General features: G+C 52.0%; 2 protein-coding genes across 3 annotated transcripts; both read right to left on the bottom strand.

Moving 5' to 3' along the window:
- Positions 1 to 5,931: 5,931 nt before the first annotated feature.
- Positions 5,932 to 8,012, bottom strand: MRFAP1 (Morf4 family associated protein 1). Of its 2 annotated transcripts, XM_010370043.2 has the most exons (3): positions 7,956 to 8,012; positions 7,406 to 7,836; positions 5,932 to 6,934 (listed from the first exon to the last, which is right to left on the bottom strand). In XM_010370043.2, the coding sequence occupies exon 2, from the start codon at positions 7,799 to 7,801 to the stop codon at positions 7,418 to 7,420; it is 384 nt and encodes a 127-aa protein (XP_010368345.1). In that variant the 5' UTR covers positions 7,802 to 7,836; positions 7,956 to 8,012; the 3' UTR covers positions 5,932 to 6,934; positions 7,406 to 7,417. The 2 variants fall into 2 exon arrangements, with proteins under 2 accessions (XP_010368345.1, XP_010368344.1); XM_010370042.1 differs by having other exon boundaries at positions 7,406 to 7,980.
- A 15,159-nt stretch (positions 8,013 to 23,171) lies between these two features.
- Positions 23,172 to 69,422, bottom strand: MAN2B2 (mannosidase alpha class 2B member 2). Its single transcript, XM_010370044.2, has 19 exons — positions 69,251 to 69,422; positions 67,888 to 68,034; positions 66,102 to 66,207; positions 58,014 to 58,186; positions 56,054 to 56,169; positions 52,926 to 53,103; positions 51,448 to 51,646; positions 48,921 to 49,111; positions 47,872 to 48,028; positions 45,775 to 45,908; positions 41,223 to 41,497; positions 36,924 to 37,115; positions 36,173 to 36,425; positions 35,217 to 35,327; positions 34,929 to 35,121; positions 31,675 to 31,812; positions 28,216 to 28,328; positions 25,595 to 25,712; positions 23,172 to 24,419 (listed from the first exon to the last, which is right to left on the bottom strand). Exons 1-19 carry the CDS (start codon positions 69,386 to 69,388, stop codon positions 24,322 to 24,324), a joined length of 3,030 nt encoding a protein of 1,009 aa, XP_010368346.2. The 5' UTR covers positions 69,389 to 69,422; the 3' UTR covers positions 23,172 to 24,321.
- Positions 69,423 to 70,089: the final 667 nt, after the last annotated feature.

The raw sequence follows: 70,089 nt of genomic DNA, 5'->3' as shown, positions 1-70,089 counted from the left end.
GGCTTCTGAAGCCCTCTTCCTGCTGGTGCAGGCGCCAGGGCTCAGCACCTCCTTCAGGGGCTGAACAACCCCGAGTTTTAGCAGACTCATCTTGGAATTTCTATGGCCATATATTTTCTTCAAAACCTTCAGATGACTTTGGGAGGCTGAGGCAGGAGGATTGCTTGAGCCCAGGAGTCTGAGACCAGCCTGGGCAACATAGGGAAACCCTACCTCTGTAAAAAAGAAAAATAAAAAAATTAGCCAGGTATGGTGGTGCATGCCTGTGGTCCCAGCTACTGGAGAGGCTGAGGCAGGAGGATCGCTTGAGCCTGGGAGGTTGAGGCTGCAGTGAGCTGTGATCACACTACTGCACTCCAGCCTGAGTGAAGCAAGACTCCAAGTCTCAAAAAAAAAAAAACCAAAAGCAAAACAAGAAATAAAAACACAAACAAGACCCCCTCAGATGTTTCCTGCCTGTTTGCTCTCAATCAGCCCCAACATGCAGGCAGCCACAGCCCAAATCTTGTGAAGATGCCGGCGCTTTCCTTAATGCGCTCTGTCCTTCCCCTGCTTTGCCAGTGGTGTCCCTGTGGAGCCAGTGGCCTTGACAGGAAGGTGAGAGTCATCATCATCTGGTGCTTGCCCACATGACTGGCACTCACTCTCTGGGGAAGGACCTTTACTGGAGATGCTTGAGAAAGGTTTGGAGCCTCAGTCCCATTTCCCTGTAAGATGGCTTCTTTTGGAGCCATCTCCCGTAACTCTTTAGGTTTGGAATGCAGAACCCCCTGCCTATGAGGCCCCAAATGACCAGCAGTGGTGCCTCTCTGAGCTCATTCACAGAAGCTACTGCAGGAAGCACGGTTGACTGACAATCTCCAACTGCCACTTCTTTGTCTCCATAGCGATCACACCAAGACCCTGCCTGTCCCCTCTCAAAGAGACTAAATTCAGGACTAAACTTACTAGCCTGTCACTGCTGTTTTGCCCATTGATGAACCAAGGAGAGCTCAGCCTAGGACAAATTTCCAATGATGTTCTCCACTCCTCTTCACCCCCAAACCTGTTCCTGGGCCTGCAGCATGTGCCTGACTTCTTAGAGGAGCTACGCCCTCCCCCCACCTTACCCCTGAGAATAGTGCTATTTTATCCTCAGGCCTATGAGGAAAAAACCACTCATTTCCCTTGTGTGTCAATCAGAATTTGGGGGCAGTGTTTTCCCAGGCCACGTCCACACCCTACTTCTCCTCCCTCTTGTCCAAAATGCTGCTCCTTGGGAGCACTCACTGGTCATCTGACTGCGCTCTCCCTCTTCTCACCTCTGGCATCCTCCTATCTCTTCCCTCTTCTCACCTCTGGCATCCTCTTATCTCTTCCCTCTTCTCACCTCTGGCATCCTCCAATCTCTTCCCACTTCATTGGAGTCCCATCATTCACTGCAAACTTGGGCACCTGGCTCCTGGCCTTCCCCTCCACCCCAAGCCCTGCCATTATCCTAAGCAAGTTCCATGCTCACACAGCCACCAGCCCCACACCTGGGCCCTCATATCCAAGGAGCTCCTCCATCCTGCTTGGCCATTCACTGCCAAGGGTGACTTGGGGCTTGTTATTGTCTCAACCCTGGCCTACTTAATATCTCTGTGCCTCATTGATAAGACAAGACTAATTTTAATAATGGCATCTGTCCCACCGAGGGGTTGTGAGGGGCTTTTGAGGCATTATAGGTAACTAGCACATAGTAAATGCTTCACAGGTGTTAAAACAAGAGTTGATCTGAGGCCCCAGAAGCACGCAGCTCACAGGATGTCATCCACAGGTACATTTTATTTGACAATCATAGTAGTTTTTAATATGATAAATTGCTTTCCAATATTAGCCCTCCTATTTTCTGGCCACATCCCATCCTCCAGGTGACACTTCCACTGCAGTCACTAACATGCTGGGACCTCCATTCACTTTACTAGCTACTTTCGCCCATTGCTCTCCTGCTCTTCGCCTCCATACTTCCCTACTCAGAGTACATCATCTATTGTTGCAATGATGTCCTTGTCAAAACCCTAAACTCTTTTTTCCTCCTTCACTCCTTTCTGGCAAAAATGCAGTCCTGATGAACCCAGTATCTGCCCCAGGCAGTGGGTGAGTGCTGTGAGGAACCATCACCAATAAGGCTACAGGAAAGCCCAGGGCTTGGGGGGATTCTAGTTTCAGCTGTTAAGAGTTGGTAAAGAAGTGTTCTTTGAAGAGGCAAAGAATAATGTGGATTAATTTGGGAATAATGGAATGCAGGATTTTGTGAACCATGGAATAGAGTCTGAAGGAGAAAGCAATGTGGATGTAAATCAGGAAATAGGTACCACAGAGCATTATGGAAATCAGAGAAGGAGAAAAGAGAATTGACTCAGGGAGGGTCTAACATACGCTGGGTAGTATATTAGTCTGTTCTCATGCTGCTATGAAGAAATATCCGAGACTGACAATTTGTAAAGGAAAGAGGTTTAATTGACTTCCAGTTCCACGTGGCTGGGAGGCCTCATGAAACTTACAATCGTGGCAGAAGGGGAAGCAAACCTGTCCTTCTTCATATGGCGTCAGGAAGGAGAAGTGCTGAGCAAAGGGGGAAAAGCCCCTTATAAAACCATCAGATCTAGTGGAAATTCACTATTGGAAGAACAGTATGGGGGTAACCACCCCATGATTCAGCGACCTCCCACCGGGTCACTCCCAGGACAAGATGAGATTTGGGTGGGGACACAGCCAAACCATATCAGGCAGTGACTAAAGCAGGCCCTGGATGGACTTTGTAGATTTACCTGGCCACAGTGTTAACCAGGGTAACAAATCCCCATTTATCTCTGGAAGATGGTAGAAACTCAAGCCACTCCATGTTTAACTGCTGCCTGGAACGGGGAGAATGGCCAGGAGTAGGAGTTTGAACGTGCACTTTCTTTCACCTCGAAGTCATTAGAAGGCAGAGGAAAAGCCAGAGCTACACATGAAAGCCAGAGACAGGAGATAACCTGTTGGACAATGCCTGGGCTAGTGGGAGGGATGTGATCAACGGGCCTCAGGTAGAAGGGAGAACAACCCTTTCATCAAAACACAAGGGATGGAAGAAATAATGAGTATCTGCATCAGTCATCTTAGTCTAAGTTGTTACTGTAACAAACAATCCCAAAATCTCAGCGGCTTAAAACAGCTAAGGTTTTCCCTTGTTTGTGGCACACACTCATCATAGATTGGCAGGGAACTATGGTCTTAAGTTCAGCCACCATCTGGAATGTTGCTGGTTCATGTGCCAGAGGGAAGAGAGAGCTCTGCAGGGGGTCGCTTTGTAGGTTCTGGGTTGGATGCAACAGATGTGACTTTCCTTTGTAACTCATTGGCCAGAATTAATCACATAGCCCCACCCAACCCAAGGGGGCCAGAAAGTGCCATCCTTCTCTGTGCCTAGAAGGCAGAGAATTGGAATTTATTTGGTGAACAGCACTAATGACTTCCGTACTTTAACCCAGAAAAGCTTCAGTGCTCTCTGAGGTTCTTTCCAGCTCTGCCATCCTGTAATACCAGGACTTTGGGAGGCCAAGGCAGGTGGATCACTTGAGGCCAGGAATTCAAGACCAGCCTGGTCAATGTAGTGAAACTCTGTCTCTACTAAAAATGCCAAAAATTAGCACGGCATGGTGGCACGCACATGTAACCCAAGCTACTCGGGAGGCTGAGGCAGGAGAATTGCTTGAGCCCTGGGAGGCAGAGGTTGCAGTGAGCTGAGATCGTGCCACTACACTCCAGCCTGGGCAACAGAGTGAGACCCTGTCTCAAATAAATAAATAAATAAATAAAAATGATGGCAACTCCAGCCAGAAAACTTAATGACTGTACAGCCACGTAAGACTGTCTCTCAGAATGCTTCTTATCACATTCTTTGCTTATAAAGTGTAAGATTTGATTGCTCCTCCAATTGCTAGCAAGCCAGGAGTATGAAATTCAGGAGCTGGGTCAATTGGGAATTAGTGGCTGCATCACAGTTGTGACCAGAATCATAAAAAAGAGGAACTAAGGGGTTACTGGAAAGATTTTAGGACAATAGTTTTCAAACTCTGGCCTAAGAATGAACACTATGCAGCCTTAAAAAAAAGAATGCAGATTTGGATGTTAGATAGGAAAAGATTTCCAAGTAAACAGACAAATGAAGGACAGGAACAGATTATACAGTGTGCTACCATTAATGTAAAAAACAACAACAACAAAACAAACAAACAAAAAACAGGTGGACTGGCCACGGTGGCTCACGCCTGTAGTGCCAGCACTTTGGGAATCTGAGGCCGACAGACGGCTTGAGCTCAGGAATTCGAGACCAAAATGGCCAAGATGGCAAAAACCTGTCTCTACGGGGAAAAAAAAAAAAAAAAAAAATTAACCGCGGTGGTGGTGTGCCTGTAGTTCCAGTTACTCAGGAGGCTAAGGTGATAACTTGAGCCCAGGCGTTCAAGACCAGTAGTGTATGCCTGGTCCCAGCTACCTGGGAGGTTGAGGTGAGAGGATCACCTGACACCAGGAGGTCAAGGCTGCAGTGAGGGAGCACAACACTGCACTCCAGCCTGAGAGACACAGAGATCCTGTCTCACCTCCCCCCGCAAAAAAAAAAAAAGGTGAAAGCCGTTTTATATATACTTTCAAACACATTAGTATTTCTAAGGATATATAAGAAACTTGTTTTCTGGGAGAGGAACTGGGAAGCTGGGGAGAGGATCACTTTCGTGTCATTTATAAATACTACTCATTGAAAAAAATCAACTCCCCAATGCAATGTGGTATCCCAGAAAAGAAAAAGGGCCTTAGTGGGAAACTGGTGAAAGCAGAGTAGTCTAGCTGGTAGTGCTGTACCAATGTCACATTTCTTGTTTTGGCAAATGTACGAAATGCAGTTTTCATGGTTGTTTCCCAGTTCCTAAGTCCATCCTACGTATTTCTCCCTCCTCTGTGGAACTCACACAGAAAACCTTGACCATCTTCCATTTTCTGTTTCCCGTGCCTAGCATGCCTCTCCAGCTCTTCCTGACCCTGGAAGCTGTGCTCCTCTTTGAAGGCCAAGCTCACCAGTTACTTGCTCTGAAAAGCTTTCCTAGACCTCCCCCTCAGTGTTCTCCTGGGACACGCTATCTTTATTAGCGCTTGGGACACATGGCTGTCTTTTGATTTCTACCAACTAGGTTCCCCAGAAAGTGGACTCCCAAGATGAAAACTAGATGCACGTCTTTTAGGAATTAACACTTGTGGAAGAGAAGGAACTCAAGGTTGGGAGTGAGGAGGAGGTGGGCTGTGTGATGCAATCCTAAAAGCCTCAGCAGACCCCACGAGCTCTGAAGCCACCATATTCCTCAAAGTTGTCCCAAACTGGGGTAAGAGAAACAGTGACCTGAGATTTCCAGCCCATTAGTCACTAGATGTAGGCTATCCAGAAAAAGGGCATGACTTTGGCTAAAGCAGCTCTCCTCTGAAAAGGCACTTCCCAGAGGGCTAACTAGCTGAGGGGTGTTTGTCAGCAACACTAGCAGCTGGGGGAGAAAGGCTTCATTCTGGAAGGAGGGTGGGGTATCACATCTACTCTATGTCATCCCTCACCCTGCAACTGTAATTGCTATATTCCTAGTGCAAGGCCTGGAAAACAATGTTCCAATTGGAAAGACTGAAGGTGCTTTGGCTCTCTGAAGGCAGAGGCCTGGACCACAGGATTACATATGGTTTCTTCCCACACTAAGAGCCAAGTGTGTTTTTTCCTCACCCAGTTCCCAACAGCACACAGAGATAAAGCTTCCCTTTGATTAGAGGCTAAGAGCCTCAGAAACTGTTAAGATGTTCACCCTCCATTTGACCGTGAGAACAATCTGGGAGACAGCAGATTTCATTCTTAAAGGAGTAACATTTCTCAATAACCTTTTAGGTCTTCCGTCTTTTCAAGCAAATGAATACTTTTATTAACATGGTAAGTTTTGTTTGTTTTTAACACGGTAGGGTTTTGACCTCAAATATTTGTTAGGTCTGCTACTCAAATGAACTTATAGCTGGACAACGTATGAACCTTGAAGATGCCTCTTCCAGTCCAGTTTAGGGTCCAATGCAGACAGTTCCATACTCTCATCCCCGAGCCCCTCAAGGGCCTCTGCAAATCTTTCATTTTATGCCAAGTCCCCTAAAACGCATCAGGGTATTACATCAACTTGTACAGAATATCAAGATCTTATCTTCTATTTTAGGTTCCATGTCAAGTAAAGCTGAGTTAGGTTGTCCAAACAAACTCACCGGACAGGTTACATAAGATAGTGTACCACATAGAATTTAAACTTTGAACAAAATAACATCTCTCCTCCTTTGGTCTCACACAGAAATTAAGTCTCCAAACACAGACAATACTATCCATTCTCCAGCTCTTCTCCAGATTCACAAGTCCCAGCCAGGTCGGCCCATCCGCACTCCCCGTCGAAGTCTGGTCCTTTCTTCAGTAGTTGCTGCATGGAGTCGTCTTCCAGAATTAATGCAGCTCCTTCAGCACCTCCAGAGCTGGAGAACTCCAACTGTGAGTCTCATGTGTCACACAGAGACCCAAAGTTCCAGGGAGCTATCAGGTCACACAAGAAAGAGCAAAGCACCTCAAAAATTTAGAAATAACCACCAAAGCCCGGGAACAAATGTGACTGCTGCAAGAGCTTACAATCTAGGCCCTAATTCCTGTATGTGAGAGCATTCTCAAACAAAATTACTTTCCAAACAAAAACACGTAACAATCGAAACTCATATTGAGGTCATCAACCACAGACCATAGCAGAAAACGTAGTGTTAAGTGAGACAGAGCATAGACAGAGGAAAAAAGAGAAAACAAAAGGCTCTCTGGTTTCGGTTTCTCCAGGGTGTCAGCCAATCTCCACCAGTTGACCAGAATCCATTGGCTGTAAACCTAAAGCACAATGAGAAGAAATTCATCATCGAGAGATTAATCCTGGGCACAACGACCCCCAAACCCTCACGACCACCACCGTGCAGGACGCCGCCTCTTCTGGCCACCACCTGACTCACTCCAGTCTCTAGCAACGCTGACTTGTCCAACGCCTTCCCCGAAAATCCTCTATTTCCACCCCCGCTTGCTGGATGGCCCGGGACCTTGTCCCTTTCTGTTTCCTTGGCGACTCTGAGATTTACGATCCTTCCACTGAACACGCATCACGCCCAAACCCAGCCACTCTGATTATCCCACGCCGGCACCCTCAGAAAACAAAACACGAAGACGGGGCCCAGATCCGCCCTGACCCGAGCACGCCTTTATTCTCCCGCCCCACCCCCGATCCCAGTGCATCTTGATGAAATCATCGCCCTCCAAGAGCAGCCAAGCTGGGGCCGCTCCTCTGCCCGGCGCGGGTGCCCGACTTACCGCCGACCGCGCTCACGACGACTCGCTCTTCTCTATCCGCCGGACCAGCTCCACCAGCATCTCTGCCATCTTCGCGATCTCCTTGGCCTTCTCCTCCGCCTTCTCGCACCTCTTGGCCGCCCGGCCCTCGGCCGCGTCGCCCGGGTTCTGGAGGTGGTTGAGGGCGCTCTCCTCCGAGGCCTCCACCTGCGTTTTGATCTGGATGAGCATATTGTCCATCTCCCACAGCTTGCTCCGGTTCCGCAGGTACGCCCGCCCGTGCTCGCGCGTCAGCGACGCGATGTCCTCGCGCATCTCGTTGATGACCGGGAGCAGAAACTGCTCGAAATCCTCCTCCGGCTCCAGCACCTCCACTTCCTCCGGTTCCGCCAGCTCGACGATGTCCAGGGGCCGCATCTCTTCCCACTGCCTCAGAACCGCAGTAGCGATGTCTGTTGGAGACAGAAAACCGACACTCGCTATGCTTAGCAACAGAGAGCCCGAATATTCCTGAAAACTTTTACCCTTTTTCAACTTTTCTCCTCAGAGAAACCACGGAGAAGCAACTTACGCGTAGAGTAACGACGAACAAAATGGAGTCCCAGCCGTCAACCAGCGCTCTGCGCGTTGCGGCCCCTTTCACGACACAGCCGGGCCTCTTTACGGTCGGGGCGGGGGGGGGGGGGCGGCGAGCTGCGGGCGTGCGCACGTCTAGAAAGAGAGGCGCCGGGGGCACCGTCGCGGCCGCACGGACGCGCACGCAGGTACGCGCGGGCACAAGCCAGTACGCTCTGGCTCGTGCCCGCCTTCCCCTTACCTCCGTGCGTCACCCTTGTTCTGCCGTGTGTTTGGAAAGTGACCTCTTCTGGGTGTTTCCCTCCTAGAGGGCTTCTCGGGCACGCGAGTTTACTTTTTTTTTTTTTTTTTTGAAACGGAGTCTCGCTCTGTCGCCCAGGCTGGAGAGCAGTGGCGCGGTCTGGGCTCACTGCAAGCTCCGCCTCCTGCGTTCACACCATTCTCCTGTCTCAGCCTCCGGATTACAGGCGCCCGCCACCACGCCGGACTAATTTTTTGTATTTTTGGTAGAGACGGGGTTTCACCGGCGAGTTTACATTTTAAAAAAAGGCCTCCCACACTTCCCGGGCGCGGTGGCGCACGCCTGTAATCTCAGCACGTTGCGAGGCCGAGGTGGGTGGATGGCTTGAGGTCGGGAATTCGAGACCAGCCTGGCCAACATGGGGAGACCCCGTCTCTACCAAAAATACAAAAATTAGCTGGGCGTGGTGTTGCTCACCTGTAATCTCAGCTGCTTGGGAGGCTGAGACAATCGTTTGAAAACGGGAGTCGGAGGTTGCAGTGAGCCCAGATCGCGCCACTGCTCTCCAGCCTGCGCATCAGAGTGAGACTCCGTAGCAAAATAAATAAAATATAAATGAAAATTTAAAAGGGCCTTCCACACTGGAAGAGGAGGATCCTTCGTGATAATGCAGCGACCCCAGCTGGACGCTTAAAGCCCTTTCCTCTCACGCAGGGGGACCTGAGCCCCCTCAGCCATTTCATTTACTTCTTATTATTTGAAAAGTTGGTTGTTTTTGTTTTTGTTTTTCTTTTTGTTTTTTTTAAGGCAGGGTCTCGCTCTGTTGCCCAGGCTGGAGTCCAGTGGTGGGATCATGGCTCACTGCAGCCTTGAACTCCTGGCTTCAAGTGATCCTTCCACTTTTGGGCCTCCCAAAGTGCCGGGATTACAGGCATGAGCGGCGCGCCCGGCCCTCACTGCCTTTTTAAAGAGTTTTCCTTCTTCCTTGGATGACAGTCAGAAGGGTCTGGGTGTCTTTTCACCAAACCGGCCTCCCCACACCCCAAGGTGGAGCCTGGCTGCTCCGTACTGAGGCCCCAGCAGACCCATGTTCAGTGAGTGGTGCAAGGCGCTGTCCACCGCCTCTCAGCCCTTCCACTGGATCCTGGGCTCTTTGGGGTCTTAGCTCTGTGGCCCTAATGCCCTAACGCCCTGGGCAGAGCTTGGCGCATATTGGTAAACTTGCCTTAACATACACTCAACACAGAATGAGGAGAGAGGTGTTAATTTCCTAGCTTGTTGTCCCATTCCCAAACAGCAATAAACTTCAGAAATCCAGCTTGCATAAATCCCATGGATTTGGCTTTCATTTTCCAGTTAAAGGGACACATCACAGTTTTGACTATAGCAGAATTAAGGATTCAGAGAAATGAAAGTGTATGTTTTGTTTAGACTTTTCTCAGGTTCTTAATGTTTTGGTTGATCTTGTAAAAACGCAACTTTTGGGTTTACTTGTGTGAAAGGAAAATAAATCTCGGGACCCCAAAATCACTAAGCCAAAGGGGAAAGTCAAGCTGGGAACTGCGTCAGGCAAACCTGCCTCCCATTCTATTCCTAAAAAAGATAGCTACTAAAATTAAAAAGCTACATACCTCCCTCACAAGGAAATTCCTTGTGGACAACTGGCAGAACTCAAAGCCACCCCTCTGGTCACTGAGATAGATGCATCTCTGACTGCCTCCTTTGGAAAGGCCAATCAGAAACTCTAAAGAATGCAACCATTTGTCTCTTATCTACTTATGACCCAGAAGTCTCCTCCCTGCTTCGCGTTGTCCCACCTTTCTAGACGGAACCAATGTATACCTTACATATATTGATCGATGTCTCATATCTCCCTAAAATGTGTAAAACCAAACTGTGCCCGACCACCTTGGGCACACGTCTTCAGGACCTCCTGAGACTGCATCACGGACACACATCCTTATCTTTGGCCAAAATAAACCTTCTTAATTGACTGATGCCTGTCCTAGATATTTGGGGTTCATACTTGATAGATCAGAGACACCTAGCTCATACACTTTTTATATGAATAAAAATAAGTGACTCAAACAAAAATGCTATACTACTAAGCACCTATTAGAATAGTCAAAATCTAGAACACCTACAACACCAAATGCTGTTGAGGGCTCGGATCAACAGGAACGTTTTTTGTTACTGCTTGCTTGTTTGTTTTTGAGATGGAGTCTCAGCTCTGTCACCCAGGCTGGAGTGCAGTGGCTCGATCTCCACTCACTGCAAACTCCGCCCCCTGGGTTCTTGCCATTCTCCTGCCTCAGCCTCCTGAGTAGTTGGGACGACAGGCGCCCGCCACCACGCCCGGCTAATTTTTTTTGTATTTTTAGTAGAGACGGGGTTTCACCGTGTTCGCCAGGATGATCTCGATTTCCTGACCTCGTGATCCACCCGCCTTGGCCTCCCAAAGTGCTGGGATTACAGACGTGAGCCACCGCGCCTGGCCTCAACAGGAACTTTTATTCCTTGCTTGTGGGAATGCAAAATTATGCTGCCATTTTGGAAGACAGTTTGGTAGTTTCTTACAAAACTAAACCATATTCTTACAATATAATCCAGCAATCACATTCCTTGGTATTTATCCAAATGAGTTGGAAACTTAGGTTGACACAAAAATCTGCGGGGGGATGTTTCTACCAGCTTTCATTGTAGTTGACAAAACTTGGAAGCAATCTAGATGTCCTTACATAGGTGAATGGATACAAAAACTGTGGTACATCCAGACAGTGGAATATTAATTAGCATTAAAAAGAAATGTGTTATCAAGCCATGAAAAGACATGGAGGAAACTTAAATGCATTTTATTTAAGTGAAAGAAGTCAATCTGAAAAGACTCCATATTGTAGAGTTCCACCTGTATGACATTCTAGGAAAGGTAAAACTTTGGAGATGATAAAAAGATCAGTAGTCAGGTGGATTGGGAGGGATGAATGGCAGGGACACAAGATTTTTAGGGCAGTGGTGAAACTGCTCTGTATGATACCGTAACGGTAGACACATGTCATTATACATTCATCCAGACCCATAGAATGTACAGCACCGAGAGTAAGCCCTTATGTAAGCTAAGGACCTCAGGTGATTATGATGCATTAATATGGATGCATCAGTTGCAACAAACTCACCACTGTGAGGGAGATGTTGATGGGAAGGGGGAGGGTATGCAGGTTGGGGGACAGATGTTGTATGGGAGCTCTCTATACTTTCTGCTGTGAACCCAAAACTGCTTTAAACATTAAAGTGTATTTAAATGGGAGAAAATAAGCCCACCAAAAAAACAAATAAACTCATCCACGAGTTCAAAAACAGCGTTTCCTGGGATGAGGTTAGATTGGGCCCCACTCCTCCAGGTGTTCTTGTGCAGGGCAGAAATGCCAGGTGCACAACATGCATTTGGGGGCTGATTGCTAACGTTTCTTTGTTTTCTCTTTTATTTATTTCTTTTGAATTTTTCTTTTTCTTTTTCTTTTTTTGAAATGGAGTTTCACTTAGTCGCCCAGGCTGGAGTGCAGTGGTGTGATCTCGGCTCACTGAAACCTCTGCCTCCCAGGTTCAAGCAGTTCTTCTGCTTCAGCCTCCTGTAGCTGGGATTACAGGTGCCCACCACCACGCCCAGCTAATTTTTGTATTTTTAGTAGAGATGGGGTTTTGCCATGTTGGCCTGGCTGGTCTTGAACTCCTGACCTCAAGCAATCCACTCGCCTCGGCCTCCCAAAGTAATCCCTCCCAAAGGGATTACAGGAGTGAGCCACTGTGCCCAACCTCTTTTATTAATTTCTGTTCTTATCTTTATTATCTCCTTTCTACTTTCTTTGATTTATTCTGTGCTCTTTTTAAAATTTCCTAGGTGAAACTCAACTCATTAATGGTTTCTTTTTTTCTAACGTAGCATTTAAGATCTTAAATTCCTGTCAAGCATGACTTTAGCTGCATCACACAACTTTTGATACTGGTATTTTCATTATTTAGTTCTAAGTGTACTTTTATTCCAATTATAATTTTTTGATCCATAAATTATTAGAACTGTGTTTTGGCCAGGCGCAGTGGTTCATGCCTGTAATCTCAGCACTTTGGGAGGCCGAGGCAGGCAGATCACAGGAGTTTGAGGCCAGCTTGTCCAACATGGCGAAACTCCGTCTCTACTAAAAATACAAAAATTAGCCAGGCATGGTGATGGGCACCTGTAATCCCAGCTACTCGGGAGGCTGAGGCAGGAGAATCGCTTGAACCCAGCAGGCGGAGGTTGCAGTGAGCCAAGCAGCAAGAGTGAAACTCTGTCTCAAAAAAACAAAACAAAACAAAAACCAAAAAAAAAAAAAAAAAAAACCCCAAACTGTGTTTTAAAAATTTCACCACATTAGAGCTGTTTATGCTCTTCTATTACTGATCTCTAACTTAATTGTATTCTACTTAGAGATGGAATTCAGTTTGATAGTGAGTCTGAAATTTGAAAAACATTTCGGCCTGGGCAATTGCAGCACACTCTGTGTGTGTGTTTGAGATGAGTGAGCAGTCTGTAAGGCTGGGACCAGGACTTTATGCACGTCCACCAACTCCCACCTTCAGTGTTGCAATAGCTTCCTGTTTTTGCCTCATTCATCTATAGCGTAATCTCTACATAGATTCCATTTCTTTGGTGCATTGCAGAGTTTGTCTGGATTCATTTTTCTTTCTCTTGACAAAATTATTTATAAATTTAGAAATTCTTCAGAAATTGTTGAAGTCAAAGATGCAGTTTTGCAAACCAGTTTGACTGTGGGCAGCCCCAGTGCATCATTAGCTGTAGCCTGAGAACAAACACAGGTGCAAACAAAACCAGGGTATTTCAGCTGGTAAATGCTGCCATGAGGCAGAACTTGCTGTTCCCCAGGCTGGAAACTGGATAACGGTTTTTCCTGGACCAAGTGAGGAAAGGCAGGGCCACATGGGGGAAGAATTGGAACTCCCAGTCCTATGGCTCAGCTGTAAATACTGAAGAGTGGCGCAGAAAAGGCATTGTTTTGTTCCCTCTTGGGAGGGGACATGATGCTGAGGGCACGGTGTGAGAGGCTTGGGGTGCGGGGAGGCCTTTAATGGTTCCCAGAGACAGCACAACCCCTGGACACCTGGGCAGTCTCTGGGGAAGGACTGGAGCTGCCTACACACCTGTGGTCCTAGTGAGACGGCAGGAGGTGGGACTCTGGAGACGGGGCTCAGACGTCAGACCAGACTAAGGACTAGCTAAAACAGGGAAGAGGTAAAAGCACCTCTCCAGAATACATGCCCACCAGCGTGTCATGTCAGTTTACCATTGCCATGACAACACCCGGACTTTACTGCTGCTTTCCATGGCAACAGCTTTATGACCCAGAAGTTACCACCCTATTTCTAGAAATTTCTGCATAATCTCCCCCTTAATTTGCACATAATTAAAACTGGGTATTGGCTGGGCACCGTGGCTCATACCTGTAATTTCAGCACTTTGGGAGGCCGAGATGGGCGGATCACCTGAGGTCAGGAGTTTGAGACCAGCCTGGCCAACATGGCGAAACCCCATCTCTACTAAAAATACAAAAATTAGCTGGGCATGATGGCACGTGCCTGTAATTCCAGCTACTGGGGAGGCTGAGGCAGGAGAATCACTTGAACACAAGAGGTGGAGGTTGCAGTGAGCTGAGATTGTGCCACTGCACTCCAGCCTGGGTGACAGAACAAGTCTGCCTCAAAAAAAAAAAAAAAAAAAAAGTGGGTATAAATATGACGTGGAATTGCCTCTGAGTTGCTACTCTGGGCACATTACCTATAGGACAGCCCTGCTCTGCAAAGGAGGAGGAGCCTCTGCTGCTGCTGCTGTACTCTGCCACTTCAATAAAAGTTGAACACCACCGGCTTGCTAACACCACTGGCTTGCCCAGAAATTCTTTTCTGGTTAAAGCCAAGAACCCTCCTGGGCTCAGCCCCAATTTTGGGACTCACTTGTCCTGCCTACTAGGGGCACCTGCTCAACATTGCTGGTCCTGGTAGCAGATGCACAGGCTGAGCTGTGCCACTGCCTGAGGTGGGGAGAGCCTAGTGCTATGGACTGAATGTTTGTGTCCTCTGCAAGTTATGTTGAAATCCTAACCTCTAATGAGATGAGGCCTTTGGGTAGTGATTAGGGTTAGATTTGGTCATGAGGGTGGGGTACCTATCACAGGATTAGTGCCTTGTAAGAAAAGATGCAAGAGCTCTTACTCTTTACTTTCCGCTATGTGAGGCTACGACAAGAAGACTGTTACTGGCCAGGTCCAGGTCTGTTCTGCCCGTGTGCAGTAAATCAATCACTGTGACATGGGTTCTGCAAAAGAAAAGAGATTTATTCTCAAGGGCACGAGGTGAGGATGTGGGAAAACAGCTCTCAAATTCACTTCTCTGAAAATCAGGCTTAGGGATATTTATGGGTTAGAGAAGTAGAGTGGATTAAGGCTTGGGGAAAGATGATTGGCAGTGGGGAAAAATGAAGTAACAGGTTCATTTTGCACAAGTGTAGTCAGGGTTCATGACATTTCATAGGACATATGTACAGAAAATGGTGGTGTTAGCATGATCTGAGGGTGGAGTATTTGGCCCTCTGATGTCCAAAGGCTACCTCTCAGGCACTTGCGCAGGCCCAGTTGAAGAGTTGGTGGTTGCAGCTGGTTTGAACTGGACAGGAGCTGGCCCAAGTTCCTGAAAAATAACTGAAGCAGCCATTACCATGGTGACCTGCAAATGTTATCTATAAAGTAGCCAGTGAAGATCAGGTGCAGTGACTCATGCCTGTAACCCCAGCACTTTGGGGGACCAAGGTGGGAGGTTTGCTTGAGCTCAGGAGTTTGAGGCTTCAGTGAGCCATGATCCTACCACTGCACTCCAGCCTAGGCAACAGAGTGAGATCCTGTTTCTTAAAAAGTAAAATAAAAAATAAAGTAGTCAGTAAACGTTTAAATTTTAGCATTCAGTGATGCGTACTTCAACTACTGTGACCTTCAGCTTCATGGAAAAAGGGAGAAAAAATAACAAAAAGCAAGTGACCCAAAGCAAGTAGGGTAGGCAGACCTCACAAATTAATCACTCAGTTTAAAAATGGCCATTTGCAAACCAGGAAGACAATCCTCACCAGCCTCCAGATCTGCTGGCACCTTGCCCTTGGACTTTCTGGGCTCAAGAACTATCAGAAATAAATGTTTGTTGTCTAAGCCATTCAGTCTGGGGTAATTTGTTATATCAGCCTGAAGAGCCTAATAGCTGGTGTCTGTCCCTAGGGAAGTCATAAGCAGACTGGCTTCCTCTCCTTTGCCCTTTGCTTGCTGTGGGCCCGAAGCGTGTAAACTGCCATGCTTCCTCCACTTTCTGTTTTGCTGCTTCTCCAGAGACTTGAACAGCTTGACAAAACCAAAGCCTGAAGTTATAAATGGATGGGAAGAGTGGGAATGTACACACGGTCCAAAGATTTTATCTTGCTATGGGAGAAAGAGGAAGGACAGCAGGCAACAAAGCTGTCTTTGTAGTGGTGAAGGATAATCATTATTTTATTTTGTTATTCCAGAAAGGAAATAGAGGCTTATTTATAATTATTATGCCAAAACAATCCAGAACTAAACTACTAGAAAAATTGAAAAGACTAGTAGAACTTTCAAAGTAATGAGGAGAACAAAGAGAATAAAGTAGGACTCTGGAAAATTGAAAAGAAAAGGGAAAATGAGGAGAGAAAACAATGAAGTAAAACAAACTATAAATAGAAAAGAGAAGAAATATTTAATAAAATCCAATCATGGCCAGGCATGGTGGCCCACACCTGTAATCCCAGCACTTTGGAAGGCCGAGGCAGGCAAATCACTTGAGGCCAGAAGTTCAAGACCAGCCTGGCCAACATAGTGAAACCCCATCTCTACTAAAAATACAAAAAATTAGCTGGGTGTGGTGGCACATGGCTGTAATCCCAGCTACTTGGGAGGCTGAGGCAGGATAATTGCTTGAACCCAGGATGCAGAGGTTGCAGTGAGACAAGATCACGCCACTGCACTCCAGCCTGGGCAACAGAGTAAGACGCTGTCCCCAAAAATAAAATAAAATCCAGTCAGTGAGCACAATAACTTTTCTTAAAAGATAGCAACTGGCAGTTGGGGTTAAAAACTAAAATTAAGGTATGTGTTATATATAAGAAACACACCTATAATGAAGTGGCAAGGAATGTATAAAAATTAAGGGATAAAGCAGAATTTAAGGTTAAAATATGAAACAAAGAAGAGGAGCATTGTGTAATGATAAATATGACTTACAAATAAATTATATATTTCAGTTATCTAATGCTGTGTTCATGACACCCCAAATCGTTTTTTTTTTCCTTGAGATAGGGTCTCAGTCTGTTGTCCAGGCTGGAGTGGAGTGGCATGATCAACGCTCACTGCAGCCTTGACCTCCCAGGCTCAAGTGATCCTCCCACCTCAGCATCCTGAGCATCTGGGACTACAGGTGTGCACCATCATGCCTGCCTAATTTTTTATTTTTTTAGACACAAGTTCTCACCATGTTTCCCAGGCTGGTCTTGAACTCCTGGACTCAATTGATCCTCCCACATTAGCCTCCCAAAGTGTTGGAATTACAAGTGTGAGCCACCACACCTGGCCCAGATCTGATGGTACTTACTTAGCACCATAACAATCATTTGTCACAATTCTGTGGGTTAGGAGTTTGGGCAGGGCTCAGCTGGTTGGTTCTTCTGCTTCATATATAGTTTATCACCTAGAGGCACTCACTCTGCTGTGTTGAGCTGCTACCTGTAATGGTTGAAAAATCCAAAAATGTCTCACTCACATAGGGTCTTAACTGGGGTGTTGGAATGGTCAGAGGCATTCTCTTTCATTACCTTAGTGAGAAGGATTCATATGCTCCCTTTGGATGTAAGGAAAGCTGGGGAATGTGGACCCTGTCTGGGAAGCCACTTCTCAGCTAAAACTGTCATTTATATCATGGAGGGGAAGAATGGATGCCAGCAGAAAGCCAACTAGCCCTGCCACAACCAAAAACATCCTCTTATTGTTTAAGCCAGTTTGAGCTATATAAAAAGTCTGGATTATATAAAAATCTGGATTATATAAAAAGAGCTGTTAGATGTAAGATGTGAATTTGGACTTGTTTTATCTTTTTCCATTTATATATTTCACAATTTTTGTATTTTTCTTTTAAATATTTTAAATATTTTTTGGTGAAAACAACATATATACAATATTATTTATATTCTCATATATACATGTGCATTTACCATGTATATCATATATATATGAGAGAATATGAGTAGAAACATTATACATATGTGTATATAATACAGTTTCACCTATGAATAATTTTAAAGGAAACTCACATGTTAACAATAAACTAAATCAGGAAATAAAACTATGCCACACCTAGAAATCCAGGTGTGTTCCTTCTTAACCCAGATTTCCCTCGCTCCACTGAAGGTAACCCCTTTTGTGACTTCTAGTTTCCCTTCCCTTCCCTTTCCTGCCCTTCCCTTCCCTTCCCTCCCCTCTGCTCCCCTCCCTGTCCCTCCCTTCCTTTCCCTTCTCTTCTTTCTTTCTTTTTTTTTGAAACAGGGTCTTTCTCTGTCACCCAGGCTGGAGTGCAGTGGGATAATCTCAGCTTACTGCAGCCTCAACCTCCTAGGCTCAAGTGATCCTCCTGCCTCAGCCTCCTGAGTAGCTAGGACTACAGGCATGTGCCACCACGACCTGTTAGTTGTTTATTTATTTATTTATTTATTTATTTATTTATTTATTTTTTGTAGAGATGTGGTTTTGCCATGTTACTTAGGCTGGTCTTGAACTCCTGGGTTCAAGTGATCTGCCATCTTAGCCTCCCAAAGTGCTAAAACTATAGGACAGAGTCACTGTACCCAACCTTGGCTAGTCATTTCTTTGCTTTCTTTGTTTTTTTTTTTTTTTTTTTTTTTTTTGAGACAGAGTCTCGCTCTGCCCCCAGGCTGGAGTGCAGTGGCCGGATCTCAGCTCACTGCAAGCTCCGCCTCCCAGGTTCACGCCATTCTCCTGCCTCAGCCTCCCAAGTGGCTGGGACTACAGGCGCCCGCCACCTCGCCCGGCTAGTTTTTTGTATTTTTTAGTAGAGACGGGGTTTCACCGTGTTAGCCAGGATGGTCTCGATCTCCTGACCTCGTGATCCGCCCGTCTCGGCCTCCCAAAGTGCTGGGATTACAGGCGTGAGACACCGTGCCCGGCCGCTTTCTTTGTTGTTTTATCCACTAGGAATGCAATCATAAAGAATATGGTATAGTCTTTCCCACTTTTGAACTTTATGTAAATGGAATCATAGTTACTCATTTGTGTATTGCTGCTTTTGCTCAATATAATCTATCATCTATCATCTAACATCTATCTATCATCTATCTAACATCTATTTCTCATCTATCTAACATCTATCTATCATCTATCAATCAATCAATCAATCATCTATCTATCATCTCTGTCTATCTGAGATTCACCTGTGTTGATGCAGGTAAGGATAGTTTACTCATTTTGATTGCTCTATGGCAGTGAGTGTTAAAATTGAGTGTGCATCAGAAACCCCAGGAAACTTGTTAAAACATATGTTCCAGGGTTCATCCCTGGAGTTTCTGATGTATTTGATGTGGGATAAGGCCTGAGAATTTGTGTTTCTAACAACTCCCCAGGTGATGCTGGCGTGTGGGGGCCGCACTTTGAGACCTGCTGCTCTGTAGTATTCTCTTGTACAAATAAACCACCCTCTACAATTTACAACTATCATGAACAATGCCACTGAACAGTCTTACATATTCTTGTGCACATGAACATGATTCTTTTCTTTTTCTTTTTTTTTTTTTGAGTCTCACTCTGTTGCCGGGGCTGGAGTGCAGTGGCGCATTCTCTCTCGGCTCACTGCAACCTCTGCCTCCTGGGTTCAACTGATTCTCTTGCCTCAGCCTCCCAAGTAGCTGGGGCTACAGGTGTGCACCACTACACCCGGCCGATTTTTTTTTTTTTCCTTAGTAGAGATGGGGTTTCACCATGTTGGCCCAGGCTGGTCTTAAACTCCTGACCTCTCTCAAGTGATCTGCCCGCCTTGGCCTCCTAAAGTGCTGGGATTACAGGCATGAGCCACCGCGCCTGGCTGAACATGATTTTCTAGCTTACGCACCTAGAACAGAATTGCTGGGTCCAGAGCATGCATATCTTTAACTTTGGAAGATAACATGGAATTATTTTCTTAAGTTTGCTCCGTTTACTCTCATATTAGAAGTCTAAGAGAGTTTCCATGATTGCCCATCTTTTTAATCTTTTAAATAGAAAACATGGCAGATGTGAAACAGTATCTTATTGTGGTTTTCATTTGCACAGACCTGATTACTAAGGAGGTTGACCATCTTTTCACGCGTGCATTGACCGCTGGGGTTTCAGCAGGGGCTGTCTGTGTATGACGCGAGCGAGTGTCAGGTTTCTTTTTGTTCCAGGTGAGCAGGCAGTTGTCTCAGCACCTCTGGCATGCAACCATTCTTCCCCACCATGAGGCACCCCATCTCTCTCTCTTTTTTTTTTTTTTGAGACCGAGTTTCACTCTTGTTGCCCAGACTGGAGTGCAGTGGCTTGATCTCGGCTCATGCAACCTCCGCCTCCCGGGTTCAAGCGATTCTGCTGCCTCAGCCTGAGTAGCTGGGATTACAGGCATGCACCATCGCACCCGGCTAATTTTTTAGTTTTTTTTAGAGATTAGGTTTTACCATGTTGCCCAGGCTGGTCTCCAACTCCTGGGCTCAAATGATCTGTCCCCCTCAGCCTGCCAAAGTGCTGGCTACACCGGGCCAGCCAGACTATTCTTAGTCTTTTTTTTTTTTTGGACAGTCTCGCTCTGTTGCCCAGGCATGGCTCATTGCAGCCTTGACTTCCCGGACTCAGGTGATCCTTCCACCTCAGCCTCCCTGAGTAGCTGGGACTACAGGCGTGTGCCACACCCAGTTAATTTTTGTTACTATTTATAGATACGGGGTCTCCCTCTTTTGCCCAGGCTGGTCTCAAACTTTTGGACTTATGTGATCCTCCTGCCTCGACCTCAGCCCAACTATTCTCATCTGGGTGTGTGGAAACCTGCAGCTAGCCGCTTCCAGGATTGCTGGTCAGTGCAGTTCTTTCTTATCTCTGCTGAAGGTCCTCTTTCCCTGAGGCTGATTTTAATGAATAGTCTGTAAGCTTAAGGAAAGCTGTAATTATACTCAAGCAAACAAAATGTTTCTTTAGCGTAGACTCAGTACTGTTATATTAGCACCCACCCTCCTAGAAACAGAGCCCAGAGAGCTGCCTTGCCCCTTCTGCCATGTGAGGACAGAACAAGATGGCACCATCTGTAAACCAGGAAACAGGCCCTCCCCCAGACACCGAATCTGCTGGCACCTCGATCTTGGACTCCCAGCATCCAGAATTGGGAGAAATAAATTCCTGTTGTTGATAAGCCACTCAGTGTACGGTATTCTGTGACAGCAGCCCAAATGGACAAAGATGTGCACTGTCGTGTTTTCTTTTTTTTTGAGACAGAGTTTCGCTCTTGTCGCGCAGACTAGAGTGCAAAGGCGTGATCTCGGCTCACCACTGTCTCCGCCTCCTGGGTTCAAGTGATTCTCCTGCCCCAGCCTCCCGAGTAGCTGGGATTACAGGCATGCACCACCATGCCAGGCTAATTTTGTATGTTTAATAGAGATGGGGTTTCTCCATGTTGGTCAGGCTGGTCTCGAACTCCTGACCTTAGGTGATCAGCCCGCCTCGGCCTCCCAAAGTGCTGGGATTACAGTCATCTGCCACCAAGCCCAGCTAATTTTTGTATTTTTTTAGAGAAGGGGTTTCACTATGTTGGCCAGGCTGGTCTCGAACTCCTGGCCTCCAGTGATCCACCCACCTCGGCCTCCCAAAGTGCTGGGATTACAGGCACGAACCACTGCACCCAGCCCCAGTGCACTTTATAATTATCCTATCAAGTTCCACAATCAACCTGTTGGGGTTTTTATTGGGTTTATGACTCTCAGTGAGCAACATAGTTTATTGGGAATTTGGTGGTTGTTGTTTGTAAAAACAAAAACAAAAAACAAAACAAAAAAACAGGCTGGGCACAGTGGGTGGCTCTGGCCTATAATCCCAGCACTTTGGGAGGCCTAAGTGGGAGGATTGCTTGAACTCAGGAGTTCAAGACCAGCCTGGGCAACATAGTGAGACTGCGTCTCCACAAACATGTTATAAATTAGTTGGGTGTGGTGACTCATGCTTGTAGTCCCAGCTGCTCAGAGCGGTGGGATGGGAGGACTGCTTGAGCCCAGGACTTAAGAGGTTCCAGTGAGTTACGATACTGACACCGCACTCCCACCTGGGTGACAGAGCAAGACCCTGTCTCAAATAAAATAAAACAAAAACAAAACAACAAATGGATGTTAGATTTTAGCCAATCCTCTGTCTATTGTGGGGGAGGTTTTCCCCTGTCATCTATATTCTTCTTGCTCTTCCCAGTTGAGGGTGCTGGATGCTGGAGGGACTGCAGGAGGAAGTGGCTCTCCTGCTGTTTTTGTTCTGAACGGGGATGGTCAGCATGGGTGATGGTACTTTCGGTGCACATGATTTTTCTACAGCCTGGCAGCGCTGGGGATAACATTTCCATAGTCTTCATTTTTTTCGGAGACAGGGTCTTGCTCTATTACCCTGGTTGGAATTAGTGACATGATCATGGCTCACTGAAGCCTCAACCCCCCCGGCTCAAGTGATCCTCCCACCTCAGCCCCCAGAGCAGCTGGGACCACAGGTGCACGCCACCACGCTCGTCTAAAAAATAGAGATGGGGTCTCACTGTATTTCCCAGGCTGGTCTGGAACACCTGGGCTCAAGCGATCCTCCCGCCTAGGGCTCCCAATGTGTTGGAATTTCACGCATGAACCACCATGCCCGGCCTCCATAGTCTTCTTTTTGTTTTTGGTTTTGTTTTTTTGGGACAGAGTCTCGCTCTTGTCACCCAGCCTGGAGTGCAGTGGTGCGATCTCTGCCTCCTAGGTTTCAGTGATTGATTCTTCTCCTCAGCCTCCCGAGTAGCTGGGACTACAGGCGCATGCCACCATGCCCAGCTAACTTTGTATTTTTAGTAGAGATGGAGTTTCACCATGTTGGCCAGTCTGGTCTTAAACTACTGACCTCAAATGATCCGGCTGCTTCGGCCTCCCAAAGTGCTGGGATTAAGGCATGAACTACTGTGCCCAGCCTTCATAGTCTTCTTGACACAGAAACCAAGCCCCATGCAGCCCACATGCTCTAAAGGGCTCTTGCCTCACCCCCTGTGCCCCAGCCTCCCACTGCACATTCATGCCACTGGTGGCTGGTCACCTGACCCCACAGGGATGGCCTGTTGCTTGGTCAGTAGCTCCAGCCCAGCTCCTGTCTGGCCAAACCAGAGAATGTCTTTGCTGTCTAGTGGCCAAACTGCACATTGTCCAAAGAGGTCTGAATCCTTCCAAGCTGGTCCTTTTTGGGTACTTCCCTTCAGCCCTAGAGTACCATATAATTTCCTACATCTCATAGTTTACTCTTTAAAACGGTTTAGGCTGGGCACAGTGTCTCATGCCTGTAATCCCAGCACTTTGGGAGGCCAAGGCAGGTGGATCACCTGAGGTCAGGAGTTTGAGACCAGTCTGGCCAACATGGTGAAACCCTGTCTCTACTAAAAACATAAAAATTAGCCGATGCAGTGGTGCCCCTGTAGTACCAGATACTCGGGAGGCAGAGGCTGGAGAATTGCTTAAACCCGGGAGGTGCAGGTTGCAGTGAGCTGGGATCGTGACACTGCACTCCAGCCTGGGCGACAGAGTGAGACTCTGTCTCGGGGAAAAAAAAATTTTTAAAATTGAGATATAATTCACAGACCATAAGATTTATCTTTCAAAGTTAACAATTCAGTGGTTTCTAGTATATTCACAAAGTTGTGCAACCATCATTGCTAATTCCACAATTTCATCATCTTCCAAAGAAACCCCATCCCTGTTAGCTGTCATGCCTCTTCTCTCTTCCTTCAGTCCCTGGCAACCACCAATGTGCTTTGTCTCTTATACACAGATTTGCCTATTCTGGACACTTCATGTAAACAGAATCACACAATACGTGGCCTTTTGTGTCTAGCTTCTTTCACTTAGCGTAATGTTTGCACAGGATTCACCCAGGCTGTGGCATGTGTCAGAATTTCCTTCCTTTTTATGGCCAAATAATATTCCATGGTATGGACAGAACACATTTCATGTCTTAATTGACCTGTGGATGGACATTTGGGTTGTTGCTACCGTTTGACTTTTGAGTAATGCTGCTATGAACGCAGGCGCACAGGTTTTGTGTGTATGGATGCTTTCAATTCTCTTGGCATAGACCTGAGAAGGTTACACTTTTATCAATGTTAATAGTTCTGACATTGGACATCCCTGCTGTGTGGTTTCATCTCGTCATGGACTCTGACGGCTGCTGTGCCTTCTCTGCTCAACAGGCGGTGCCCTGAGACACAGGTGGGCGTCTGGGGCTGGAACTCCGGCTCGGTGCTACAGCTTCCTCTCCTGCCCTGTGGCAGAGCCAAGCCCCTTGCAGGCCTGTTGCCAGCATGGGATGAGTCTATGAAAACAGGCGGCAGGCAGTAGGTCCACAGCTACCACTGGCAGCCCGGGCAAGCCTGGCAGGGCCTGGACGGCAGATGCATTTCGGCGCTGCTGTGGGTCTTGTGCTCTGCCTTAGGCAGAATGTCCTGGGTTTGTCTTTTGTGAGTGAATGACACATGAGCGTGCCGAATATCCTTTACTTGACAGAAGAGGAGAGGGCTGGCTTGAGTGTGGGAGGGGAAGAACCTGGATCTTGTAATGTAATTTTTATTTTTAAAAAATTAGGGACAAAACCCCAAATATGACCATTTCCTGCCATTAGCCTGCAGATGAGCAGCTGACTCCCCAGTCGCGTCCCTCCACGCTGCTTTTCCCTGTCCTGGGTCTGTTCTGTTACATGGAGTTCCTGGGGGCAGCCCTGGGGACGGGGCATCTGCCCAGGGCTCACTGCTGTTGAAAGTGAACGAAGAATGTCCGGATTTCCTTTGGGTAGACGGTGATGATGGGGCCTCCTGGTGGCCTCGAGGGAAAGGTGGTGTCGCCTAAGGGAACAGGTGATCTGTTCAGTGTGGCCCAGGATGCCTCCTCCCAGCCTCCCTCTCACCACAATGCACCTGTCTACAGTCTGCTGTGGTCCCCAGCCTCCCTCTCACTCCCCTTGCACCTGTCTACAGTCTGCTGTGGCTCCCAGCCTCCCTCTCACCACACTGCACCTGTCTACAGTCTGCTGTGGTTCCCAGCCTCCCTCTCACCACACTGCACCTGTCTACAGTCTGCTGTGGCTCCCACTGTGGCAATGGCCTGTGGCATCCCCTTCTGCCAGGACTCCTGTGGGTCTCTTGCATTTCTGCCCACCCCGAAGGCAATTCATAGATTGGTCCTGGCCCTAGTGGCCTCACTTCCTCATAGGTGTTGCACTCAAAGCCCAAAAGCTTTCTGAGACCATCTGGTGACTCTGTCCTTGCCTCACCAGGCTCCCCTGAAGGCATGCCCTGGGCTTCAATCTTGGGAGGCAGCCATTCACTTATCTATCATTCATCCATCTTCCTTCCTTCTTTCCAACCAACCATCATCTTCCCTCCTTCCCTCCCTCCGTTCCTCCCTTCCTTCCTCCTATCACCAACTGAGCGTGCACCATGTACCCGCCACCATGCTGTGTGTAGTGGACAACAGGAGCTGCACAGGACAGAAGAAACTCCCGGGGCCAGGAGAGTGGCGGAGGCACTTGGCCTGGTTGGGGACTCCGAGGAGGTCTCCTGGGGAGCTTGAGCAGGTGCTGGCCAGAGTGAATGGGACCTGTGTGTCCCAGGCAGAGGGCATGGTACGGACAGGGACTGGAGGCTAGAAGCTGCCTGTAGTGCAGGAACTCACAGTGGCATATGCCGTGTGAGGCACAGATGGGCTTATGGGCTGAGGTCAGCAGGGCCAAGGTGGGCAGAAGCCCCTGGGCCCCTGGCACATGCAGGGTGTGCGGTCTGCGTGTGCACACGTACGAGTGCACACACACGCCTGTGTGGAGCCCTGGCAGGCAGAGACTAACCCAAAGCCTTAACCGACTGTGGTAGATTTGGGAGGGCTGCAGGTTCAGAGCAGGAAAGAAGCCTCTCGAGGTCGCACAGGCCGTGACAGGCAGATGGTTGGATGTGCACAGGGTCTGACCAGCTCCTGAGCCTAGCCGGGAGTCCTGGGTAGGGAGCTGAAGCGGGGGTCCCCAAACCTCTGCGGCGGCCAGGCCCCGTCCTCCAGCTCCAGCGGTGCAGCATGCCCACATCCCAGGTCCCTGTGAGTGAGCGCTCCTCCACTGCCACCACGGACCCCAGCGCCTGCAGCACAGCCTGCAGGGAGACAAGCAGAGGGAGGGTGAGCTGCACCAAGTCCCAGATCTGAGCAGAGAACCAAGACAGCAGCAGGGTGGACACACCAGGAACTCGGTGTCCTCAGGGCGCCAGCCCCTGCCCTGGTGCCTGACACAGCTCCCTCATCTGCTTCTCACAGCACATCTCCGAGGACAGCACTGGCCATGTACTTTACAGATGAGGACACTGAAGCGGGAGGTGCATGCTTCACCAGGTGGCCGAGCCGGAGGAGCAGCCCGGGAGGTGTGGCATTTTGAGCTGCCTGCCCCATGCAGACTCCTCCTCTCCTCACATTGCTCAGGTGGCCCCATTTCCAGTCCAGGGAGGAAGCCAGTCAGAGTTACCCCAACCCCCTTTCCCAATAGGCCTTGTCCCAGCCTCCCTTACAGCTAGGGGAGGCCAGAGGCCCTCAGGGGTCTGGAAAAGTCTGTGGAGCAGGAGGAGTGGGGGTGGTTCTTGGAGAAGCTTCCGTGTGCTGATGGAGAGAGAGAGAGAGAGAGAGAGAGAGAGCGAGAGAGAGAGAGAGCGCGCCACTGTAGGGCAAAGTCTTTCTGGCCACTACCGCCCAGCCCCACCCTGCCTTGAAATTTGCTCATGAGGAAGGTCTGTGCCATCTCGTGACCGCAAACAAGCAGATGGCAAAAGAAAAACAGGCAGTGTGCCAGCGATGGCGGGAAGACACCAGTGACCAGGCCCACAGTGACAGTGCTGGGGGTCCACCCCGACATGCTCTTTGGGTGAGAAAACACTCTGTCCTCTGTTCCAAGAACATGTGTTAAGTGTTTTGTGACCTGTAGCCAAACTAACTGCGTTCCTAACTCAGCGTCTTTCCACCCCGCCACCGTCCACATCGGGAAGGAAGTCATGGTCCATCCCAACTGTCTCCTCCTCTCAGGGCCTTGGAACTTCCATCTGTGAAACAGGGGAGCATAAGATGACCAACTTCCAGGTCCCACGCCGGCCTCCTGGCTCCCCAGGGCAGGCTGGCTGCGTGCTGGGCGCCGGTACCCACCATGGCCCGGACCTGCTCTCAGGCAGGCCAGGGACTGTGAGGAAAGGGACGCCCGCTCCTCTGTGGCGAGGATCGTGAAAGAGGAGGCGGGGGGCCTAGGAAGACATCATGGCGAAAAGGTCCTGGGGCTTCTCTGGATTCCCCTGAAGACTCAGATGTCGAAGGAGGCCCAAGGCAGAAACACAGAGATTCACAGAAATTCACAGAAATTCTCCACGAGCAGGAAATGAAATAGAAAGAATGCAAACTGGGGAAGAAATGAGGTGGCTCAGGTGGCGCCTTCTTGGGAGGGCGCGTGGGCAGGCCAGGTGGCGGAAGCCTCGCCTGATGGTGGGGCTGAGAGAGCAACATCAGCCAAGAGAGGAACCTGGAAGGGGCCGAGGCCTGGGGGCCCTGACACTGCACGAGGCCCCTTCGTGCCAGGGCCTCTCAACGACCTTCTGGGCAAAGAACTCTCACCTCTCCCCATTTTACATGGGGGGGAAACTGAGGCCCAGAGGCATGGGGTGCCTGAGACTTACCCGTAGAGGGGCTGTGGACCCTGGATTGTCTGACTCTAAGCCACCTTTCAAAGCAACTCTACGGAGAATCTGTTTTCTTTTTCGGATTACACAGATGATGTTTGTGTTTTAAAAGTTTTACTACAAAATAAATAAGAAATAAATAAAATGCAGGCCACTCACGCCTGTAATCCCAGCACTTCAGGAGGCTGAGACAGGCAGATTGCTTGAGGCCAGGAGTTCGAGACCAGCCTGGGCAACACAGCAAGACCCTGTCTCTACTAAAAATAAAAAAAATAGGCTGGGCGTGGTGGCTCACGCCTGTAATCCCAGCACTTTGCGAGGCCGAGATGGGTGGATCACCTGAGGCCAGGAATTCGCGACCAGCCTGACCAACATGGAGAAACCTTGTCTCTACTAAAAGTACAAAAAAAATTAGCCGGGCATGGTGGTGCATGCCTGTAATCCCAGTTACTTGGGAGGCTGAGGCAGGAGAATCACTTGAACCTGGGAGATGGAGGTTGTGGTGAACCGAGAGCGTGCCACTGCACTCCAGCCTGGGGGACGAGAGTGAAACTCCGTCTCAAAAAAAAATAAATAAATAAATAAAAAAAAATTAGCCAGCGTGGTGATGTGCCTCTGTGGTCCCGGCTACTTGGGAGGTTGAGGTGGGAGGATCACTTGAGCCAGGGAGGCAGAGGTTGCAGTGAGCTGAGATTGTGCCACTGTACTCCAGACTGGGCAATAGAGTGAGATCCTGTCTCTCTCACACACAAAAAACCCTCAAAAAACAGGCCACTTGAAATACCTGACAAACCCAGAATACCACAAAGAAGGGTGGGGCGGGGCCCATACCGGCGTCCATTTGGGAGGACGCCCTCGTGGATCTCTTTGCCAAGGCAGTTTCTTGGGGCCGCATCTAGGGTTTGCCTCCCTGGCTCATGGTCTGGATGGGGGTGGGGAAGTTCACCTCCAGATTCACTGTCACTGGCTGAGACAGGACTGGGTCCTCGCCCACTTCATACAGGTGGTGGAGCCGCAGCAGGACACGGTGGAGGTCAGCCTGGGCTTCCCCTCGATGGCCTTTGGGGACAGAAGAAAGGTGGCAGTGAAGACCCTCATCAACCAACCCCAATGACCCTGGTCATTACCTGCTGCTTTACACACTCAGCTCCATTTCCTATCCTTAACCTCCTTGATATGGGTTGGCTGTGTCCCCACCCAAATCTCATCTTGAATTGTAGCTCACATAATTTCCACGTGTCGTGGGAGGGACCTGGTGGGAGGTAATTGAATCATGGGGGCAGATCTTTCCTGTGCTGTTCTTGTGATAGTAAGTCTCACGAGATCTGATATTTTGTAAAGGGCAGTTCCCCTGCACACACTCTCTTGCCTGCCACCATGTAAGACATGCCTTTGCTCATTTGCCTTCTGCCATAATTGTGAGGCCTCCCCAGTCACGTGGAACTGTGAGTCCATTAAACCTCCTTTCTTCATAAATTACCCCGTCTTGGGTATGTCTTTATGAGCAGCATGAGAACAGACTAATATGCTTCCTGTGAGACAGCTGATATGGCCCCCACTCGAAAAGGAAACCAAGGCTCAGAGCGGGGCAGTCGCCTGAGGCACACAGCTGGGGTGTGACAGAGGGAGGATTCCCTCCCAGGTCTAGCCGACTGTAAGGCTGCCCACCATGACACCAGCTGCAATGTTTCCATCCTTGTCCACTCTTGTAGGCATGATGGGGCATGTCCTCAAATACTCCAGTCTCTCCTACTCTGCCCCTCTTTGAAGTCAGGGGAGGCTGCATGGCCTCTGTGGCCAATGCAAGGTGAGCTGAAGTGACGCAGTACTTTCTGGCAGAAGCTTTTTCCTGCCTTGGTGAGTGAGGAAGCACATGCTGCAATACAAACTCCATCAGCGGGGGGCCTGGTGGCCACAGCAAGAAAAACCTTCCTGCTAACCCCACTGGATGCACAGCATGGGGGAGAAATGAATGTATACTGTTACGACCGTGGCATTTTGGGGCTCTTCGTTACTGCAGCATACACCAGCTGCCCTGACTGATATAATGCTGTCATTTGCCATGAGATGTATGTGATCTCCTGTCCCATCCCTGACTTTCCCACTCAGAAAGGCTCATTGCCATTGCTCCCATTTTACAGATGGGAAGACTGAGGCTCAGAGGAAAGCACTGAGTTCAAGGTCCTGGAGAGAGGACCTGGTTAACACAGGTGCTTCCTAAACCCTGGCTGGTAGAACCTCAGCTCTGCAGCTATGCCTCAAAGCTGACTGAATCAATCTGTCTGGGATTAGAACTGAGGCATCAGTATTAAAAAAAAAAAAAAAAAATTGGCAGGGTGTGGTGTCTCACATCTGTAATCCCAGCACTTTGGGAGGCCAAGAAGGGAGGATTGCATGCTCTCAGGAGTTCGAGACCAGCCTGGCCAACACGATGAAACCCTGTCTCTATTAAAAATACAAAAATTAGCTGGGCATGCTGGTGAACACCTGTAATCCCATCTACCAGGGAGGCTGAGGTAGGAGAATTGCTTGAACCTGGGTGGTGGAGGTTGCAGTGAGCCAAGATCACACCACTGCACTCCAGCGTGAGCAACAGAGTGAGACTCTGTCTCAAAGAGAAAAAACATTTTTTTTTAGAGACAGGGTCTTGCTCTGTTGCCCAGGCTGGAGCGCAGTAGCATGATCACAGCTCACTGCAGTCTTGAACTCCTGGCCTCAAGTGATCCTCTCACCTCAGCCTCCTGAGTAGCTGGGACCACAGGCATGCATCCCCACACCCGGCTCATTTTTTAATTTTTTTGTAGAGACAGAGTCTAGCTATGTTGCCCAGGCTGGTCTCGAACTCCTGGCCTGAAGTGATCCTGCTACCTGCTACCTCGGCCTTCCAAAGTGCTGGCATTACAGATGTGAGCCACCTCGCCTGGCCCATTTTTTTTTTTTTTCTTTTTTTTGAGACGGAGTCTCGCTCTGTCACCCAGGCTGGAGTACAGTGGCCGGATCTCAGGTCACTGCAAGCTCTGCCTCCCGGGTTTACGCCATTCTCCTGCCTCAGCCTCCAGAGTAGCTGGGACTATAGGCGCCCGCCACCTCGCCCAGTTAGTTTTTTGTATTTTTAGTAGAGACGGGGTTTCACTGTGTTAGCCAGGATGGTCTTGATCTCCTGACCTCATGATCCGCCCGTCTCGGCCTCCCAAAGTGCTGGGATTACAGGCTTGAGCCACCGCGCCCGGCAACCTGGCCCATTTTTAAGAAGCTATCACGGGGCTGTGGGGTAGCTGGTTTTCAGAATGGCATAGGGAAATGGCTGCCCAAGATCACAAAAGCCAAGAGGTTTGTGAAAGTGCTTCCACATCTCCTGGTGTGGTGGTGAGGGGTTCCAGCTCCAAAGCCAGGGAAGACCTCCTGTGTCCTGCACAGCAGGAATGGTGAGGGAGCCCATTTCACAAGGGGGCTGCAGGTGCCTGGGAAAGCAGGCTCAGGCACACACAACCACGCCCAGTGAACTTTTCCATTTTTATTTTTATAGAGACAGGGTCTTCCTATGCTGCCCAGGCTGGTCTTGAACTCCTTGGCTCAAGCAATCCGCTTGCCTCGGATTCCCTAAGTGCTGGGATTCCAGGTGTGAGCCACTGCGCCTCACCCTTTTCCCCCATTCTTAATTCTGCAGGTGTGCCAGGCCTTGGGGGCCTGAGGATGGCCGAGGCATAGTCCGACCCTGCCTTTCAGCTGCTCATAGTGTAGAGTGGGCAGAGAAGGTGCAGCTGGGGCTCTGGCAACAGGACAAGTCGGTTCCCAGCAGGTGTCGCTCCCTCGGGGAGCCCCCCCACCCCGCGTCATGCTGTGCAGGGGGATTCTTCTTGTCCTTGTCATTACTGCCTTGTGACTTGACTGCTTCCCCTCTAGACCAAGCACTCAGAGAGCCGGGACCTTGCCCACCTTGGTCACTGCTCATTCCCTGGAGCCTGGCACGAGATGTGCTGTTGAATGAGTGAGTGGAAGTTCCCAACAATTAGGCTGCTTAAGCTCAGAGGATGAGTGGGAATTTGGGTGTTTGGGGGCTCCAGGAGTTCTCCCTGGAAGAAGCAGGACTGGCAGGCACCCCTGTGGGTCAGGGGGACTTTAATTAGTTCCTTAGTCTCAGTTGGGGGTGGCGGGCTGAGACGGATCCACTCAGAATGGGCTGGGGTCACAGGACTGGGGGCCAGGCCCGCCTTGCCTCCAGCTTGCCAAGTGACTGATCACTGACTCTCCCTGGGCCTCACTCTCCCCATGTGCCAGATAAGAAACTAGGTGATCTTGCAGAGCCGTGATAGCTCTAAGGTGAGCCCGTCTGGTGGTGGGCCCGGAAGCCTGGTTTACTCAGGGAGGGACGAGCGGGTCTGAGACCCCAGGGCACCTGCCTCACCTTTCCGGAGATTCTGAGCGTGCTCCGTGTGGTTGGAGCTGTAGCGCCAGCCAGGGATGCTCAGGATCTGCAGATGAAGATTAGGGGGCAGCGTCACAGCCTCTTGCTGCTGGGGTCCTGGGAGCTTTGGCGCAGTCCCTGCAAGGCAGATGGACAGAGTGAGGAGAGGGTTCGGGGCTCAATTCCTCCTCCTGGCACTCAGAGCTCTGCACATTACATGCCCCTGCCCCTGCCAGCCACCTCCCATGCATCCTTGTGGGTAGCCTACCCCGCTCCAGCCCAAAGTGTCTGTGCTCCCAACGCCCCATGCTTCCACTTCCCTGCCTTTGCTCAGACCATAGAGCTTAAGAGTTGCAGCCATAAAAAAGGATGAGTTTGCGTCCTTTGTAGGGACATGGATGCAGCTGGAAACCATCATTCTTAGCAAACTATCACAAGAACAGAAAACCACACACCGCATGTTCTCACTCATAGGTGGGAACTGAACAATGAGATCACTTGGACTCGGGAAGGGGAACATCACACACTGGGGCCTATCATGGGGAGGGGGGAGGAGGGAGGGATTGCATTGGGGAGTTATACATGATATAAATGATGAATTGATGGGTGCTGACGAGTTGATGGGTGCAGCACACCAACATGGCATAAATATACATATGTAACAAACCTGCACGTTATGCACATGTACCCTAGAACTTAAAGTATAATAAAAAAATTAAAAAAAAAAAAAAAAAGAGTTGGGAGGACCCTGACTCTCCTCAGCCTAGCCATCTCAAACTAGAGACGAGGAAAGCAAGCCCAGAGGGAACAAAACTTATTCAAGATAACACAGCAAGTTCATGCATAGCCCTCTTTTCTCTCTCCTTCCTTCTTTCCTTCCTTCCTTCCTCATCCCTCCCTCTTCCTTCCTTCCTTCCTTTTCCTTCCTTCCTCCTCCCTCCCTCCCTCTCTCTCTCTTTTCCCCTTCCCTTCCCCTTCCTTCTTTCTTTCTAGATAGGGACTTGCTCTGTCACCCAGGCCAGAGTGCAGTGGTACAATCACAGCTCACTGCAGTCTCAAACTCCTGAGCTCAAACTATCCTCCCACCTCAGCCTCCCAAGTAACTGGAACTATGGGCCACCACCCTGGCCAATTTTTTAAAAATGTTATGTAGAAACAGGGTCTCACAGGCTAGTCTTAAACTCCTGGGCTTAAGTGATCCTCCCTCCTTGGCCTCCCAAAGTGCTGGGATTACAAGTGTGAGCCACTGTGTCTGGCCAGAGCCCTGTTTTCTACTCAAGATCTGGGATGCCAGTTCCACCCGTTTTGTCATCTACTGGTCTCTCTGCTCAGAAGGCACCTGGCCCCTACTCCTTCCAAGTCGAGATGTTCAGCTGGAGCTACCATCTTCTTACAACACCCCAGGCCATGCTGATTGGTCCAGGTATGGGCCACCTGACCCCAGCAGGACCAATCAGAATCTTTCCCCAGGAATTTTGCACTGGGAACTGGAAAGTCCAAGTCTTAGGTCCTTTTGAGCGGGGAAGACAGAGCTGTTCCTTGAGGGCAGCCCCAGAGCTGTTCAGAGTCACATCCCAGGTGGGAGGTGAAGGAACGTCTGCAGACGGAGAGAAGTGCAGGTGAGAGATGCACAGGGACAGCCTCGCGAGGGCTCCAGGCCCTGAGGCCCAGGTCCACCCCGCCCTTCCCTTGGTTACGGGGGCCTCATCATGCACTGTCCTTGGGGGCTCAGCTACTTCATGTTGGGTTTCCCTTACTTGCAACCAAGAGAGACCAGAGTGAGGCCAGGTGGGGCGGAGCTGACAACAGCCATGGGGCTTTCTCAGACACGGCCTCATCTCCCTTTGCAGGAAAAGCCCCAGCCACCTAGAAGGAACCACTGACTGGTCTGGGAGCAGAACCTGACCCTGCTAGGCCAATCAGATTCCCTCTTCTGGGAATCTGAAGCATGGGAACCAGAGGCAGCTCAATGGCAGTCCTGGGAGACAAGGCTGTGAGCCTCTGCTCCTGACATGCCCAGACCTGCCCTGCCCCATGCCTGTCTGGACCTTGTGTCCAGCTCCTCCTTAGATTCCATAAGCTTCTCCAGGCTCTGCCCAAATAGCTGCCCCTTTAGGCTCTGTTAATTCCACCCCCTGGACCTGATCCCTGACCTCCTCCCAGCTGTGGTCTCACACTCCTCCACACCCACGAAACACCAGGCCCTCTATGGCACGGCTCCCTCTCCACCCTGAATCCTGGCTCTATACGAACACGCCTCCCCTGTCCAACATCCCAGGAAAACTCTCCTGGGTCAGGGGCTGCTCTTCTGCATCTCCGGTGTGTGGCCCAGGCACCCTGCAAGTGCTCAGCGTATGCTTGCTGCATGGGTGGGTGACAGCCTGCCTGCTTGCTACTGCCCTGGGAAGGTTCTGCCTCTAAAACCAAAGCAGGGAAGCATATGCTAATCAAAACCTCCATAGGTGAGCAGAAAAAGAAAAGAGTTTAAGGGTTGGTGAGAATGGCAGCAAATTGTATCTAGGTCTTGCAGCTCCAGAAGACTATCTTTAAATGTAATCATTGTTTAATGTTTCTCATGTTCTCCTACTTTATAGAGACACAGAACTACGTGGTTGTTGATCTGATGCACAGAAGCCTCAGTGGAGGTACAGAATAAGTCCTTCAGATTAGACTATAGATTAGGAATACCCCCAACTGGTGACAGCATACCTAGATTCAGACCAAAATTGTCTTTTATTTTTATTTTTGAGACAGAGTCTTGCTCCATCACCCAGGTTGAGGTGGAACGGCGCAATCTCAGCTCCCTGCAACCTTTGCCTCCTGGGTTCAAGTGATTCTCCCGCCTCAGTCTCCCGCATAGGTGGGATTACAGGCGTGCACCACCACGCCAGGCTAACAAACCAGTCTTTTAAATGCTGAGCCTCCAGACCTAAAGTGACATGGTGACATAATGTCATGTTAAGAAAGGAAAAGATACATCAGAGAAGAAAATGGAGAAGACACAGGGAAGAAGCATATGGTGAAATAGGTGAGTCCCAGCTCTGTACCTACTAGTTGTATGACCTTAAGTGAGCCACTGTTTGCCCTCAGTTTGCCCATCTGTTAAATCAGGGGCTTGGACTAGAGGTCCCTGAGGTCCCTTCCTGCCCAAAAGTGGCCCGGATTCATGAGGGCACAGGCCCCTCCCAAGGCCCGCCCTGGCCTGGCTGGTGCTGGGGCCGTGATGATGTTACTCTGAAAGGGCACCCCTTTACCAGCCAGGTCTCCGAACAGCACCACGGGCCTGTGCTGCAGGGCCACTGCACTCCTCTGGCGCAGAGCAGCGGTGAGGGACCGGGATCCCAGAAGAAGCCAGAGCACTGGGTGGACGACCGAGGTGTCGTTCAGTGTGAGGTTGTAGCCCAGGTCCCAGTCGAAGTTGTTCAACAGCCGCCGGTGGAGCATGACCTGTGGGAAGGCATTGTCCGAGAGGCCTGGCTTGCACCTGGGCATGCCTGTGGGGGGCCACGAGGGGCTGCTGCGGGACAGACCACTCCTCCTACCTCCACCTGCCCATTCTCTTGGCTGGAGATGCCATGTGCCCGCTCTGACAGCAACACAAGCCTGCTTTCGTCATCCTCCATGAAGGCCGACTGAACCATGGGGTAGTAATTCTGCAGAGAGAAACGTCCCCAGGAGGGCGATTGGGGCGAAGGGCAAGGTAGGTCAGGCTTCACCTTCTGGCCATCCCAGCTAGTGCTGCCAACAGGCACAGCAGCAGCGTGGGGCCAGGACCCTGACTTTGGACCCCTGAACAGACTGGGGTTCAGATACCAGCTCTGTGGCTTCCGAGCATACGGCCCAGCTGGCGTGGGTGCAGGCCCTGGCTGAGCCCTGGCCAAGTATCATCTCATGGATCCTAACAATGACCCTTTGATGAAGCAGCCATTTTACAGGAGAGGAAACTGAGGCACAAGCCAAGGCACATACTATTCTTGTCTGTGGTAGCACCAGAACTCAGACACCAGTCTGACTCACGGCCTGCACGCTCAAGCCCTGAATGGGCAGACACACAGGCTTTAAAAGAATTCTCTCTGGAGGCCGGGTGCAGTGGCTCACGCCTGTGATCCCAGCACTTTGGGAGGCCTAGGCGGGCGGATCATCTGAGGTCAGGAGTTCGAGACCAGCCTGGCCATCATTGTGAAACCCCATCTCTACTAAAAATACAAAAATTAGTTGGGCATGGTGGCAGGTGGCTGTAATCTCAGCTACTCAGGAGGCTGAGGCAGGAGGATCGCTTGAACCTGGGAGGCGGAGGTTGCAGTGAGCTGAGATCGCTCCACTGCACTCCAGCCTGGGTGACAGAGTGAGACTCCATCTTAAAAAAAAATAGGAAAAACAACATTCTCACTGGAGGCCTCTACTGGCCTCTGCTGGCCTCCACTGCTACAAGTTGATGCTTAATGGGTCAGGGAAAGGCGCCACTGGGAGCGTGCCTAGTGGGCATTGCAGGGCATACCCGGGCGATGCTGTTGTTCACATAGGAAAGGTAGGGCCTCCGCTGCATCTGGTAGCCGTTGTTGTCTGAGTAGATGACCTGCTGGTTGTTTAGGCTGGTGCTGGTCCTCAGGACAGCCTCGCGGTTCAGCTCCAGGGGGCCGGCTCGGTACTCCTGCTCTATCCGGTGGCAGAGCAGCTCCCCGTCATGGCCCTGTGGCATATGGGTAAGCCGGGAGCGGATTGCATATGTGTAATTCCGTGCTGTCATGTTCCTAGAGAAGGGAGCATCAGTAAGTAAAGCTCCAGGAACCTTCTAGATGCTTCCTTTTTGCTTCCCTTCCTTCACGTGGGCAGGGTGGGCAGAGCAGGGTAGGGCTGAAAGGCAGGGAGCCTTCTTGGGTCATGTGGACAATAGCACCACCCAGGACCTGGAGCAGCTGGGAGCAGCCTGGTTTCCCGACACCGCAGGGCTGCCATGCCGGGCCTGCCTTACATCTGCTCTGATCATGGAAGAACAGGTGCTCCTGCGGGCCATAGGGTCTGTGGGTCTCTCTCCCAGCTCTGAACTTAGCTCCCGACCAATGTGACATAGCACACGCAAATGCAACCAGCACGCAGATGCCAGAGCAATTCATTTCCTCATCAAACCACATGTCAAACACGGCCCAGGAGCTGGGGTTCAGAGCAAAGGCAGACCCTTATCCACTGAGCTGCCTGCATGTGTGCGCTGACTGTGTGCCAGGCTGTGGGGTCACCCCAGGGGGAAGTACCTGTAGAAGTATTGCCGGATCTCAGTCACAAGCTGTCCCGCCACGATCTCCATTCCCACAGCTTCCCACGCAGGCACTGCGGCCTCGCCCGGTGTGAACAGGTAGTTATCGGAAATGGGGCCCTGTTTCACATCCCCGTTGACGTGGTACTCCAGGAACTCCTGGGTCACGCGCACCGTTTTGTTGCTCTGTCTGCAGAGGCAGGAGAGAGAAGATGTCATTCTCATCCTGCACAAGATTTCACAGATACCGGCTGGCAAGCCTCTCTCTCCAGATGCCATCTGAGCGGCCTGCGTAGCACTCATGAGGCCACGCGACTCGGCTCATCTAGAAGCCCTGAGACCTCACCCACAGCCCGTGTGGCCTTAGTTCTAGGACCTCCATCCTGTCCTAGAACGGGTCACAAAGGAGGAGAGGGACAGAGCCTGCAGACAGGAACCGCAAGCTGTCAGCAGAGGGCACCCCCGAAGAGGTGGAACTGGTTCACTCAGGCTGTGGTCTGCAAGTGAAACCAGTGCAGAAATGGGCTTTGTCACACTGACCCCCAGCTGTCCAGCAGGACACCAATGTGTACCGACGCTATGTCACGGGCCAGAGCCTTCACTGACTTCACCTGGTTAAATTCTCCCGACCCCCACGGGCAGGGACTATTAACCCATCCCACTCCCGAGGCATCCGAGGCTGGAAGTTGTGACATCATGCACCCAAGATCACACATCTAGGAAGTATGCAAGCCAGAACTCAAATTCAGCCCCAACTCCAAATTCTGTGCTCCTTCCCTTCTATCAGGATGTTTGTGTTAGGACAGAGGATGGGAGAAGAGCAGGAGGGGGTCCAGTGTTTTAATTGTAAAATGCAATCTTTGGCCTAAGCAAGCACACAAGTGATGTATTTGTATCTGAGTCTGGCCTGGTTGTGGGTGGACAGTGAGGTGGATGGCCTCCAGTTCTCTGTGGGATCATGGTGAGCGTGGGGAAGGAAAGCGAGGCAGGCTGAGGAGGGTTCTACTGAGTGCTGGTGGAAGAAGAGAAAGAAAAGAATTGAGGTCTGTGGCTCTGGACCCCTTCCCCACACCGTCCTTTTAAAAAGCTCCCCCAGGGGCCATCAAAAGAGTAAAAAGACAAGCCATGGAATGGAAGGAGGGATTTGCAAATCATAAATCTGACAAGGGACTTGTAGCTAGAATATATAAAGAACTCTTACAACTCAATAATAAAAGACAAGCCAATTTAAAAATAGGCAAAGGATCTAAAGACACATCTCACCACAGAAGATATGCTAGTGACCAGTAAGTACATGAAGAGATGCTCAACACCATTAGTTAGCAGGGAAATGCAAATCAAAACCATCATGAGATGCCACTTCTCGCCCACAAGAATGGCTATAATTGAAAAGACAGAAAATAACGAGTGTGGGCGAGGATGTGAAGAAATCAGAATCCTTATCCTGCTGCTGAGAGGAACAGAAAATGGTGCAGCTGCTTTGGAAGACGGTCTGGCAGTTCCTCAAAGAGTTAAACAGAGTTAGCTTATGACCAAGCAATTCTACTCCCAGCTATGTACCCAGGAGAAACGAAAACGTATGTCCACGCAAAAACTTGTACATGAATGTTCAGGGCAGCATTATCGATAGTAGCTAAAATGTGGAAACAACCCCAATGTCCATCAACTAAAGAATGGATAAACAAAATGTGGTACATACATGTGACGGAATAGTATTCAGCCATGAAAAGGAACGAAGTACTGATATGTGCTACGATACCGATGAACCTTGAACACATGCTAAGTGGGCTGGGCATGGTGGCTCGTGCCTGTAATCCCAGCACTTTGGGAAGCTGAGGCAGGCCGATCACTTGAGCTCAGGAGTTTGAGACCAGCCTGGGCAACATAGTGAAACCCCATCTCTTTTTTTTTTTTTTTTTTGAGATGGAGTTTCGCTCTGTCGCCCAGGCTGGAGTGCAGTGGCCGGATCTCAGCTCACTGCAAGCTCCGCCTCCCAGGTTTACGCCATTCTCTTGCCTCAGCCTCCCAAATAGCTGGGACTACAGGCGCCCACCACCTCGTCCGGCTGGTTTTTTGTATTTTTTTTAGTAGAGACGGGGTTTCGACGTGTTAGCCAGGATGGTCTCGATCTCCTGACCTCGTGATCCGTCTATCTCGGCCTCCCAAAGTGCTGGGATTACAGGCTTGAGCCACCGTGCCTGGCCCCAGTGAAACCCCATCTCTACAAAAAACACAAAAATCAGCTGGATGTGGTGGTACGCACATGTAATCCCAGCTACTCAGGAGGTTGAGGTAGGAGGATCACTTGAGCCCCGGAGGAGGTTGAGGCTGCAGTGAGTCATGATTGTGCCACTGCAATCCAGCCTAGATTACAGAGTGAGACTGTCTCAATCAATCAATCAATCAATCAATCAATCAATCAAAAAGGGGAAAAAAAAGAAAATACGTGAAGTGAAATAAGTGAGTTGCAAAAGGACCACATATGGTATGAACAGGCAAATCCATATAGACAGAAATAGGCTAGGATTGCCAGGGCCCGTCAGGGAGGGGAAGATGGGGAGTGATTGCTCAACAGCGTGAGGTTTCTTTCTGGAGTAATGAAAATGTTCTAAAATTGATTGTGGTGATGGCTGCACAACTCTGTGAAGGCACCAAAAACCACTGAATTGCCCACTTTAAATGGGTGAGCTGTGTGGTATGTGAAGCGCATCTCAGTCAAGCAGTTACATAAGGAACAAAAGCGCTCCCCTCAACCCAAACTGCCCTGGGGTTGGTGTCTGCACCTTTGGCTTCTCACCCCAGGCCTCTACACAGGCGGTCTTTTCCCTGTGGAACGACCTCCCCTATGCCCTTCAAGGCCTGAGGCCTAGCCCCAGGCGTCGTCTCTAGATGGCCCCTACTCTGAATACCAACAGCTCCTCCTTTTTTCTCAGGTGACAGGCATTGGTTTTGCAAGGCTTACCCCTGGTGGGGTTTGGGGAGCCTAATAAGAACTCCTTTGTCCTCATTGGAGTTCAGAAGCAAGAGAGACAGACAGGGCCACAAACAGGACAGGACAGCCTGAGCTCCAGTGCTGGAAATGCCAGGTGGGACCCTGGCTGAGGCATATGGGGTCCGTGGGCTACCCTAAGGGGCATTTACAGAGGGGGCGTGGGGCCTGAGTGAGGAAGGGGCAGGGCACATTCTGTCTTTCCTGGCCTAACCTGGCAGGCTCGGACCATGCTGGGGCTTCCCGCGTTTCTGTAGCTCCTCTGCCCAACTGCCCCCTTGCCAGCCACCCATGCTGGCTGCTGTCACCCCTGCACCTGCCCCGCTCTCCCTCAGGATCCACTAGGGGAAGATGAGGACGGACCTGACTGGGGCTCCATTCCCAGAGAAGTCCTGGAGCTCTGTGGGCAGGGAGCTGTGACAGTGACCTTGAGCTGGGATCCCCTGACACCCACCTCAGTACAAACGCCCCTCTCCCTCCTTCTCTCCCTCCTCTTCTCTCCCTCCTCTCCCTCTGCCCTCTCCTGTCCCCTCACTTTCTGCTATGTACTCCTCTCAGTTAGGAGGTCACATCAGGAGACAAGGTGGGTGTTCTGGCAGAGGCAGCTGGGCCTGACGAAGACTGCACCGGACGTGGCCTAGGAAGGACAAACCAGCCACGAGGTCTTTCTTGGGAGGTCAGCTGCCCACTCTGATGTCCACAAATAGCTGCTGAATGAATGAATGAATGAATGGGAGGTTGGCTGAGTGGATGGAGAGATGAATGGGTAGGTACATAGGTGGGTGGGTAGATGGGTGGATTATGAATGGGTGGGTAGGTAGATGGATGGATGGATGGGTAAGTGGGTGGGTGGATGGATGGATGGATGGATGGATAACTGGGTGGGTAGATAAGTGGGTGGGTAAATAGATGGGTAAGTAGATAGGTGGGTGGGTGGGACTAGATGATTTTAAAAGTCCCTTCCTGCTTTAAAGACAGTATCACTATTTACTGAATAGAGATTTTATGTTTCTCTAAATTAAAAAAAAAGTGGATAACAATGTTTTTTTTTTTTCTCAGAGTGAGTCCCTCAGTGCTCCTTTTTTTCTATGGATCAACAGTCCTGGAATGAAAAAGTATATGAAAGCCTTTCCTGCACTGGCCCAGGCTCACACTTCTAGAATTAAAGATCACAATGGCAGGAAGGGGTTTCACCACCATCTGTCCTTCCCCCAGGCAAGTGAGCAAATGGAGAATCCAGGTAGGGACCTGATATAGCCAGGTTCCTGGCATGTCTGTGCCTCAGAGACAGCAATGGCTGCACCTTACCTCTCCCAGATGCTGTGCATCAGGTTGGTATCCTGATCGAGCAGCACAATGTAGCAGTCGTTTGCCACAGGCACCAAGTGCCTGCCCGCAGGGCTGGTGCGTCTCCTCAGCCTGCGGCCAAATTGAAGCGTGCTGGCCACAGTGGCAGCTGGTTCCTGGGTGCCCTCTTGGGCCCCTGCAGTGGGTCTGATGCTGTAGTGCCGGTAACTGAGGCCTGGGATTGTGGTCAGGATAAGCAGGTCATAGGCAGAAGGGGTCTCTGTTGAGTTCTGGATCTGCGAGGCCAGCAGGATGAGACTTGTAACTGTCAGCTCACACACCTTCTGGAATGGGGTGCTCACTACCTGCTGAGGCAGCAGTGTCTTTCCATCTCTTGGACCCTGCCGAGTTCTCCTCCCTGCCCCCAGTTCTGGCCTTCTTTTCTTGCACCCCCATAAACCACATCAGTCCTGGGAGAACCCTTCAGCGACCTGAAGATAGCTGGTTCTTGGGTCCCCAAAGCTTCTCTTACTCTCAGCTCCTGAACTGGGAGCTCCTGAACACCCCCAGCTCCTTTAATCGTCCTTCATCAACCAAAGTGATGACTCCCAAAACCAAACCCAAATCCACTGACCTCTTCTGGAACCTGAGATCCACGAATACAGCTTTGTGCTTGACACCTCCACCTGGATGTCCACAGCTGACCTCACCAGCTACCCCATCCCACCCACACCTGCTCCCCACAGCATCCCCATCCAACGATGGCCCTTCCAGCAGCTACCCTGCACCTTCTGCTCCTCACTGCCCAGCTTTCTCCACCTCTACCCCCTTGTCATCCCATCCCTCAGTCACTCCCCTTCCCCATCCCCCAGGCATCCCCATCCCTCACCCACCACTAAGGCCCCCCATCGCCTTTGTGAGGCCTCTCATCTCCCTTCCCTGTGGCCTCTGCCTGGTCACAGCTGCTGTGGCCCCTCCCTAGCTAACTGCCCAGCATCTGCACTGCTGTCCCCATATCCACTCCTGTGCCCACCAACCCATCCACTGCAGCAACCAGAGTGAACTTTTTGAGACCTTTGTCTGCTGCAATCGGGGAAGGAAGCCTCCTCTGGGACCCAGCCTCCTTCCTGCGGCATCCTTGCTCTCTCCTCTGGCCCCTGGGGCTCTAGCATCACCAACCCTTCCCTCCTGACTCTCCTGCCCTTTCCTGCCTCTGAGCCTGTGCCACCCTGTGCCCTCCACCTGGACTACCTTCTCCTGGGAGGGGCCATACCCCGATCTTCTCGTTCCCACATGGAGGGACTTTTCCGGGGTAACTCTCCTGGCCTCTGCTCACCTCTGAGGTGTCTGAATTGGGGAGGGAGGCTGGAGGAGAGTACTGCACCCCCTCAGTGTCTGTGCCCCCAGTGGGGAGGCCTTTTGGGGGGCCCTATTAGCAAGCTCAATAATGGTGTACACACCCCCCCAACCCAGCCTTTACCCAAATACAGCAGACACCTCTTCCCTGTCTGCCTGATCCCACATTGATGCGGCCCGGCCCACCTAGTTAAAATGTGTCCCGAGCCCTGCAACTTGCTCTAGTGACTGTCTCCCTCATGGTGGTCATGGTCTATCATATTCCGTATTTTTCTTATTTTACTTATCACCTGTCTCCCCTACTGGAACAGATGCCCCAGGCAGTGGGATTTGTGTCTGTTTGGTTAGTACACCATCCCCAGCGCCCAGAACAGGGGCTGACAGAGAGTAGGAGCTCCAGAAATGTATGTTGAGGGAATCTACTCTTAACAGATGCTGCATCTGCGTGGGGAAGGGGTGTGTGTGGGGGTCTGCTCAGACCCATACCCTCTCCTCGCCTTTCCGTGCTGGACAAACTCCTCCTCAGTCTCAGTTCCAGCCGAGGGCCCCTCCCCTGGCTCCTGAGCCACCACTCCACACCGTCACCATCCGTCTGTGTCCTGAGATAGGGCCTGGCCTCGCACAGGTCTGGGGGCCCAGCACCTAGCCCAGGGCCGGGCCCAGGATGGGCATTCAGGAGCTCTGCTGAGTGAATGAGTAAAGTCAGCTCCTCCCCCACCTCCCCGAGAAGGGTCAGCTGGGTGGCGTGTCTGGCGCCGTCTGGAACCGGAGTTGGCCTGGCCCACGTAGGGTGTCTGGGTGGTGTGGAGAGAGGCAGTCCAGCCCCATCCCTAACGTCGGCACCTCCATTAAAGCACAGCACTCCTTTAAGATTCCTGAAGGCTTTCCCACATGCCGGGGTGGAAATTCATATTAGATCACTAATATTTCCAAAGGCAGAGGAGAGAGGGAAAGTTTCCCACATGTGAGGCCCTTCTAGGGATCAGCCCATACACAAGGGCCCAGCGAACAGGTGTGTGAACAGGCTTGGTGTGGTGGCTCACGCCTATAATTCCAGCTCTTTGGGAGGCCGAGGTGGGAGGATTGTTTGAGGCCAGGAGTTTGAGACCAGCCTGGGCAACATAGTGAGACCCTGCCTCTACCAAAAAACAAACAAAAAAATGAGCCATGTGTGGTGGTGTACACCTGTAGTCAGCCTGGGAAGTCGAGGCTGCAGTGAGCTGTGACTGCACCCTGCATGACAGAGTGAAATTTTGTCTCAAAAAAAAAAAAAAAAACAAGGAAAATTGACACTAAAAATTGTTTTAAAAAGTGTAAGCAGGGAACAACAGTTGAACGGTTAATGCCACCTCCTGACTCCCACTCAGCATGAGTGATGCCACAGACTGAATGTCTGTGTCCCCTCAGATGGCTGACGTTCAGATTCCAAGTCGTTACTTAGGAGGTGGGGCCTTGGGGAGGTAATTAGGTCAGGCGGGTGTGGCCCTCAAGAATGGGATTAGTGCCCTCGTACAAAAGAGCTCAGAGAGCTCCCTCGGCCTCTTTTGCCATGTGAGGACACACAGGAAGATGGCAACCAGGAAGAGGCCCTCACCAGAACCGGGCCATGCTGGCACCTTGATCTTGGAATTCCTGCCTCCAGAACTGTGAGAAATAAATGTCTGTTATTTAAGCCATGTAGTCTATGATAGTTTGTCATAGCAGCCCAAGCAGGCTGAGACAGATGAGGCCCTTATCTCCCATAGCGTGACCCCATTAGTGCTGGGCAGTGCTGGGCCTGGGCGCAGGGGAAGGCTCAGCTCAAGGCTGGTGGGGCTTGAATGTGGAGCCTGCTCTACCTCTCCCTCGCTGGGGGACTTTGACCAGTCCCTTAGTCTCAGCAGGCCTCCGAGTACATGAGGGGATGACAGGGATGATGACACAGATGGCCCTCGACTTTGGCTACATTGGATGCCCCAAGCCCAGTATCAGTCCAGCTGGGTGGATCCAACTGCCCTCAATGGCTGTGGGTCCCTGGGTGAGGTCTTCCTACAAGGGCAGGCTGTCACACTTTCACTCGAACCACGGCTTTGATTGACCAAGGAAGGTTTGGAGGTTGGGAGTTTGCCACCTCCCAGCTGTGTGACCTCAGGGACTTTGTGTGGTACAGTAAACATAGATTTGGTCTTTGTCTGCAGCTCTTGCCACAGAGCTCCTAAAACCATTGGAACTTCCTGAGTGATAGAGTGATAGGAGTGTCTTCTAAAGTTCATAACAAGCCCCTTCCAACCTTATCTGAGCTTATGCTGTTGAGGTGCCTTCTGGCAAGGCCCATAGGTGGCTTCAGGATGGAGCTGCTCCCAAGGAAGCGAGCCCGGGTTAGAGGGCTGGGATGCTAGGCCCTCCCTGCCTCCACCTCACCAGTGCTCCCCGCAGCTGTCCCTGAGTTGTACCCTTTCTTTCTTCTTCTTCTTCTTCTTTTTTTTTTTTTGAGATGGAGTCTCACTCTTATTGTTTAGGCTGGAGTGCAGTGGCGCGATCTCAGCTCACTGCAACCTCTACCTTCCAGGTTAAAGTGATTCTCCCGCCTCAGTCTCCCAAGCAGTTGGGATTACCACCATGCGCCACCATGCCTGGCTAATTTTTGTACTTTTAGTTGGAGACGGGGTTTCACCATGTTGGCCAGGTTGGTCTCGAACTCCTGACCTCGGGTCATCCACCCACTTCAGCCTCCCAAAGTGCTGGGATTACAGGTGTGAGCCACCGCGCCCGGCTGGTTGTACCCTTTCTAACAAAACTGTTATGGTAAGTATGGCACTTGCTTGAGTTCTGTGAGTTGTTCTAATGAATTATCAAACTTGTGTGTGTGTGTATCATGGGAACCCCAAAATTCAGTTAGCAGGACACAAGTGTAGTAGCTCGGGAACCCCATTTGTGGCTGCTGTCTGAAATTAGGGGTCTTGTGAGATTGAGCCCCTAACTTGTGGGGTCTGTGCTTACTCCAGTTACTCAGTTCAGGAATGAATTGATTTTAAGATACCAGTTGGTGTCAGAAAAGTGGAGAATTGGGTGGTGTTGGGAAAAAAAATCCCACTTTGCTTCTCTGAGCCTCAGTTTCCTCTTCTGTAAAACAAAGGCAATAAGGCCTCCCTTGCAGGGTCAGAAGAGACAATGTGCCTGGCCCAGAGCAGATTCAGCAAGCAGCCAAGGCCCCTCCAGCAGGATTTCGTGTCCATACCTGTGAGGGCACTGGGTGGCCCGCCTCATCTGTGACGCGGACTCTAGGGAAACCAACAGTCAGGGTGACGACGGTGGTGACTGTCCAGGCCAGCGGGTTGTAGACCGAGGCAAAGTGTCCTGCAGGCCCTGCACCTGCACACAGAGAAGAGGCTTTGCTTGTGCCATGTGACTCACCTTCTGGAATGGGGTGCTCACTGGGTGCCCCTCAGTATGAGGGAAACTGAGGCGGGTGAGACGCAGCCCTCCAGAACTCCCAGGGGAGCGGGGAAGGGGGCAGGCAAACAGGTGTTTCCCACAGACACAGCGTGGGCTACATTCTGCAGTCTGGCTTCCAGGGCAGGGCAGGCGGAGGGGCTCGCAACATAAGGTGTCCGCGTTGCCCTGGAGAACTGAGGTTCTATTTGCTCCTCACACATCTCTATCAGCCTGTTTTACCAATGAGGAAACAGGTCCAGAGAAGTACAGCCACCTGCCCAAGGTGACCCAGCTTCTAAGGCCTGGTTCCAAAGCTTTGAGTGCTGGGCACTGTGAGCCACCAGAGAATTCTCTGGAGCCCAGAGGGTCAAGTCCATTGCCTAGCCTGGCACTTGAGGGCCCCACAGGGTCCTGTGATGAGGACCTGGCCTGTTTTCTGTTGCATCCTACCAGCCCGTGTGTGTGAGCTCTGGCCACGCCCAAGAACCCCCGGATCCCTGAACCCAGCACATACTTCCAGCCTCCCTCCCTCTGCCTGGGCTGTTCCCTCTGCCGGGGACACCTTTCCTGGTCTTCTCTACCTAGTCACAGCTTGGGGAAGCCTCTCCTGTGTGTCCATTGGAATGACAGCTCCTCAAAAGGCCCCACCTGGCAGTGAAGCCAGACCCCAGCTGAGAGCTCCCATTCTGCCACTGTCTCTTCCACCTGGCTGGTGTTCCTAAGGCCAGGGGGCCTTCCAGAGCCTGCAGGTTGGATGGAATTACACACAGACAGAGACAGGAGGGGAAGGGCATGTTAGGTGCTAGGGCAGTGGGCAGGCCAGAGCTGGGACACTAAGAAGTCCAAGGCAGTCAGGTGCGGTGGCTCTTGCCTGTGATCCCAGCATTTTGATAAACCAAGGTGGGAGGACCACTTGAGCCCAGGAGTTAGAGACCATCCTGGCAACACGGCGAGACTCTGTCTCTCCAAAAAAAATAAATAAATAAAACAATGAGCCAGGTGTGGTGGTGCATGCCTGTAGTCCCAGCTACTTGGGAGGCTGAGGCGGGAGGATTGCTCAAGCCCAGGAGTTTAAGGCAGCAGTGACCCATGATTGGCACCACTGCACTCCAGCCTGGGTGACAGAGCGAGACCCTGTCTCAGAAAACAAAAAACAAGAAGGAAGTGCAAGATGACCAAGTGCAGGCTGTGGGTGGGACCTAGGGGCCTATGCACAGAAAAGTCTCATGCAGGCGGAGGGCCGCCAACCTGTCTTCATTTGTCCGGGATCTTCCCAGTTTGGAAACCCCTCAGTCCCAGGCACACTGGCACGGGATCAGTCACTCTACACATGGGAAACCTCACAGTCAAAGAGGTTGGTCCCATGGCTGCCCTGCTGTCATCTCAGTCAAGTGGAGTTTGGGAGGGAGTGCTGGGAGCCAGGAAGGGACCAGGTCCCTGAGGACACTGGCGTACTCTCTACAAGGCTGGGCAGCACCGGGTTCAGGTTCAATCCCTGCTCTGCTCCTTCCTACCCAAGTGGCCCTGGGCTAGCATATAACTTGAGTCTGTTTCCTTGGCTGTAAAATGAGGACAGTAACCATTCCTATTTTGTACAGATTTTGTGAGGCATTAAATTCAATACTGCACGAAGGGTATTTTGAGCTTAGTAAATGCTCAAAACATGTTAGCTGCTATTTCTGGCTCTTCTTGTAACATCACCAACCCTTCCTCATTGCACGGATGAGCAAACAGAGGCTGGGAGGACTGAAGCCACCTGTCCGAGCTCTCCCCATGGGGAAGGGCGACATGGGCAATGTGGACTCAGAGTCTGGAGCTGGGGTCATTGAGCTCCTCCCCTGACCCCCTCAGGCTCTCTCTTCATAAAGGGGCCACAGCCTCCCTGCAGGTCCTGGCTCACCCGAGCTGGCCGCGGTGGGTGCCTGGGGCTGGAGCTTGTCTAGGACGATGGAGGCCATCAGCTTGCGCATGCCCAGCATCCCTGAGGCCAGGTGCGTCACGTACATGTCTCTCACCTTGGGAGACTCAGTCCCAGTGATGGCATCATGGTGCTGGACCTGCAGCAACCCCCGGGGGGGAGGAAGAACAGGATCAGGACCTGACTCTGGGAGGCACCTACGAGGCACCTACTAGGTGCTGGCTCTCATTCTGGCTTGCCAGGTGCCAGTGGAGAAGTGGGGAGTCCCCGCCATTTTACAGAAGAGGGAACTGAGGCCAAGAGAAGCTGAGGAGATTGCCCCACTTTTCCTGCCCTTGTGGGAACTCATTGTCCCCCATCTCTGGACCCCCTGCTCTGACGGACCCTAAAGTCACCTGATTTCTCCCACAACACAATGACATGTTCTGCCAGCAGTTCCTTTTGGGGAACTGTTACAGGGTCATGGCTGGTGCGACCCTTTTTAGGATAGGTGACTGAGGACAAGTTACAGGCTGTCTTGGGTCTATTTTCCCATCAGTAGATAGGGGATGGGTGGAGACGGACGCTCATGAACTGGCTATTCAGTAGCCACTGCTCCAAGCAGCCTGTGCACACCAGCACATCCAGTTGCCCCACCGTCCTCCTGAGCTAGCTCGTTGTTCTCATTGTACAGGAGGGAATTAGGTCTCGGGTGGGCGTGGGAATCACGTGCCTGACGTCACACCGCTGAGCCGAGATTTGGATGCAGGCAGGGCTGTGGGACACAAATGCCACTCCACCTTGTCCTTTATCCCTCTTGCTAAACTGCTACAAAGCTTCATGAGACCACCAGCTGGATGGATCAGGCTGTGGTCCCAGCCTTGGCCTGGGTTCACCATGCACCGGCCTTGTAACCAAAGGGAACCTCGTTTTCCCTCTGTAACACGGGGCCTCTAGTGCCCCAGGGCTGGGAGGATTGGCTAGGATAAGGCGGGGGAGGTGCGCAGCATGGGGGGTTCCAATCCTGCCACTGTGGTTAAGTGTGGTGTTACCTCGGAGACGGCCCAGCGAAGCTGCTGGAGCTGCTGCAGGGCCCAGGCCGGATCCAGATGCCCACGGGGGGCCGGCCACATGTAGCGCGTGAACATGGACTCTCCGGCATACAACAAGGCGCTGGCTCGCCGGGCCAGCCCCTTCAGTGCGCTGCGGGACGTGTAGAAGCCCGTCCAGGCCTGGAATGGTTCTGGGAGACAATGGAAGACAGTGAGCTTGAGACGGCCTGACCCAGAAGTCTGCTAAGCTCCAGCCCTGGAAGAGCTGAGAAGCTAGGGCTGCAGAGGCAGCCTCTGCCAGGATCACCCAAGGAGGCAGGCTGGGCAGGCAGTGAGCCCAGGGCTTGCGGCTCCCAATTCAGGGCTCCTCCCATAGCCAGACTAGGCACTGCCCAGAAAGCCCTGGGTAGGCCCTGGGCAGGGCGGGAGAGGCAGGCTGCACTGGGGCAGGTGGGGTGGGGTGCTGAAGGTTGGTGATCGGAGGCAAGCCCAGGGTGCCTAGGAAACACAGGACAGCTGTGTGAGCAAAGGGCCTGGGAGACCCAGCGGGGAAGAGGAGGAGCCAGGTGGGCAGGACCCTGCTGAGAAGGGCCTTGACCACACAAAGGCCTTCATGTGTAATATGGGCATGGGGAGGCCAGGACAGGCATGCGTTTCAGCAGGGATTCTCTGGGCGTCCAGGGAGGATGGATGGTAGAAGGCAGCAAGGGCTCAGAGACCCCAGGGAGCCACTGTCCTGATGCAAAACAGAGAGGATGAGGATGCCCAGGGCCCATGCAGGAGGCAGGAGGGCTGAACCTCTCCAGGGAGTAGCTGTCTGTCTCAGAAGGGAGCTTCCTACTGCTTCTGCTTTCCTGCTCCTCGGGGTCTGGGATGTGCCCAGATTTGCCTTGATTCCTTGTTCTTCCCCCACTGGTCCTGGACCAGACTGGGAGGGGTGGTCACATGGCCCAGGGGACAGGCCATAGCCTGTGGGTCAGATGGGATCCTTCACAGCTTTGCAGCCATTTTGAGAGTGGGTGGTGAGGCCCGATTCCATTCAGTCTGGCAGGCGCTCCACAGCCTCAGCGATCACCACCACACCATGCCCGCCTGGACACCAGGCCCACCTGGACAGAGCCACACCCAACTTGACTCGGGTGTATCCCTACCCGCTAGATGTAGCCACACTCACAGTCACTACCCCACCCACCTCACCATTAGCCATGCCCACATTAACATGTCTCCTCCTGCCCTGATTACAACCATACCCACATCCATGGACATCCCCCAACCCCTGTGTGTAGCCCCACCTGCCTCCAACGTGGTGTCAACAGCAGGGGCTGGAGACTATGCAGCTCCACTGGTCACCATGCAGACCCAGAGAGGCAGGACTAACCCAGGTCATGGGTGAGTCAAGGCAGTGCCCAGGACAGAATGAGCCCTGCAGCTGGAGTCCATCTGTGGCATCTCTTTGGAAGGGAAATGTTATGGTTTGAATATCCCTCCAAAACCCATGTTAAAATTTAATTGCCATTGTGACTGTATTAAGAGGTGGGATGCTTAAGAGGAGATTAGGCCACGAAGGCTCTGCCCTCATGAACAGATTAATGTCATTGTCATGGGACTGGGATTGTTAGAAAAGCAAGTTCAACCCCCTTGTCTTAATGTCATTGTCATGGGACTGGGATTGTTGGAAAAGCAAGTTCAAGCCCCGTTCTTTTGCACTCAGCCTTCAGTCATGGGTGATGCAGCAAGAAGGCCCTCTCTAGACACCAGCCCTCCACCTTGGACTTCCCGGCCTCTACACCTGTAAGCCAAAGAAATTTCGTTTCCTTATCAATGATTCATTCTGTGTTATTCTGTTATAGCAGCACCCAAAGGGCTAGGACACCAGCTGAGCCCAGCCTCTGTGCTGGGCAGGAGGCTGAGAGCGCTTCCTCTCTTTGAATTTTCACAGCAACCCAATCTATGGACAAGGCACCACAAATGTCCCCCTTCGGAGACAGGGTGGTTTCATGACTTGCACACGGCCAGGGAGTAGAGGCTCACTCATAGCCAGCCCTCTTAGCTCTCAGGCTGTGTTGCTGGTGGCCAGCCCAGTTCTGGCCTGAGGACACAGGCATGATGCACAGGAGGTGCCCAGTAATCACTGTGCAGTAATGACTGAGCCTGAGTCATCCTCAGCATCAGGAAAAGCTTCCTAGAGGAGGTTTACGTGGAACTCATGCAGGAAGAGAAGGTGGCGGAGGCTGCTCCCAGCAGGAGGCACTGCCTGTGCAAAGGCCAGAGGCAGGAAACTGCATGTGTGAGCAATGGTGAGAGGCTGAACCCTGTGGGAACCAGGGGGTGCATGTGGTGGCCAGGACGTCCAGGTGGAGTGAGCAGGTGGGGGCCAGTCTCTGCCCCTGCGCCCCACACAGGTCCTGCCTGGCACCCCTCCAGGGCTTGGAGAGCAGTGCCGAGCAGACACTGAGGTGGGCAGAGGGTACATGGACTATACTCTCCCTGCCACCAAACTACCACCCCAGCCCCTGGAAGCCTGTACCTGTGGAATAGGGCAGGAAGTCATGGTGGTCGCGGACACGCCAGGTGACATTGAGAGCATGCAGGGCACGGAAGTAGTCGCCCAGTGTGGCGTACTGCACTGAGACACCGAGCTCGGCAGCGTGGCTGTTGATGTGGTCCAGCAGTGGGTCCATGTTGGCGAACTGCACCGAGGCATTGAAGAACTGCTTGTCACATCCCTGTGGGGACACGGGAGCAACACCATGTGCCGTGGGAGCAGGGCGCTCGCCCAGCAGGGGTGGGCTCATCACCGCCCCCCACCGGCTGCCCTCCCAGTCTTCAAAGCGGCCAACAGGGGCCCCAAACCAGCTCCCATAGCAGAACCCCCTGGGCATCTTGGTTTTTTTTTTTTTTTCTTTTTGAGACAGAGTCTCACTCTGTCACCCAGGCTGGAGTGCAGTGGCTTGATCTCAGCTCATGCAACCTCCGCCTCCCGGGTTCAAGCGATTCTTCTGCCTCAGCCTCCCTGAGTAGTTGGGATTACAGGCATGCACCACCACACCCGGCTAATTTTCATATTTTTAGTAGAGACAGGGTTTTACCATGTTGGCCAGGCTGGTTCCGAACTCCTGACCTCAGGTGATCTGCCTGCCTTGGCCTCCCAAAGTGCTGGGATTACAGGTGTGAGCCACCGCGCTCGGCCCTGGGCATCTCTTGAGGCCCATCAGTGTTAGTACTTATCCAAATCATTATAATTAATGATTACTAATTATTAGAATATAATGATTAATAACAACAATAATAACCATGACTCAGTTACTGACCTTAAGCTTGCCTTCAAAAGGGCAGTCATGGATTAAGAAGGCAGGCTCTGGGGCCTGCCTGACTGGGTCTGAACGCAAATTCCACCCCTTCCTAGCCACCCTGCTAAGGAACTCTGTTGCCTCAGGAAAATTCCTTAACCTCTCTGGCCCCTGGTTCCCTCAACTGTGAAACGGATACCAGCCTGCTTCCCAGGCTCAGTGGTGCCAATTAGATGGATAAGACAAATCTATCCCATGGGGCAGCGCCCAGCACATAGCAGGTACTCACTAAAGGTTAGCTGTGACGATGGCCACGACGTGCCGGGCACCGGCCTCCTGGGAACACTCCACCTCTCACCAAGCCTATGAAGCCTGCTGCCACCCCCCCATTTTACAGCTGAGGCAACTGAAGCTCAGTGGACTGACTCTAAGGCATGCAGTGCCTGAGCCGGGAGCCAGGTTTCCAGCCCAGGTGGGGAGGAGAGCAGAGTGGGAGCTGGAGAGGCCAGTGTGGGTGAGGGTGCTTTTCCAGGTGGGGGAGGGGCTGGTAGAGTGGGAGAGGCCCAGGGGTCTGCAGGGAAGGAGGATGGAGCCACTGGGCTGAGCATGGCCGCCTAGCCGGATCTGGATAGGGTGGCCCTGGGTGCAGGGGCTAGGGCTTGCATGGTGCTCCTTGGGCTGTGTTGAGGGCACAGGGCCTGGGACTCCACCTTACCCAGGGCCAGAGGACGTGGGGTGTCTGGAACCAGGCGGCCCTCTGCTTCACGTTGGCCACCAGAGCCTCAGCATAGAGATTGATGTTGGCTGGGGTGACAGGCTCACTCATGTTGGGGTACACCCCCTCTGGGGGAGGCTTGGGGAAGACGGCCACGCCATTCCAGTAAAATCCTGACCTGTGCGAGGGCAGAAGGTTAGGGGAGAAGACACGAGCTCTGTGGACAGCCAGGGCTCACGCCCAAGTCCCACATTCTCCCAGTCTTGGCACCTTGGTGCATCATTTCACCCAGAGCCTGAATTCCCCCACTCCATGACCGACGCTGGGCCACAGAAGATCTGTTTGCTCATTCACGCAGGCCAACTTCTTGCCCATCAGACCCCGGGTCCCAGGACCCCAAAGAGGCCAGGGCCCTGGTGAGGCAAGTGAGGCCCTGGCCTAGGGCACAAAATTTATGGGGGTGCCTCAAATCTTAGTAGTTGAGACAAATGGTATTTTAATGCAGTACTTTAAAAAATTAAAATTAATGCAAAAAAGCCATGAGGAACAAAATGTCAGAGTTTTAAATAAAGACAGGCTCAGTATTTAACATCTTTCTCTGTTTGCCTTAGGCTGGGGGTGTGGAGAACCCCCAGTTAGTTAAGTGCCTTCCTTGCTCACACTGTGCAGCCGCGGGGTAACAGCCGTGGAACCCTTGTCTGGAACTCTCCAACCTGGGCAGCCCCTTCCAGCATTCCCACCTCTGTTTCTTTTACAGACAGGGTCTCGCTCTGCTGCCCAGGCTGGAGTGCAGTGATATGATCACGGCTCACTGCAGCCTCGAAATCCTGGGCTCAGGCCATCACCTCAGCCTTCCCAGGAGCTGGGACTACCACCATGCTCGACTTATTTTTAAATTTTGTGTAGAGACGAGGTCTTGCTCTGTGGCCCAGGCTGCTCTCAAATTCCTGGGCTCAAGCAATCCTCCCACCTCGGCCTCCCAAAGCATTGGGATCACAGTCATCAGCCACCAGCAGTCACCTCTAGCCTCACCAAGCTTTAGTCTCGCTGGTAGACTGCGGAGCGGGTTGTTGTGAGGATTAAATGTAAGTCATTTATGGAAAGGAGCTAGAAACAGTGCCGGGCACAGAGGAGGGCTGACAAGCGGCAGGGACCGCTAACGAATCCCGGCCGGCGTTCTTCACTGCCTTTGCCTTGCCTGGTGTCTGTCCTCTTCCAAGAGAGGCTAAGCACCTGGCCAGGGCAGAGCGTGGATTTGAACCCAGGGCCGTCTGACTGCACAGAGACTAAGGCTGGCTGCTGCCACCATGTGGAGGCTGCGGAGCCGGTGGCCTCAATCCATCGCTGGCTCCACCACTTCTGCCAGCTGTGGGACCTGGGGTGGGCTGCCGTGCCTCGGTTTCTCCTTCTGTAAGATGGAGCACTCACAGCATCTCGGTCAGGGGGCCACTGCGAGGGTCTATGAGGTATCACAGGGAGAATGCTCGGAACAGGCCCTGGCTCATGGTGGGTGCTTGGAACAGCGAGCCAGGAACGTGCATGTGGGCCCACTGCCTACCCTCTCTGCCCCCAGGGGGTCCTGGTCCATGGCTCCATACTCCTGGTCCCCACTCAGTCTTCACCCAAAGCCTTCTGGGGAAGAAGGTGTACAGCGAGGCTAAAATCCCATGTGCTTCTTGACATCTGAGCCTTGAAGGTCCCCAGGGGTCTAGGACTCCCCTGCTGTCATCTGATAGCTTCCACCAGCAGAAAAGTCCTCTTGTCTAGCTCTTCCACTATCAGTCGGACCCGCTGCACCCCACCTGGTCCTTCACACAACAGTTTCCACCTCCCTGCCAGCTGGTGAACTTATTCAGATGAGCCACTCACGTCCTCTGCAGGAGCCAGAGGGCACCTGCCCTCTTGCTGCTACACAGCTGCCCCTGCGTGTTCAGTCTGCTCCACAGTGCACCCCCATGGGGCCTCGGCGTGCAGGGTGTGGTGATTGTATGTGACAAACAGAAACTGCTGTGGATGTCACCTGTGCTGGGTAGGGTGGTGTGTATTCAACCATCTACCGTTTAGGGTGAGGACCCCTCCCTCACCACGGGGTGAATAGGAGGTGATTGGACAGGGGCAGCTCTGCAAGACAAGGATGAGCAGCGATGTATTCCCGGGGCTCTGCAGGCCCCTCCCTCTCCCACTCTTCCATGCTTTTTTTTTTTTGAGATGGAGTCTCATTCTGTCACCCAGGCTGGAGTGCAGTCACAATCTTGGCTCACTGCAACCTCCACCTTGCAGGTTCAAGTGATTCTTCTGTCCCAGCCTCCCGAGTAGCTGAGATTACAGGCACCGCTGCCACGCCTGGCTAATTTTTGTATTTTTAGTAGAGACAGAGTTTTACCAGGTTGGCCAGGTTGGTCTCAAACTCCTGACCTCAAGTGACCCACCTGCCTCGGCCTCCCAAAGTGCTGGGATTACAGGCATGAGGCAGCGCACCCAGCGAAGATCTCATCCTTTAAACAATCCTCTGTTGGGACAGGGACTCATAACAAGAAGCAATTCGGAGTCACACAGAACTGGAGTCAAATCCTGCCTCCCCTACTTACCAGCTGGGTGACCCTGATCTGGTCACTTACCCTCTCTGAACCTCAGTTTCCACATCTGTAAAATGGGGTTGATAACCCCACCCACTCTGTTGGGGAGGCTTAAGAATGGGAAACCATGTGTGGAAATGCTTAAGGAGCTCTTGTCAAAAACTGCAGAATAGGGCTGGGCACGGTGGCTCATGCCTGTAATCCCAGCACTTTGGGAGGCTGAGGCAGGTGGATCATCTCAGGTCAGGAGTTTGAGACCAGCCTAGATAACATGGTGAAACTCCATCTCTACTAAAAAGACAAAAATTAGCTGGTGGTGGTGGTGGGCGCCTGTAATCCCAGCTACTCAGGAGGCTAAGGCAAAAGAATCGCTTGAATCCAGGAGGCGGAGGTTGCAATGAGCCAAGATGGCGCCACTGCACTCCAGGCTGGGCGACAGAGCAGAAACTCTTGTCTTAAACAAACAAACAAAAACAAAACTGCAGAAGAGCTGCAGGGGCTGGGCAGACCCTGCTGTCTGAGATCCCAAAGGCACTGCGGAAGGGCACGTACCTATTGGAGAAAGGGATGTGGGACGGGGTGCAGTAGCTGTACTGGTCCATGATGTGCGTGAAGATTTCCTGCTGCTCTGAGAGGGATGGCGACCCTCGCCACACGAACTGCAGCCCCTGCAAACCGAGGAGGAGAGTGAGGCTGGAGGGGCCATGTGGCTGCCCCAGCTCCACTTCCCTCAGCCCCATCTGGGTGTCTCCTGCCTGTCCTCACCTCGGCCCTCCCTCAGTGGTTCAGGGACGAGATCTCCCCTGCCGTTTCCTGTCTAAGACTGGCTGTGGGATTTGCCCTCTGGAAGCCGTGCTCATTCACCCCACTCACTCCTCAATGCAGGATTTTCTCTGCCAAAGCCTGTAGAATCAGCACCTTCTAACTCTGCTTGAATGCCCCCAGGTGCAGGAAGCTCATTACTTCTCACCAAGTGTGCAGTTTATTTTTTATATTTTTTTTGAGACGGAGTCTCACTCTGTCGCCCAGGCTGGAGTGCAGTGGCATGATCTCGGCTCACTGAAACCTTCACCTCCTGGGTTCAAGTGACTGTCCTGCCTCAGCCTCCCGAGTAGCTGGGATTACAGGCGCCTGCTACCACGCCCGGCTAATTTTTGTATTTTTAGTAGAGACGGGGTTTCGCCATGTTGGCCAGGCTGGTCTCGAACTCTTGACCTCATGTGATCCACCCGCCTCACTCAGCCTCCCAAAGGGCTGGGATTACAGGCGTGAGCCACTGTGCCCAGCTGCAAATGGGGTCTTTACAGAAGTAATCAAGTTAAAATGAGTTCATTAGGGTGGGTCCTAATACAATAGGATGGGTGTCCTTAGAAAAAGGGAAAATTGAGACACAGACATGCACACAGGGAAGATGATACGGGGCACTGGGAGAAGCGGGACATCCACAAGCCAAGGAGAGAGGCCTGGAGCAGCTCCTTCCCTCGCACCTTCAGAGGGAGCATGGCCCTGTCGACACCTTGGCCCTGGATGTGCAGCCTCCAGAACCATGGGACAATATGTTTCTATTGCTTAAGTCACCAGTCTGTGGTCCTTTGTTATGGCAGCCCCAGCAAATGATGACACCATCCCATAAGGTTGCTGTGAGGGTTAAAAGAAATGCAGGATGAAGGTAGGCACCAGTGGCTCCCGCCTGTAATACCAGCACTTTGGGAGGCTGAGGTGGGTGGATCGCTTGAGACCAGGAGTTTGAGACCAGCCTGGCCAACATGGTGAAACCCCGTCTCTACAAGAAACACACAAAAAATTTAGCTGGGCGTGGTGGTGCTCACCTGTAATCCCAGCTACTTGCGGGGCTGAGGCACAAGAATCGCTTGAACCCGGGAGGCAGAGTTTACAGTGAGCCAAGATTGTGCCACTGCATTCCAGCCTGGGCGACAGAGCAAGACCCTGTCTCAAAAAGAAAGAAAGAAAGAAAAGAAAAGAAAAAGAAATGAAGGATGAGTAGGGCCTGGTACCAGGCCTGACACTCCCAAGGGCACAACCGAAGGCAGCGTCTACCAAGGTCGTTGTTGCTACTTAAGTATCGTAATAGTTGCCCACAAACCTGAAGAAACACAGTATCTCTGCTAACTGTTCTCCCAGCTAAACACGCCCTGCCATTCCTCTGGTTGTCAACCCCTGCTTACTGAGTGCCATTCTGCTCTAGTCCCTGTGGGAGGCCCACAGAAGGGGTCAGCCCTGCCTCAGGCCCAGCTGATGGGGATAGGGGTCTGGAAGCAGGAGGCAGCCAAACTGCCTGCAGCTCTGTGAGAAGCTGGGCGTACAGGGAGGGGGGTCCTCCTGGTGGGGGAGGCTACAACAGCAAAGGCTAGGGGACAGCCCCGTGGTCTACGCAGCTCTCAAGAATTCCCGAACACTCTGGCATAGAGCAGCAGCTTTCTACCATGCTCTAATCCAAGGAAGGAAGGGAGGAGCAGTCGCTGGGTAGCAGCAGGCACGGCACACCACTCACCCGGGCCTCCTGCATGGCTGCCTTCAGGTCGTAGTCGATCCGGGAGCCGAGGTGAGCGTTGAAGCCTGCCAGCGCGAATAGGGTGGGGGTCGTGGCAGAGGCGCCAAATGGGTCAACGTGCCAGGAGAACTGTGGCCGGATCCCAAATGTTTCATAGAGAAACCCGTGTCCTTCTGCAAAGACAGCATCACCCTGCTGGTGCCTGGAGGGTGGGCCTGTGCCTCCCAGCCCCACGCTCACCCAGGGGAACCTGCCTGTCCAGTGGGTTGCAGTGCCAGCAAGGTCATGCTGAACTGCAGAGGCGAGGGTGTTAATTATTAACTTTTAATCATGGTGAAGTACATATAACATACAATTTACCACCTTAATCATTTCTAAGTGTATAGTTGAGTAGTGTTAGTACATTCACACCGTTATACAACCACCACCACCATCCTTTTCCAGAACGTTCTCCTCTTCCCAAATTGAAGCTCTTGTCCTCATTAAATACTAGCTCCCTCTGCCCCTCCCCAAGCCCCTAGCACCCCCATTCTACTCCCTGACTCCATGAATTTGACAACTCTAGATATCAGTGGAATCACACAGCATTAGTCCTTCTGTGACTGGCGTATTTCACTCTGCGTAATGTCCTTAAGGTTCCTGCATGTTACAGCATGTGCAGGGGTGAGGATTTTTGTGTGAACTTGGATAGAGCACTGATTTTGATGATGCTATGGAGGTCTTGGACATCACCAACAATAAAAGGTTAAAAGTGAACTTCAAACCTAAGTGTGTGGTGGTTCAAAAGATGTCCAAGGCCAGCAATGTGGCTCATGCCTGTAATCCTGGCACTTTGGGAGGCTGAGGTGGGAGGACTGCTTGAGCCCAGGAGTTTGAGACCAGCCTGGGCAACAGAATGAGACCCCATCTCTACACATGCACACAAAATTTTAAAAAATTAGCCAGGCGTGGTGGCACATGTCTGTAGTCTCAGGTACTTGGGAGGCTAAGGTGGGAGGATCACTTGAGCTCAGGAGGTTAAGGCTGCAGTGAGCCATGATCCCACCACTGCACTTCAGCCTCGGTGACAGAGTGAGACTGTCACAAACAAACAAACAAACAAAAAAGAAAAGACATCCATAAATCATTGCTACTTCTTCAAGAGATGAGGCTTAGGGCCTAGAGGGTGGCCAGACTCAGTGACTCACTTCTAACAAACAAAAGGAGGCAGAAGTACCTGTGTGTCCCTGAGGCGAGAAGGTGCAGGGCATGTAGCTTCTACTGTGGCCGCTCTTGCCTGCTCTCCTGGGTCACTGCTCTGGGAGGCCAGCCGCTGTGCCATGAGCAGTCACATGGCAAGGCACCAAGGCCTCCTCTCACAGCCACAGGAGCCAGCCTGGAGTAGACCCTCCAGCCCCAGTCCAGCCCTCAGATGTCACTGCCCCACCTGACTCCTTGACAGCAACTTCTCAAGAGGTCCTGAGCCAGAATCCCCTGGCTAAGCCACTCCTGAGCTCCTCACCCATAGGAGCTGTAGATACGAAATGCTTGTTTTCAGAAGCCCCTGAATTTGGGGGCAATTTACTACATGGAAATAGATCATGAATACAAAGGGCTCCATGCCAGAATCACCCAACCATTCATTTATTCATTTATTACTTAAGAGCCACCATAGTAAACCAGATATTGGGTTCAGTGCTGCAGGGAGAAAGAAAACCCCAGACTTGTATAAGGCATTGATTAATGTTCCCCAAGTCCTTCCCCGAAATATAATCTTTTTAACACCTTGAGAGATGTTCACTTTAAGACTGGTGAACAACACCTCAGAGAACTCTCATAACTGATCTAGAGTCCAACTGCCTTTCACTGACGAACTCGCAGTCCTGGGGACCCTGGCTGAGGCTCAGACGATGCCTGGGATGCGGGGAACAAGCAGCGGTCAGACCCATGAGTAAGGCCAAGACAGGGCAGGGGGTGACTGTGGGAGGTGAGGGGTGGGGCTGATGTCAGGGGCACAGCGGAGGTGACGGGATCAGGAAGAGCTTGGACTAGGATGTGGCCGGAGGCTGTGCATGTGTAAGCAGAGGATGGAGAAGGAGCAGCCAGAGGGTCGGGGGAGCACAGGGGGAGTGCTAGCTGCAGGATGAAGGAGGGCAACAGCATAGCGCTGAGAGGAGCCAGGAGCTCTGGAAGGTGCGGCCTCGCACCAGACAGGGCAGCCAGTGGGGGCAGGCTGACGGCTGCCAAGTCAGCACCCCTTCTTCACTGGCAGAAACTTCCCTCTGTTCAGGGGGCACTATGCCCAGCCTCAAGGGATGAATCACAGTTGATCTAAGCCAAATGTGGCACGCACACTCCCTCCTGTCAGATACTTGTTCTCTCAGTCTGTCTGCCAGCTGGAGGAGCATTGTTAAGTAATGAACTGGGTGGGAGGCCATCAAGCTGAGCCGGCTCCAGGCCTCGGGGGTTCCTCCGTCAGCAAACCCAAATCCAACTCAGTGTAAACAGGAAAACAGAACTTAAGCTTGACCCATCGGAAACTGCCAACCAACCTCTAATGAGGGACTGTTTACTGTAGGCAAATGTTTTCTTTGTCTTACTTTCAGGAGCACCTTATAGAAGTTTCTCCCTCATATTCCCTTAGTGGAGCCCTGAACGGCTCACAGTCTAGTCCTTCCTGATTCAGGAATCACTGTTGGTTCAAATAAATGCTAACATTTGAGCGTGTCTGTTTATCCAACAGAATAGACCATGGGTATAGAGAGCCCCCTCTCTTCCTTTTACTGCCTTGACTGTGGTGTCTGGTAACATGATGCCTGCAGCTATGGCAGCCATCTTGTGACCACAAGGGTAAGGACATGAGAATCACAGATATCAAGGTACTGCAGAACCAGTCCCAAACTATCCCCATCTTGTTAAGTAAACAGTAAATGTTCTTAAGACTCAAGTCGCTTTGTTACAAGTAGTTAGACATGCATGAGTCGGGCAGGGGAGGGCTCTTCCCCCACCCACTAGGAATGTTGGGTGATGGTTTGGCAATTATCATATTGCCTCTCTAAAAGTAACAAATTGGCAGCCAGCACTAGGGAGAGGGCATTTCCTGATGGTCCACACCTGTTGCACTAACGTGTTAATTGAATGCAGGTGCCAGGGAGACACAACATCCCAGGCATGTGGATTAAGAGACAAAATGGTGGAGTTTGACCTTCCAGGGGCACTCCACTGGAAAAGGGAAGAAAGGGTCAGATAGGCATGCATGCAACTTCCTAAACACACTGCGTGTGCTTACCTCCCAAGGGTAAGGAGGTCACTGTGCGTGTGGGTAGCCCAGCCTAAGGGAAGAATCATGGGAAAGGGGACCGACCTATAAAGTCCTAGGATCAAGGATCAACACAGCACTTGACCTTCACGTGCCCACTTGGGACTCTTCCAAGCATACTTTCCTTTCTTTCTTGTTTTAAAGCCTTTTTAAATAAACTTCCACTTCTGCTCTGAAACATGCCTCAGTCTTGTTTTCTGCCTTATGCCCCTCAGTTGAATTCTTTCTTCTGAGAAGGCAAGAACTGAGGTTGCTGCAGACCTGTACGGATTAGCTGTTGGTAACTTGGGTACCTTCCACCAGTAACAGCTTTACTCAGGTTTTCTGGCCCTCTAGCAGAGAGCATTCCTGAGACTTCAGGGTGATTCATGACCAAAACTGTTAATTGGCCTCTGATATACATTCTGTCCTTCTTCCTTTTAGTATCAGAACCACACACTCCTTCTTGGTTTCAGCAGGGCACATGGACTCCCAGCCAGAGACTATATTGGTCAACACAGTGGACTCCATCTTAAAAAAAAAAAAATTGAAGAGACAATTTAAGTGTGTTTTTAATACTGCTGGGGGCCGGGCTTGGTGGCTAACGTCTGTAATCCTAGCATTTTGGGAGGCCAAGGTGGGCAGATCACTTGAAGTCAGGAGTTCAAGACCAGCCTGGCCAACATGGTGAAATCCCCATCTTTACTAAAAATATGAAAATTAGCTGGGCATAGTGGTGCATGCCTGTACTCCCAGCTACCCAGGAGGCTAAGGCATGAGAATTGCTTGAACCCGCAAGGCAGAGATTGCAGTGAGCCGAGATTGCGCCACTGCACTCCAGCCCGAGTGACAGAGTGAGGCTCTGTCTAACAACAACAACAACAACAACAACAACAACAACAGCAACAACAACAGCAGCAGCACTGCTGGAAGGAGTCAGACAGACCAGAGAAGGTGGAAGAGAGTCTGTGACACAGGAGAGGGATCGCTGATTGAGTGGGAGGGGAGTGGGGTTGGGGTGCAGGGCTTAGAGCTTGGGTTTGAATGGCCAGGACAGCAGTGGTCATCCAGGATGGCCCAAGGTGTCTCCTTGACTCTCGCCTGGACCCTGTGCCTCTCAGCAGCTCTGAGGCGGGAGCTGGGCTCTCTCCCCTCAGGATAGGGGCGGGGGTTCTTTTCCGCTGGCACCTGCCACTCTGCTGGGAAGGTGTCCCTTCAGGGAGGGGCACGAAAGCTCTTACCCCCGGGGGCTGCTGCCCACACCCAGCTTTTCCCTGTCACTGCAGTGCTGGGAACAAATGCTTTTCCCCTCACTAGAAATGTCACATCTAAAATTAAGGTGGTGTTGGCGTGCCTGCCGGGAGCAGGAGTTGGGGAGGTAAAGGCTGGAAAGGTGAGCTCACGGGCAGGCCCGGCGTCCCAGGCCCTGGCGGGCAGCCAGGCGTGGGTCTTGGTTGAGGAGATGCTTTGGCACCCCAGATACCCCAAGAAGAAGGTTAGAGGTCTAGAGGCTGCGCCAGCCTGATCCTGTCTTCCTTTGCTGTCCAGGGCCTGTCCTGAGGCAGGGGCTCCACCAAGGTGAGATGGAGATGAAGGGCCTGGAAGCAGTGAGGGGTGATCCAGCCTCTCTCACTCCAACATATCTGAGAAAACCAGCCCGATGTGGACACAATTCACAGCCAGAATGCCTGGCACATCTAAGATGGGCGGTCTGAAGAGGCCACCCACACACTCTTCCCCCGCCCTAGGGACTACAAGTTAAGGCAAGAGCCCAGGCCAGGCACACGTGGGCTTGAGCGCCAGTTCTGCTCCCTACTGCATACAAACCCCACACCTCTCTATACCTCAGTTTCCTCATCTGTCAAATGGGGCTGTGAACAGTACCACCTGCTACCAGGCTGTTCTGAGGCAACTAAGAGCACATAGGAAAGCGTTTGGCTCAGCCATGAGGGAGACGGGCTCCGCCACAAGTAACCTTCCCGACTTGGCTGGGCTAGAATCAGATCTGGGTCCCATCACTTAGCTGGCGGTGGGCACATTTTGATAGCATTTGAGCCTCAAACTTCTTTACGAATAAGCATTTGTAAGATTACCCATCTACCAGATTGCCCTGAGGACAGAAAAAAATACGTGTACATCTTGTACCTAGAACAAGGTGGTTATCATGAAAGGAACCCACGTGTCTGTCCCCTGAGAGCCCCATGAGCTTGGACAGGTTTGGAAATGGAGCCTCACAGCATCCGCTCTCTCTCATGTCTCTGGGGGCTCTTCCTGCCCCAGAGCGACACAGCCTGAGGTTCCCTGGGGCTTCCAGTTGCCAGGGCAGACCTGCAGGGTCAGCACTGGGGTATCAGCACTTAGGCATGGTGGGCTGAGGCCAGAGGCGAAGTACCCCAGCGGTGGGTACCCTCAGGGCAGGGCAGTTCAGCGCCCACCCCTTGCCCAGCCTTGCCCAGTGAGCAGTGCTCTGGGCCAGACCGTATGCTGGGTGCTGAGATGAGTCAGATGGGGGTCCCTGCCAGGGGCATCCTGAGGTTCAGTGGTTGGGGGGGAGGTGACACAAAACTGCAGAGACTCAGGTATTTCCCACGGGAGGGGCTTCTCAGCTGTGTCTTGAGGAGGAGGGTAGAGAACGAGGGGGAGCACTGCATGAAATGGCACAGGTAAGAAACGGCCCCAGAGCCTCCTCGCTGGCGCGGGGCAGGAGGCAGGTGGGGGACACGCCTACAGCATCACATGTGCCCTGGCAGTGGGTCTGTGAGGGGGTGTGGGGGAAGTCTGTTGGGACGGATCCCTTGCCCATACTTCACACGGGGGAGTGAAAGAGCAGGCGCTGTGGAGTCAAGGAGCCACAGCAGGCGGCTGAGGGCAAGGTGCTCACTCTGAACCTCGCTCTCCTCCCCTGTTACCTCTGGGCCTGTGAGAATGCATGGGGACAAGCAGGGGCTGAGCTTCTGGCCGCAGGAGGAGCTCTGTCTGTAGGGCTGTGTCCATCACACCTCCTTCTCGTGGAAAGGCAAGTCTGGGGCTTAAGCAAAGTCCAGATGTAAGGCAATAAGAAACTGAGACAGGGGAACACTCCAGATTACGGAAGAGAAAAGGGAGAGTGCCAAAAACATCCTTTGATAACACTGCACTCCGCCTGGATGTTTTACAAATGGGGAAATCAGGGCCCATGCTGTAGTGGAGTGACTGTGGACTTGGAGCTTCAGTCCCTAGGCCTGGACTCAAGTCCTGGCCATCTGCCCTGGAGAGAGTCACTGCGTTTCTTTGGGTCTCAGTTTCTATGTCTGCAAAATGAGACTGGGCATCACCATGCCTCACCATCAGCCTGCCAGTAGGATTGGCTGGGGTGTCACTGTGAAAGGCATTTGGTAAGCAGTGGGTAGAGTGCCCCACGGCACTGTGGGTGTTGGTGCTGAGGACGGTGGACACGATGGTGAGGGACCTGGTCGTGGTGGTGGTGGTGATGATTGTGGAGGTGATGGTAGTAATGGATGTGGTGATGGTGGTGGTGACAGTGATGGGTAGTGATGGTGGTGATCATGGTGACAGTGTTTTGGAGGTGGTGGTGGTGATGGCAGTGGTAGTAACGATAGCAGTAGTGGTGGTCATAGTGGTGGTGAAGGGTCATGGTGATGGTGATGGTGGTGGTGGTGGTAGTTGTGGTAGTTGTGGTGGTGGTGGTGATGGTGGTGGTGGTGGTAGTGACGATGGTGGCAGTGGTAGTGGTGGTGATAGTAGTGATGGTGGTGGTGTGGTGGTGGTGATGGTAGCGGTAGTGATGGTCTTTGTGGTGGTGAAGTGGTAGTGATGTGGTGGTGATGGTAGTAGTAATGGTCATTGTGGTGGTGAAGGGTGGTGGTAGTGATGGTGGTGGTGGTGGTAGTGATGGTCATTGTGGTGGTAAAGGGTGGTGATAGTGATGGTGGTGGTGGCAGTGGTGGTGGTGGTGTTGGTGGTGGTGGTGATGGTCACTGTGGTGGTGAAGGGTGGTGGTGGTGATGGTGATGGTAGTGGTTGTGATAGTAGTAGTAATGGTCATTGTGGTGGTGAAGGGTGGTGGTAGTGATGTGGTGGTGGTGATGGTGGTAGTGATGGTCGTTGTGGTGGTGAAGGGTGGTGGTAGTGATGGTGGTGGTGGTAGTGGTGGTGGTGATAGTTGTAGTGATGGTCATTGTGGTGGTAAAGGGTGGTGACAGTGATGGTGGCAGTGGTGGTGGTGGTCGTGGTGGTGGTGGTAGTGGTGATGGTAGTGGTAGTGATGGTCACTGTGGTGGTGAAGGGTGGTGGTGATGGTGGTGGTAGTGGTGGTGGTGGTGGTAGTAGTCATGGTCATTGTAGTGCTGAAGGTGGTGGTGGTAGTAATAATGAAGGTGGTGATTGTGATGGAAGGCAGCAAACATTTACTGAGCATTTACTAGGGAACCCACATCCTACCAAAGTGCTTTATTTGAATTATCGCAATTTAATAGTCACAACAACCCTTTGAGGTAGGTATTACCATCAAACTCGTTTTATCTATGAGGAAACTGAAGTTACATTCCTTTCCAGGGTCACAGAGGAGGGAATTGGCAGAGCCAGGATATACTGAGACCACCTGACTCCAGAATCCATGCTCTTAACCCCCATGTTCAACTTCCTCGGTGAGGCATGAATACGGCACTAGCAAATCACTGTTTTCACTGGTTAACATTCCCCCACCCCACTAAGAGGGGCAGACAGAGCTCAGAACCTGGGGGTTCCCATACCGTGTCCCAGTCCCACTGGAGGTCCTGAGGGACCCTGAGTGCAGGGTAGGGTGGCCAAACCTGTGAGCTGCAGGATCTGGTCATCAAGGTGCGTCACAGCCTCGTCATGCATGACCTGGCCTCCGATGACAAATTCCAGGCGTCCTTCTTCTAGGAGCTGGCGGACCTTGACATGGGCAGGCAGAGAGAAAAAAGCCAGTTACAGCTCCTGAGCATGGCTGGGTCTGTGGGGGACACGCTTACAGCGCCACTCCCTACCCTTGCTTACTCTGCAAAAGCAGGGCAGTGTCTGTCCTGGTCCACACTGTGTCTCCACCACCTAGAAATCACGCAGCCCTCAGGGGGCATTTGAGATATATATTTGTATATATAAGATTTTCTGAAATCTTATTTTATTAAATAATTCTAAACTTTAGAAAAGTTTCAGAAATAGAACAAACAGCTCCCATATCCTTTCCCAGGGTTCACTCATCACTACCGTTTTTAACCTATTTGCTTAACACCCCCGTCTCTACACACATAACACCTTTATTCCACCTTTGCTGCTAACCAAGTTAGCAACAGCATGCCCTTGATGCTACGCACTTCAGTATGTGTACACACAGCTGTTTATAGGTGGTGCCTTTGGTTTGTTGCTTAAGGTACACTATTTGTAAACCATTCACTCAACAAATGTTAACTGAGCACCTAGTACACAACCAGCACTGTTCAGGCACTGGGGGTTCAGCAGTGAATGAAGCAGGCAAAAATTCCTGCCTCCAGGGAGCCCCGCCACAAGTTTCCTGCCCAGGTCTTCACTGGGCCGTGCAGGCCATGCTTCTCTTTGAGGGCTAGGAGACAGACCACTGGGTTTGGTGGGGTCCACCTGAAGAAGCATGGGCCGCCCACAGGATACCCTGGAAAGGCCTGCCTTGAGTCAGGCATGCCGGGCCCAGAATCCCACCTGCCGCTTACAAGCTGTGTGACCGCAGGCCAGTAGCCTGCCCTCTCTGAACCTGGAACATCTCTTTAACTCAAGGTAACAACCCCACTATCTGGCAGCATCAAGTGGCCATTGGATGTCCGGCTCCTTCCCGTGACTCTGGTGGGACCTGGTAGATACCCTGCTCTCTCTTCTCGGCTTCACTCCCTTGAGCAAGTCGCTTGGCGTCTCTGAACTTTATGTTCAGCAACTGTTCTGAAGGCAGGTGGATACCGGGGAGGAAACTAGGAACCCCCGAATATCGTCCTGGGTGCTCACACCAGGGCTTCAACCTTGGCATGACCTCTCTGCAATGGGGCGATCACCCCCGCTTAATGGAAGTGGAATGTGCGGTTCACAGAGGCTAGTCGTGTCCCCCGGTGCGGGGGCAGGATGGGACCCAGGCTGCCTCACTGTGCAGCAGGGACTCTGACTCTCCATCCTGTATGAAGTAACCTGCTGCCTACCCTCGAACCACAGGGACTGTCGCACCCTCATCAAGGGTCATCAGACCCCGGGCCCAGGGGGCCAGGCAACTAACACAAATGAGAGAAGAGGGTGAGGGCTCGGGGACACCAGGGATGCCTGGTGTCAGAAGGCACTGCTGACTTAGTGCCAGCTGGCACGGAAGTGCACACCTGGGTTGCCAGAGCTGGCAGTTTTTTCAAGAATAGACAGAAATTCAGGATTAAATTGAAAGCAATCTCTCCCAGGCATGGAACTGACCATAAACTTTGATCTAAACAAGGCTTGTGAACAGCCCGGTGGGGTTTTGGCCCCGTGGTTTACGCCAGCCTGGCCCTGGCTAGAACTGCCCCATTGAGTTTTCCGCCTGGGTCTTCGCCAGGCCACTGGGCCAGCTGAGTCACCCGGTGACCTCGTTACCTGGTGTTTCTGCTGGTCCGAGGCGACACCATCCCACCACAGCCGGAAAAACTCCTGCTCTACCGCGATGAACCGGCGCTGCTGGCCACGGGCCAGCTCTTCCACCACTGAGGTGTAGACATTGGCGGCGTACGCCTGCATGCTTTCCTAGGGGAGGGGACAGCATCACACCAGCCCCTGTCCAACAAGACCAAGTGTCCCTGGGGCCCCTGGCATTCGCTGGGTGTGTCTGCACAGAGCTGGGTGTCTCTGTCCTTCCTTCCCTGCTGCTCACTCACCACACAGCTATTAGGCACCCGCTCCACACCAGGCTCTCCCCACTGGATGGGATCGTGCTCTCCTGGGGGAGAGGGATGGGGAAACAGACACCCTGCATGGGCAGAGACACGTGCCCTCCCAGCCCAGGGGTCAGGGACAGCTTCCCAGAGGGGTGAGCAAGCTGGGCCCTGAGCGTGCAATTGGGGGGTTGGGCCCTGAGTGTGCCATTGAGGGGCAGCACAGGAAAGTCTTAGGGCCCACTGGGGGTGTGGTCCAAAAGGCCTGCTGGGTCTGAAATGATGAAAGCTGGTGCTGAGAGGAGCTCCGCAGGCTGTCCCTGAGGTCCAGCCGTCTGCCTCCCCAAGGCTGGGAGCTCCAAGGACCAGAGCTGCGGTGTGTTCCCGTCCGAGTCCCCAGGGCCCTGCACTCGGGGTGCCCACAGAGGGCTTAAATGAATGGAAGGAGCACCGAGCAGGGAGCCAGGAGGCGTGGGACTTATTCCCGGGTGACCTTGGGCAAAGCACCAACCCTCTCTGGGCCTCGGTTTCCTCCTCTGGAAACTGGCTGTAGTGGGCATGCTTCCCCTACCCTTCACAGATGGGGAAACTGAGGCTCAGGGACCAAAGCCCCTCGCCCAAGATCCTGAGCACAACCAGGAGGTGACCATAGGTCCACCTTCACCCCTGTCCTGGGGTGCGGAGAACGCTGAGCTGGCTTCCAATATTCAGTCCCGCAGGGGACCAGCCCGGCCCCTTCCCAGCGGGCACCTGACATCCACCTGCTCTGAAGCCAGCCCCACCCTCTCCTGCTCCAGGCTTCCCTGGGAAATGGGTTACTGCTGTCAACCCCCACGCCCCTCCCCAGCCGGGAATGCAGGGGCCCCTCCAATCTGCAACACCTCCAGAAGGGGTAATGGGGGTTCAGAGGCAGGAAGTGACTGGCTCGAAGTTAGTGACGCAACCAGTCAATAGCAGCGTGGGGTCCTGAACCTACTGAGCCTCCTTCTGCGACGGCATCGGGCCCCGGGACACAAACCCACACTTGGATTCCGCGGGGAGAGGGAGGCTGCAGCCTTGGGGGCGCGCGGGGCGTCGTCGGCACCTACCTGCACAGTGTAGACCCAGCCCACGTCCATGTGGCTGTGGGGCACCACGAAGGCCTGGATGGGGTCGGTGGACTGGACCCCCGGCAGTCGCAACAACAGCAGCCGTGCCAGCAGCGGCAGCCAGCTAAGCTGCCCCATCCCTGCGGCCGGCCGGGAAGGAGCCTGGCCTACTTCCGGGTTCGCGAGGGGCGGGGCGACCGCGCGGGCGGGGACGCGGCCCATTGGCTGCGGGCGGGGGCGGGGCCCATTGGCTGCCGGCTGGACGCCCACTCCGGGAAGCGCGGGAAGGGTGAGCTGGAGGCGCTGGGCCCGCGGGGGGCAGGGCGCCTGCTCTTTGCGGTTTAGCTTTCCATCCCCGTCTCCAGCTTCCTGGCCTTCCCCCCGTCCAGCCTTTCAGCCCCATCTCCCCAAAGCCTGCCAGACTTCCCCCAACCAGAGGAGACCCCTCCTCGCCCAAAGCCCACACTCTGGTGGTGCCTCTCGGAGCGTGTGCCTCTTCGCAATACCTGCTTCCCACCCTCTGGACTCGGCTCCGGGATTCAGAGACTGCCGTTCAAAATTCAGCTCAGCACGCACCCTGTGAGCTCTGCCACCAGGAACCTTTCCTGACGACCCTTTCCCTCCTCTCCCTCCCGTCGAAACCCCCATCTGGGCGGCGCCATGGGGGACTTGTTATGGGACTGTCTCCTTTTTTTTTCTGGACAGGGTCTCACTGTCTCCCAGGCCGGAGTGCAGTGGGGCGATCAGGGCTCACTGCAGCTTTGACCTCCTGGGCTCAAGTGATCCTCCCACCTCAGCCTCCTGAGTAGCTGGGACCGCAGGCGCGCACTGCCCCGGCC

Source organism: Rhinopithecus roxellana, chromosome 2 (genome assembly GCF_007565055.1).
Source record: "Rhinopithecus roxellana isolate Shanxi Qingling chromosome 2, ASM756505v1, whole genome shotgun sequence".
In the NCBI taxonomy this organism is placed as follows: domain Eukaryota; kingdom Metazoa; phylum Chordata; class Mammalia; order Primates; family Cercopithecidae; genus Rhinopithecus; species Rhinopithecus roxellana.
The sequence above is the reverse complement of the archived record's forward strand: the minus strand, read 5'-3'. Positions and strand labels throughout refer to the sequence as shown.

Bases quoted from the DNA above. Each gene is read 5' to 3' on its own strand.
- MRFAP1 (XM_010370043.2), bottom strand. From the start codon at position 7,801: ATGCGGCCCCTGGACATCGTCGAGCTGGCGGAACCGGAGGAAGTGGAG.
- MAN2B2 (XM_010370044.2), bottom strand. From the start codon at position 69,388: ATGGGGCAGCTTAGCTGGCTGCCGCTGCTGGCACGGCTGCTGTTGTTG. The intron at 41,498-45,774 runs GTATGGACACGA...CTGGCCTCGCAG, and splicing joins GCCACCCAGTGCCCTCACAG to ATCCAGAACTCAACAGAGAC. The intron at 25,713-28,215 runs GTGAACTTCCCC...GTCTCCCTGCAG, and splicing joins CAGTGACAGTGAATCTGGAG to GCTGTGCTGCAGGCGCTGGG.